Here is a 72,089-nt window from a genome sequence, read left to right on the forward strand (position 1 = left end):
ATAAGAAGCATAGAAAAAATGCAGAACATAAAACAACATTATTATTATTTTGCAGTGATACTCTAAGATTTTAAAATAACATCAGTCGAATGGACATACTGTTGCATATGTTTAGGAAGGGGGAATACAACATCAAAAAGACTTGTAAAACATTTTGAGTTTGTAGTTTAACATCATATGTGGGATATATTTGACAATGCCTTAAAAATTCAACTCTAACACAGTATCCTGTCAGAAGTGCCTGTGAGAGAGCAACCCTTAAATGTAATTGGCCCTTCAGATTTCAGTTTAATATTTAAGCTGTTTCTAATTGTGTTCTGTGAAAACTTGGCATCCAGTTTATGGGCTTGGATGCAATTTTCATTTCAGTAAAAAAGAAAGAGGGGAGAAAAGAGACAAAATTTAAATCTGTTCTGTTCCTGGAATTCTTAAGTGGTAAACGAGGTAGAAGTTTCTATCTCTTTTCCCAAATTTGTCCAAGCATGATTTCTTACCCTAAACATAATGTAATATAATTCTGTGTAACACACTACACATACATGGATACAAAGCCAAGGACTAATCAAAGCACTCAACTTTGAACCTTCTGCAACAGTCTTCAAGAAAACCAAATTAGGAACTTGTTCATGAGGGAGATGTGTGTGTTAATGACTAGAAAAGGAGCTCTGCACACATTGCAGGAAATTGCATTAGCCTTCATCAACACCAGAAAACTAAAGTGAAAAGTCAGTCTCGGAAACAAACCCCAATGTGGGCTTTAAGACAGCTCCTGAACTGTTCTGAGTGGATATGCCCCATCCTGCATTTCACACATCACTGACCCGCCCCAAGCAGTGCTGGCTTCCCTCACCCTTTCTTTAGCAGAGGTTGCAAGACACAGACAGGGTTTTGGGGCAATAAAATGCCTCTACCTATCCGCAATGTGACAGTAGGATTGCAGGAAAAAAAAAGCGGCAGAAACTTTGGATTTGTGATTGTTACAGCTGTAGCAGGCCCCACAGAGCTGGTGACTGGGGAAGAGAAGCGCTCCCTCCTGCCCTCTACTCTCCCAAGGCTGTAATGGTCAGTGGAAATGCATCTTCTACCATCTACAGACCATCCTTTGCTTAGGAATAGCTGCAGCTTGAAAGACCCCAGTTAGAGTAACAGCCATCCATCTTATCCTGAAGCCAGACAGTGAGGCCATGGAGAGGAGCCCAGCAGAAAAGGAGCCTTCATTAGCACAGTCAAGGCAACACTAATCATTCAGCAAATCCTTCAAGACAGTAAAAATGGCATGCTTGGCTTCCAGAAGTTTGTCTAGATATCATACTTCTTCCCTAGGCTTCTATCAGAGATCCCAGAATAGCAAATAAAAAGATAGTCTTTAATATCGAGCATATGGGGCTGAGGAGGCACAGCCTGTAATCAAGGAGCATGGAAGGGTGGTTGTAATGGGGTGGAGGAGGAGAATGCAGGCATTTCCCCGCTAGATGTCTGTGCTGATTTCGCTGATTGCAGGAATAGTGGCCTTCAAGGCATTTAATAAAAAACGATTAAGGAAGAGACAGGACTGTGGCTATATTACTCATCCATTAACCGTCTGCACATGAGATGAGACATCCCTCCCCCTGAAGCAATACAGCAATGGACTACAGTCTTTGCATGGGTGCTCTGCTCTTTGGGTTGTTCAAGAGAATTGCACCTTAAAGATACAGTACAGCTTTTACTATTTTTATGGCTTTATCACAGTTTGTTTGGCCTTTGGTGCAAACTGCTTTGTTATGACAGAATTCTGTATTATGTACACTTTAATGCTTATGCATGAGTATAAATATCACAGGAAATACCAGCTTGGTGGATGCTGCTTGCTCCTTACTTGACTGTTGTTAAACTTCAGGTTAAACCTTTCTGAGTACTTTACAATGAACTTATGACATGTATTACTGAGATGCACAGTCTACAGTAGTAGCTGTGAGAGCCAGTTTAGTTCTGGCCCAAGCACATTCATTGAGATGAGTGGAAGCTGATTTGTCCTAGGCCAAGCATAATCCAACATAATAAAAATTCTTTCAGTAAGTGACTGGCAAGTTGATTTATGGCAATTTCTGACAAATCTGCTCTAGTTTTAGGTGTAATTTATGTAGGCAGACACAAGCTGAAGTTTTTCAAGAGCACACCTGATGTTCCCCATGGAACTTAAAAAGTCCAAGGTGGCAGTAGAGCGCTTGACTCCTGCTGACTTTATAAATTCCCATATTTGCCAGCTGTAACTTTAAAGTTCTCCCCTCTGATTCCTCAGAGGCATAAGTGACCAACTGTTACCAATGAATTTAGTTGGGATCTAGAGAGAAACATGAAAATTAGTCTAGGTAGTTGCATACCTCAGTGAGAACTCAGAAGTGTGTTCTTGCCAGTTAGGGTTTGCCTTTGAGGGGTGTTAACATGATAACTTTCTTTCCCCTGGAGCATGTCCACAGTCACAGGGAGAGGGAAGTTAATAAAAACCCACCTGGTTTTCTTGTGGAAGCGTGACTTAAAAGCAATATTTTTAAAATAGTTAACATAACCACTGCTATTAACGGTCACTATTGTCGTCAGCTGTACATGACCATATTGACTATTTCATGATAGAAGAAAAAATGCTCAATAGATGACAAGTTCTGTTTTGCAAAGGAGGGAAGAAGGAAGGGAAAAGAGACCATTAAAGACCGGCATGCTCCCGATGATAATGCTATACATCACCACAAAATCACTTGCAGGTGTACACAAGTGTTGCCACTCCTCCTAGCCCAATTTTTGTATGCAAGGTCATCCTCCTGGTGCTACCTTAGAAACTGGCCTTATTCTATAGAGGACATTGAATGATAACACTGTGAGTCAGCTGACTGCTGTGTCACAGAGCTGCTGCTTTCTACATTATCGCAACTGCCAGAGCTCTTACTGCTGCAGTTTTCTAGTCGCAGTGCGGCAAAGCAGACGCATAGAACCAGGCACAAAGCAGCATAGATTTTTTTTATTCTTGTCTTTCTCATATGAGGGGAATATTCCTGGTGTTAGCGTAGGAACAGACACAGCCTGGATGTGTTGGCTTCAGCCTGGCAGCATTTTCAGCTGAGCAGGGACTGCTTGGAGCTCTGTACCCAAATTGCCTCTGAGGAAGAACGCCTGGTTTCCCACTTTGCGAACTAAAAGAGGGGGTTTTTTATGCTACGTTAATGTACCTGCAGCAATAGGACAAAGGAGATGGTACTTGTCTCAACTGGTACTTGTCAGTCTGTCCGACTGGGGCCTTTTGCGGGCACTCCATGGCCAAAGCTGTGCCAGCGTCCCAGGGTCATATACATGGGCAATGCAAATTGCTGCAATTTCTTACATCAGTTAGAGCAAAGCTCAAGCAGGAATCTAGACTCTCTGACCTAAATCAGTCCCAGTCCTTCTGGATACAGGGCAGCAGTCGACTAGCAATGACACAACCAGCCATCAAGTGGAGAGTCTCTGGGATTGCAATCTGCATCAGTTGGAGTCTGAGAGAATGAAACCCTTTCGGGTATCCAGTCGCTGCCTGGGAGAACGAAACCCTTTCGGGTATCCAGTCTCTTCTCCTTCTAATACTACAATTACTACAACTACAGCTACTACTACTACTACTTCTGTTTTTCTTGCCTGTAAGAAGCTATTAATTACGGTTGGTCTCTGACTGTACATTTGCGTGGATTAGTCTGCCTGTAACGCAGTCCTTATCTGCTTCTGCTGGAAATCGGGGCATGAAGTCAGCCTGCTTTAACAGTTGTTTCTTTCTGCGTGATGCTATGCAACTAGAATGGGTTATACTGACAACAAAGGAACAAGCACAAAGCACCACTTTCTTTGCTGGACTGTTACAGGAACATAACTCTTCTTCGATATGACACCCTGGTCTCTTCTCTTTGCTGGCTTTTTTTTCTTTTTAATTTAATTCATCTAATCGAAGAGCCTAGCAGACACCGTCGTGAATGTGGCTTTTAATGATTTGGAAAAGACAGCCTGTGGAGACTGCGATTCGAGACAGCAACACATTTAGGTTATTGCCAATTTTAAATACTTGGTTTGTGAAGCACAGCCCTAAGGGACGAGCTCAGTAACTGAGAAAGAGATTGTAGATAAAGAAATAAAAATGACAAGCGTAATGGAGGCTCTGCAAAAGAGATTGTCAGAGAATCAGTTCATGGATGGCAATTTCACCAGTCTGAATCTGAATAATTCATAGATTGAAATTACCCTGCTTTCACCTTTCCATTTAAACCGGCATGATCTGAATCTCTAATAAATTTTCAAGATAAAGTAAAATGCCAATTTGAATCTGAAGAGCTTTTAAAACCAGATGCTACACCCTGAATCTTTCGATACCTTTCACAATTATCCTGTGAGAACCGCACTTCATCACGAAGCACCATTACCAGTGAAAATTACTGTGATTACAATAGCAACAATAGAATACCATCAAATGATCTCTAATCTACCTAATTTACCAAGGCTGACTGTGTGCCCATTGTGTTTCACTACGTCTGGCATTGGATCAATATCACAGAGGAACAAAAATGCCTTAGTGCGTGCTTCCTTTTGGTACCTTTAACTTTGACAGCACAGGAGAAAATCTGCCTACTCTTAAATGTTTTTAAAGCCTATCTATGTGCCTGCTGTAGGACCTGATTGATTCTCCATGATTTTCTTTAGTTTTTGGATTAGTTTTTATAAACTAATTTGTTTATAATGTATACTCATGCACAAAGACTGCAGCAAGCGAGTGCCAGCAGAGAGACCCTGCACTGCTGCTGCAGTCGCAGAACTCTCACAGGGGAAGCCAAAATGAGTTCGGTGCCTTATGTGAATAATTACTCCTGTCTGAGTTAGAAATGCTTTGTAGCATCACCGGTCTTGGTTGTACTACGTGAAAAATGTATGCAAAAGCCATGGTCAAGAAAAGCAATTGCGTGTAATACTAACAAGATTTTTCCCTCTATTCAGCAATTAGCATGTGGTTGTGAGAGACAGGCTGCGACTCCTTCTGTAGATGTGTGTGTGTGTGTATGTGTATGTAGGTACACATGCACATACATAAATGTAATGCTCTGTGAATATGTGCTGATCACTGAAAGTAACAACTTTTTCTGACAAGCCAGGCGCAGTGTTTTGCCACAATCTGCTCAGTTGTAACAAATCCCTGTTTTGAAGGTGTAAATTTCCTATAGGATGATGCATGACTTCTGGAACAGTAAGTACCATTTATGCAGTATGTTGGTGCCTATAGCTATGCTGCAGAATAATATTTTAAGCATAGTTTGAGTGCTTGTAGCATAACTAGAATGTGGAGAAGTGAGAAATGTACAGAAGGCTAAAAACAGGCATTCTTCATGGAGGCGACTGTATCTGCTGTTTGTATGTGTGTGAGTTGCACACTTCAGGCTTGTTTTTCATTTTATAATCAGATTTACTCTGCCTTCAGGGAATATTTTCTAAGGGAGGAAGGTAAGCAATATTTCTTCTTACTTATATGACTGTTTTGTTAAGAGAAATGTATGTTTATAGCACAGTTATATAACACAGCACAATCTCATGACATCTGTTTCACTATTTGTTCACGTTAAAACTGGGCAAGAAAGCATATTTAAAATATAGCCTTTTATTGAATATACACTTGCAGAAATGCTACACAAAAAAAAGAATTTACAGATTGTGTTTGCATTGAGATTTGACTCTTTACTGTTATTAAATAAGAGCCTACTCTACCTAAATAATAATGGTTTTGAAACCTTTCGATTTTAGATATCTTGTCTTATCAAAACACAATTTACTGTACTTCTGAATTTCCTGTATATGAGTGGAGACTGTTCTCTAGAAGTAGAAGAGGCAGAAGGTTTTACTACTTGATCTGTGATAACAAAGGAATTTGAAAGGGCACGATATATGATTATACAAAAAACTCAAATTCTAAATAATTTGGTAATGTGATTTAGCGAACTGCTCTTCTTAGACAACACACTCTCAAGTTGCTACACTACCTGGAAATAATTAGTCCATTCAGTGCTATATTTATATTCTTCATTTTCACATGGTATTCAAAACTTAACAAAGAAAAATCCTTGGGCAGAGCAAAGACTGAAACTTAGGTAAAAGTAGAAAACCTACATTATGTTACTGTGGTAATAAAATCAAGAGATTCAGACTGAACTTTGGGGAAGCGAACTAAGTGTTTTGGTTTAACTATTTTATGATGAGCTTTTTATGGTTTTTTGTCAGAAATATAACATACTGATATAACTACTATACTGCAAGGATCATGCAAACAGCAATGTGAATTGCAAAATACCATACAAATACCTGGTAGCGTTCATGTTGTTATTATTGTTACTGCCACAATCTTCCAGTATCATATGCTGCTTTGAAATCATGATCTGTTAACTAGTTTGACTGCATGGAGTCTTTACAATCCTAATTTTTTTATCAGTGTCATCTGCTGTGACAGTCTTTAGAGAGCAGCTGGCCATGGGGTGCAAGATGTCCTCATTAACAACTGCAGAGCAGAGCTAAGAGAGAGTTTACACACTGTTCGTGGCTTCATGTAAGAGCCTGATCCGAATCGTTCTGTGGATTCATGCTGGAGTCTTCCAACTGTGTGTTTCTGTTACTGAACTTTTAACATGCCACTAGCTTTCTCACACTCCTCCATGCTGGCCTCTCATTCCAAAATATGCAGTGCTTGTCAGGTCTAATGCTGTTTGTCAGTGCAAGCTCCTGCAGTAGTTGCCAGAGTCTGTTAAAACAGTGCACTCAGGAGCTGGGGGTATCTGTGAGACTTAAAAAGTACTCTGAAAAAGTTTGAGAACCTTAGGAACTGAACTCTGTCTTTTGGGCTGGTGCGTGTTTCAAAGGCAGCAGGATTGCAGTCTGCCAGCAGGATACATTGCACATGCAAATGGGAAAACAATCATTAAAACCTTTTCAGACATAGGATCATGAAATGAAAATTAGCAATATTGTCTCACAAAATGTGTTAAAATATAGTCAACTGTATCATCCATGTATTTTTTCATATGGCTGTAGCCAATCGGGTAGCTACAGCTGAAGTGTGTAGGATGTACAATTGTATGCATCAAAATAAATGGGAGACTGTGCAATATCAAACTTCTAATACAAAGCCACTAATTTCAGCAATAGTGATTCAACAGTTTTTACACATCATATCAAAGATTGATTAGTCTGATTTTGTGCTTATGTTTTTCACTGTGTTACACTTGCTTGTCTGAAAATGAATTTGCAATGGCAAAGTAAGGGCAAAGCCACTTCTTTACATGAGTTCCCAATTAAACACAGATATCCACTTGAGTAAAATTCCCTCTATGCCTTTGGTGGACCCTCATCTGCAGCTAGGCAGTGACCATGATGAAGCCACACATGTGAAAAACATACTGGAGCTCATTTTACTACCATTGAATTTAATAACAAGTCTCCCTGCGCCATCAACATAAAAGATGGATTAATTAATTTCCTTCCATTACATTCTTCCTGTGAAAGTTGTTGCTGGTTTTTTAGTTTTTTTGTTTGTTTGTTTGTTTTTTGTTTTTTTTTCCTCTGGATTACTATGGTCATTTGTAGTTGACACAATGTTGAACAGATCTTTTCTGTTCACTAGTACACACAACCTGAGCTAAACATACACTGAAATCAGCATCTCAAGAATAGGTTTATTTGACAATTGAAGGGACCTTCTTTCCTGTAGTTTTGTTGATAATATTTGTGCTCACTCGCTTGTCAATTCTGTATTATCACCTGCTATAAAACACACCAGTTCTGATCGGTAATGGTTGTATCTATTTGGACAAGAGCCCTGAGGATAGGAGGGCCTGTTATGGGTTTTGTTGTTTTTTTCCACTGTACAATTGCTTTGAATTAATTGTAACTGCCTATGGAAATATGATCCCTTAAGAATGTAGAGAAATACATTATTGATGAGTATGTATAAGAATTACTAGATTCCTTTGCATTCTGGCTGCTATGAATTTCACACAATTATTCCCAAACAAAAATGTGAGGAGGAAAGTAAGAACAACATAAATTGAAAGGAAAAAAACATCATTTCCAAACAACCGTTTTGATGCAGAAAATTCAGAGCTAAACAGAAGAAAATCCAAGTGGGTTCATAGATACTATTAAGATACCAAAGTAGCTCACTCCCTCTTTGATGCCATGTGATAACCCCAGGATGTGATAGAGGTAAACAATTTTGCCATGTCAGTTTATATTACATAGATAGGATCAAAACCCACCCTTGGCTTTAAAAGTATTTGAATTGCATTTCACAGCATCAGATCAGTTTCTTGATGGACTATAAACCTACATGTGCTCTGTGCTTTTAGCTGTGTAACATAACCAGAAGTTCTGAAAATCAAATGATTTCCGACTGACCAAAAGGGGGAAATGAAATCCTAAATGGGAATTGCAGCAGAGGCAATGGGTTTTCCAGGTCTCATGCCAGCAGAGATTCTTGCTGTGGGTTTTCCAGATCAGGTTGAACTCCTCATTGTGTTAGAATTTGTTCTAAAAAACACGTAGTTAAAAACGAGTGGGAATTCAAAATATGGCCAAGTTTGTACCTGAAAACATGTGCCTTTTTTTTTCCCTAACTGCATTCAACATTATTTCTGCCACAGGTCTTGTCTCAAAGTTTACTGAGAAACTGTGTCCAAAAGAATATTTTCAGTGCTATACCTCATTCGTAGGTAGTCATGCATATTGAAGCACACGCAATGAGTTGGCACTTGTGGGAAATGCTAAACTGGGAAATGTTGTTGAAATGGAATAAAAATAAATTGACAGACTGTGAGATTTCCACTCTACTGTTCACTTATACTCAACATTTCACAAGGTTGTGCAGAAGTGAACATGTGGTTAAATTATATGCAGTTACATAGTGAAATGCTCAACAGAAAAGCCTTTTCTTCTACTCACCTGTTTGTTTCTTTGCTTCCTATGTTCATTCAAAAACCATCTCCAGAGGGACAATAGCCATAGCAACTGGCCGCTCTTCTGTCCGGCATGTAAGTAAGTGACAGTAAGAAGTTTCACTGAGATAGCAAATGGATGAGATCCCACAACCTCCGCTCCTAAAGGCAATGTCCTGGTTGATGGGGCTAGGGGAGAGGCAGGTACACAGAGGGGCTTTGAGAATGAGAAACTGTCTGTATGCAATATACTTCTGACTCATGTATCAAAGAAGAAGTTGGAAAATGCCATTATTAAGTAATTAAAGAGGAGTAGGAACATCTTCAATTTCTATGTTTTCACAGGCGGCTCTTCTGCAAACTTGTCATATTTATACCTAGCATGAGTATTATGTGGTGAAATTCCAAGTCACCCAAAAAAGTTAACCTGTTAATCAATATTGAGACTGCAGAAAAAGAGTCCATAACCCAATGACTACACTAATGCTTACTCATATACATATACACAGTCCTAGCACAGGTGTTCAGATATAGCTTTAAGGCATTTTAATTTGCATGTAAATGTAGCTACATGCTACTGCACCTGTAATATCTGTAAGGCGACCATATATTTCACATTAGCTTAAGCAGCTACATCCCGTTTAAATTGACCTTTTTGATAATGGCATTTTATGCACAGAAGTAGTGTAAATTGTCACCACTCCTTTTCTAAAAAGGTACTATTTTCTTCAAAGCTTGTCTCTACTAAACCTACAATCTATCTTTTCATGAAGGGCAGTCTCTGGTGAGCTGATGGGCTTGATCTGGTTATGAATTGCTTGCAGTTTCTGGTTTTTATGTTCTGTGTTTGTTTTATTATATTTAGGAGTTGGAATGCATCTTTTCCTCTGCCACAGAACTCGATGCTAGGTAATTACTTAAGGACTCACACTTCATCTTCTGAATGCCCAACAGTATGTGTGACTTGCTGAGCTCTCCCAATAGGATCTGGAGTCCATGGGAGCATGTGCAGGAAAAAAACCTCACGCATAAAAAAACTCCAAAAACTTTCCTGCTTCTGATTGTCTGCCTCAACTTAGACAGTATTTGTGACCTTAATCTCTGGGTCTTTATTTTGTTTTTGTAAATAAGTATCTCCAGACACAATACTCTCACCTTACAGGGCACTATGAAATTTATTTCATTAACAAATGTGAGTCAAATAATGAATAAGTAACTGTTAGGGGGAAAGTAGTGCTCCTATCATTAGTTCTGTGTGTAGTAAATTAGGAGGAGGTTTTTCGAGAAGTAAAGACAAAAAGGCTGAATTGCTGCTCATTGAGAATTTTTCTTGAGCACAGAGCTCATGCTCTTTAAGATCAATCTGTTTGGCATATATATATATATATATACACATAACTTGGGTGAATTTTGATCACTAGCTAATACACAGAGGTTATAAAATTGACTAGCTGAAAGAATTTTAAGTTTCAGTGGTACTTTGTGGATGTTAGAGGCAAAAAATAAAATATAGCTGTCAAGGGGCATCACAGGCATGCGAAAAAGATGTGATACCAAACCATAATTTTTTGGGCGTTATTTATAAAGCATTAAAATGCTGTCTTTATTTAGTACTGAAAAATTCCCTACGTGCTGTTTTGAATTTGGAGAGATCCTTTCATCTTCAACTACAGCAGTAGCAGTAGAGACTCTTGTCAGGTACATATTTCTATACAGGTAAGTTTATATTATTTGTAGGTAAGTAGTCTACTTTCTTCCACAATTTCTGTGCATTCATAAAAACACAGTGGAAAATATTTGCGTTAGTATATATTTAGCCACAATACCCATCAAGAAAAAGCAATTTTATTGGCAAAGCAGTGTATGAAGCGAAAAAAAAAGGTCTATACTTTGCAGTTGATTTTTGTCTGAAGGAAGAATGTTCAATAAATGTTTGGGAAAACAATGTGCCATTTTGAGATATTCAGAGAAGATAATTTTCAGAAAACACATAAAAAATAAAGGTATAAACTACAGCTGAAAGATTCACATCATGAGGGCAACCCATTTTTTGAACAACCTTATTGTAAGTCTCTTACCTACTTTTATAAAAAATTAATTGATGATTGCATTTAAAAGAGAGTGTGACTCCCGTTCTCTCCAGGAAAAATAACTGTGATTTCAGGCTCTGATTAGGTGTTAGAAAAATTAAAGATTTTAGTAGTAGTAGTAGTAGTAGTAATAATAATAATTATAAACAACAACCTAGCCAATCATTCATGCAGCATTCATAGATTTACATGTAGCAGAAAGTAATCTAGTTCATGTGCAAGTTTTGAACAGCTTTCTAGTTGCCAGCACCAGTTTTTAAAACTTCTTGTGTCTTCTACAAGGATTTAAGAACTTTTCAGGCCCAGGTTGGAATGACTTCTAGAAATGAGGTAGCCAGTATTCTGTATATTTATCTGCGGTCACTTAAGTACAGTGCAAACATCCTTCATGCTCATGTAAAAACTTATCACATAAACAGGGAAGTTTCTGGATTTTCATTTAAACAACTCACAGTAAGTTGCTCATTTTCATTACCCACCAACATAACACTGAATTTTAAGGGACAGATTTCAAACAGGAAAATCTAGAAAGTAAACTAATGTTTATTTATGAATATCAGAAGAGGGAAACTTATTGCTTTAGACAGACATACAATTTACATCATAAGAATCTGTGGATATTCCTATTATGTGCATTTGGTTTTCTAATTATTGTAACTGTAAAGGTCGGACTGGTTTGTTTGTTTGTTTTTTTTTAAAAAAAGTGATCATGAATTGCGTCAGGGCCGTGAGATTATTTAAATTCCTTCACAATCCAGGTTGAGTCAATATTGCTGTATCTGCATGAGAAAACTATTTAAATGAGTGAGCTGAAGTTAGATGAAGGCACATGGTGGCTTTTGCTAACTAGGAATGTAATTGTCATTGAGTTAGTTATTTTAGAGGTGCCTGTCAGCAGTTTTCTTAATTGTATATTTACTGTTTTCCTCTATCTTTAAAGATCTATTGGCACTTGCAAAGTAGTTTTATTTAATATTCTTCCTTATTCCCAAACAGGTTTATTCAGTTTTCTGATAATTAATCTGTATAAACACTAGAGAGAGTATTGAAACTGTACTTAATAGCTTCCCAAATATTAAATTTTCCTGCTGGATTAAAATGTAGTCCATTGGGAAAACTTAATTCAAAAATCAACACATCCAAATGGCAGAGGCAGAAATTCATATTAGTCTGACACAAAGATAAATCAGAAATCACAAGTAAGTGCCTCTTTTCCATGATATTTCCAGTTTTGATGACCGCAAGAGCCCTTGCTTTCCACTACCTGACCTCCACTGAGCACTGATCACACCCAACATGCTGAAGTTTCTTCCCATATTGTAGTTGCATTTTCATTGTGCACAGACTTCAGAAACACACAATAACCTGGCACTTACAGTTCCTTTCCTTTGTTTCTCCTCCTTGGATATTGAATATTTACAATTGATAGTAAAACTTTACCAAGTCCCACCTGCTATTTGGGTATAATTGGGATGGGCAGACCAAACTTCACAGGGGAAAAACACATTCCTTTGTTCAGCAAACAAGGCACAATGTCCTCCCAAGAGCTATATATGAGGAGAAATAACAATTCCTTGTCAGAAACCTGCCTTTCTAAACCAGTCCATAACACTATTAAAAAACTCATTTATACTCTGCAAGCAGAAGTGAAAAAGTAAAGTTCAAAAAAAAGTGACAATTGGCAGCCACCTCATAGCATCATGGCTAGTACCTTGTACTGAGTTGACTGAGAGTCAACTGAGAGTCAACTGAGAGTCAACTTCAGGTGTAAAGAAATCAAAATTGCTCTCTTAATGATGTGAGCTCCTTTTATTCTTAAAAGCTTACTAGGGCATTCAGGATTGTAGATTCGGTTAGCTGTTGGTGGCAAAAGCTACTGAATACAGTAGCTACTAACTGCAAATAGGAAGAAAAAAACCATTTTCATACAAAGGTGAATTAAAGTGAACTGAGAACTGAGTTATGTTTTGATATATTTTCATAACATTTGTTGGGTAAGTACTGACTATAAGCTAACAGCTACACATACTGTAGTTGATAATCCAGTTTCTTCCATAGTAAATCTTTTGCAAGTGGGCTTACAGAGACACAGATTATAAATAATTCAGGATAAAAATATATTTATGATTATATACGTATGTGCACACATACACTTGAAAATTAGAATATTTAACACTTCTTTATGCATATGCAATCATTTAATTTTATTTTCAATGGTATTCTGTCACTTATTTATATTTTGACTACTATTTTGGGAATAGGGAAATACTACTATTTTGCCTTTGCAACATTTTGTTTTTCTTTCTGCTGCTTGGCTTTCCTGATGAGAGAATATAGATTAGGTTTTAAATAACTGTAATTTTTCAGATGGCATAGTGGTATACCACAGATCTGAATTTCAAGAGCCACTGTAGTGTTGAGTGAATCATATTTGTTAGCTATTAATAGTGAGGCTATAACAGGCATCAGAAGCTGCACAAGAAAACCTTAAGTCCTTTCATGTTGGGTCTCTAGACTAAAACCCTGACCGCAATCTCAGCAAATTCTTTCTGTGTTAGTGGAAATTAGCTTCAAAATATTTTCCTTGTTTCCTTTGGGCACTCTTCCTGAATTTGAAGTTATTCTTCTAACTCACATATGTTTGATTTATGTTTGTTTCTTTCTTTCTGATACTGAGATTCCATCTTACCCTGGTGATCATGAGGGTTTCTTTCTTTTTCCTAGTACTGATTTAGACTAACAGCGAATAGTCATCCGAGGGAGCCAAATGTGGCTAAACTGGCATAAATAAATAGGCGGACTTTACTTTCCAGCTGTCTCATTGTTGTCCACATGATGATAATACTACTGTCTACAACTTTAAAGAAAATGAGGCAAAATAAAAGTAGTAGAAAGATACACTAGAAACCCCAAGAAGAATAAAATGTGACAAATTGCATCTTTACATTAAAAAGAATTGACTTCCAACCACTGAAGTACAAGTGATACCTATTTATCAAGTTAAGTTGTTTTCATGCTGCAAAACACAAACTTAATTACAGAGGCCATTTACATATGGATGGTACTTGTTTAAGCACTATTTTTAACACTGTATGCATAAATAAGATTTAATTTCAACTTTGGGGGTTTTTTTATCCCATGCTTTCAGAAAATAGGCAAACATAATGATGGAAACAATCTCCTGGATGATCAAAATGCAGTCCTTTACCTACTCAGGGAACTATGCTTGTGACATTTTCCATGAACTTAACAATTTACATCATTAAATTGCTTGAGCTGTTATTTTTTTTGTCCCTACCACTTGTATTAAAAAACAACTCTAGAACCTCACCACTTTTATGGTCAGAAATCTTCTAGATTCCAGACTAAATTTATTCATGGCCAAATTACACCCATTTGTTCTTGTGCCAACATTGTCTGCTAGAATAAATAGTTCTTTTCCTTGCCTACTGTTTACCACTCTATTGTGTTTTTAGAGAATAATTATTTCCTGTATCAGCTTTTGTTTCTACTAGACTAAACAAGGAAAAACTTTTCAGCCTGGCTCTTAAAATGGCTCCTCTTTGGTAATCTCTATAGCTCTTCAACTGTTTCACCTTTCACAAATGTGATAAAAAAAATCTGTGTGAGATCTCTTAGGTGCTTTAAGCAATGGAAGAGATTTTTTCCTTTTCTCTGCTAAGAAATAGTTTAATTGTTTCATACTTGGATGGCATTTGCTTTTTCATGGTTCTATCCCACTGGTAACTAACAACCTTGCAGTCCGTTAATATGCATACCCTGATCTATCTCCTGTGTTATTTACAACTGATATTCTCCTAGTTTACAGCAGATTTTTAATTAATCCTCGAGCGCGTGTCTCCACTGCCAACACTATGCGCTTAAAAGTGATTTTAGTGATATGTATTTTTAATGTGCTTTTTCCAAGGCTGACACATGTTTTGGACAAATAGATGCCAAAGATAATAGAAAAATAAAAAGGAATAATGTAAGGAGTTACTCAGCACACTGACAGCACCAAGCATGACATATTAGGGAGAAGTTTTCACAAGTGCTTCAGTGTAATATGATAGAACATAAAGGTTTGAGTGTGGTACATTGCACACAATACTTTAGGAAATTCTCTTTTGGCCTTGTATACTCACAGTTACTTAAATATTGCATTTCAAAACAATTAGGATTATTACATCAATACGGTAAAAAAGCTTTGCTACTGACCAGTTGTAAAGGTTCCATTTAAGGGCCATACATTTTGGAATGGACCATATAACTCTTAAGTTTTAAAAGACATGGACATTCTCACAAGCATGCTGATGATTTTGGACTGCAAGGTCAAACAGCTAGGAATTTGAAAACTTTGAATCTTTAAGAAAATAATTGACATTTCCTCATTTTGATGTGGAAGCCAGCAATTTATAAAATAACTTCAGCTTTACAAGTATAGATAGCAGAAGACTAGTGAATTCCCACACTCAGTATCTTTGCCCTTTAGTCGAAAGATAAACTAGATTTTTGAAGGATTTTTTAGAGGGAGAAAGATTATTTTAAAATCATGTGATAGATTTTTTTTTTTTTATTTTGCATAACGGTGCTGGATTGAGAAAATGTATTCATAAGAGTTATCTGCAAGGGCATACAGCTTTAGAAAACTCTTGAAAAACCTTTTTTGTCAGTTTAAAATTTGATGGGAATCTGCTTATTGGGAAGGGAATCTGTATCTGCTCAGGATTATTTTATTAAGTTATTAAAAGGTAGTTTTACTTAATGTGCCCTTCTTGGCTATTGCTATATAATACTTCTTTGATGTTGAAATGGTAAGTGAACATATTAGCTTTTTGGTGCAGTAATGTTTAATATGTTGTATTTTGTTTAGGGCATCCCTGTGCTGTTGATAGCTGTGCGTGAACGACTGGTATATAAAGCTGGGAAGCTCTGAACATCTTTCAGTGGTAATATAATGACTTTCACCAAAGGAGGAAGAAGTCTTGATATATTTTTATTCTGTTAACCTGAGTTTGGAAGGTGTTGATTTCGTAAATCACAAGGTCCATCAGCAATTTTGTTGATGACATCAAGCTGTGTGGCGCAGTCAACATGCTGGAGGGAAGGGATGCCATCCAGAGGGACCTTGACAGGCCTGAGAGGTGGGCCCATGAGAACCTCAAGAAGTTCAACAAGGCCAAGTGCAGGGTTCTGTAGTCCTGCACCTGGACTGGGGCAATCCGAAGCATAAATACAGGCTGGACAGAGAATGGATTGAGAGCAGCTCTGACAAGAAGGACTTGGGGTTTGTGATGGATGAGAGGCTAGGTATGAGCCAGCAATGTGCACTTACAGCACAGAAAGCCAAGTGTATCCTAGGCCACATCTAAAGTAGCGTGGACAGCAGGCTGAGGAAGGTGATTCTGACCCTCTACTCTGCTCTGGTGAGACTCCACCTGGAGTACTGCATCTAGGTCTGGGGTCCTTGGCACAGGAAGACCTGTTGGAGTGAGTTCAGAGGAGGGCCACCAAGATGATTAGAAGGATGGATCACCTCTCCTATGAGGAAAGGCAGAGGGAGTTGGGATTGTTCAGCCTGGAAAAGAGAAGGCTTCGGGGTGAACTAATGATGGCCTTCCACTACATGAAGGGAGCCTATAAGAAAGATGGGAGAGAGACTATTTATAAGAGCAGGTAGCGACAGAACAAGGGGGAATTACTTCAAACTCAGCGAAAGTAGGCTTATATTAGGTATTAGGAAGAAATTCTTTCCTGTGAGGGTAGTGAGGCACTGGAACTGGTTGTCCAGAGAAGCTGTGGATGCCCCATCCCTGTAAGAGTTCAAGGCAAGGTTGAATGAGTCTTCGAACAATTTGGTCTAGCAAAAGGTACCTCTGCCCATGGTAGGGGGGTTAGAACTAGATGATCTTCAAGGACCCTTCCAAACCAAAGCATTGTATGATTCTAGGATGTGATTTAAGTAAATCTGTCATATGCAAGTAGTGGCTTCAAAAAGTAAATTAGTTACTATGTCTGTCAGAAGACTTTATTTTTCTTTACTCATAACTCACTGTATTTTTAGAAATATTTGAGACCTGTCCAGGCATCAGAAACTTGCAGGCATTTACTGCAGCAGGTTGCAACCAAATGATCATTCTGACTTGACAAGATAGGTTTTAAAGCAGTTCTTTTCCTTAGTATGCCTCTTTCTTTTTTGCTAGCTGTAGTTAGTATTTGTCAAATTAGGACAAAGGTTTGTCATTAGTCTTTTTTCTTTAGACAATGATACACTTACTCTGTTGATAAGGGAAAGGGATTTGAAAAGTGCCTGACAAAGAGAAACGTCACAGAAAGTAAAACATGTAGTATATGGTAATATTATCCTACTGATTTTAATCTGATAGCGGTGTTAGGCTAATTAAGAAAGAATTAAACTACACATGACAGATACCGGTCACATTGTTTAATATACTGCTGGAGAATACACAGAACCATAGGGGCGATGAAAGCGTTGCAAGAGCATACACAGAAGAGAAATAAAATACAATTGCTGCATGCAAGTATAGTGGGTTTTGCAAGTAAACATGGTATGCTTGTTTGACAGGAGGTTCTTTAGACAAGTATAATTTTGTCATTAATACAGATTCTATATAGAAAAATATTTGTTAAGTGATTTTAAATGGTTTGGGGGGTGGGGGGGACAGTGAAGAGCAGGGAATAACCCTTCAGCAGTTATTTACATGGGAAATGTTTGTATTATTCTCTTAATAGAGAATAATAGTTTTTCCTCTTCTGCAGTACCTTCTGGTGCCATTTTAAAATTAAAATAAATTATATTTCTCCAAGACGGAAAAATTTATGTTTCTCTGAGAAGCTGACCTCATCAATAAGTTCATAGAAAACATTTTTTGGTTGTTTGGCACCTATATGCAGAAGCATCCAGAAAATATTATCTATGTAAAACAGAGGGTTTTCTCCTCAATTATTTTCTCTCTTTTTCTTGTATTGGCTTCGTTTCCATTAGATTTCTTGGAGCTCTGATTCAGAGCAAAATAGATTTGCTGTTTCCTGAAAGAAGATTTATTAGCGTGGAGACGGTATGGTAAGATCAGTGAGATAATCTGTTTTAAGAGAAGAGGGTTAAGGTGGATATACAAGAGAAGGGTATGATAATTTTCAATTTCACATTGTAAGGAGTGCCATGTTGATTTCAGAGCAAAAGTGGAAAAAAATCCACTCTGGGAATTAGGGGCTGTGCATCAGCATGGAAGCTGCTGTGCATATCGGCTAATGCAGGGACATGGCAGCTGATGGGACAGACAGACCCTTGTGCCTTGCTCCTGCACTGACTTCTTCCCCTTCAGTTTGAGATGGGGGTCATTTAAAATAATACAGTCTACGATATAGGACCTTTGGCAACTTGTTCCTTCTTCAAAGTAGTTTAATACTGAGGCAACTCTATAGCTGGGGAGGATTTTTCTGTCTTTCGTGTAACTCCTTAAAATCAGGTGTTTCAGGGCATATCTTATGTACATTACTAGAGTGTTGTATACAATTCATTTTTGTGGTTTAGGAGAAGGCAGTATGTGTATTGTGCACAGCACATGTAAGTGACTATTGAAATGATACTGCAAGTCACAAATATACTCCCAATTTCATTACCCGCACATTACCCCACATTTCCCACCCGCACATTTCATACAGAGAACTATAATAAGCAGGGCTGGTTTAGGAGGCTCTTTGGGATTTTAGCACAGCAAGTAGTCCCTAATGGAGCTGGGAAGTGAAGGAAACTGTACCAGCTGGGAGCCAAATAGCAGTAATGCAGAACCTATGGGGAGATGATGCAGCTCATGAAGGTTTATAATACCATAGGTTACTGTAATTATTAAAGAAGCAGGAAACAAATAATAAACTCCCCCCTTATAAGCACTTTATATAAGAGAGATGCAAAATGGTAGAGTTGAAAGGGAGATAAGGCTGTTCACAATCTGCACTCAAGCTGGATGTGGGTTACTCCCTTTCAGGTGTGTGGTCTAAGCTTCAGGTGATGGGAGCGGTTCCATGTTTTTTGAAGTTTTACTTTTTCTTCTTTTTTTCATCTTCCTCCTGGCATATCGCTCTGCTTTCCCATGAGTGGTGTCACTAGCAAGAAAATAACCAGATGTCTCAGCCGGGCTGTTTCCATTTTTCTACCGCAGTATGTACCATGTACCGCATGTATGTACCGCAGTCACCATGCTTGCTTTCTGCAGGTTTTCCTCTCTGCCTGAGCCTCACCTGAATAGTCTGTTCATTTTAAAAACACCATCAAAAACAAGAGAGAAGAAAAAACTTACCCTCACAAATCTCTTGCAAGTTCACCTCCAAATTTGAATCTGGTCTTTCTTTTTTCCAATCCTGTGACTTTATTTTCAAATTTGTTGAGCCTTTGCAGGCTTTGTGTCACTTGCAGAGTCCTTGAAAGTGGATTACCATAAATTAAGAATAGACTCTTAGAGGCTTTGAGAGTGACCATCCAGATTGAAAGTCCTTTTAACAAACTTACTCAGTTTAATGATAAAAAACTAATTTTCCAAACCACTCTGCCTTTAATAACAACACACAAAAAAATGAGGTACCCTGACAAAATGAAAGTAGCAAATCAACTTAGTACTGAAAAGTATAAAATGTTAATGAAAAGGGTACTTTTTAAGTAATATGTATGAGTGCTATACACATGAATATTGAATATATATTCCCTTAAAATAATCTAGTAAGGAAATAAAATATCCATTTGCATTTTTCTTTTGCTCATACGTTTATTAAGATAATATATGTATCTTTTTATATGCTGAGCCATTGCTTTGTCTCTGTCTCAGCCTGTCCAAGGTGTATGAATATTGACTAATGTACAACCCATAGTGTATTATTGCTTACTTGAAGCATGACCTTGTTTTTTTTCTTAATTATATTTTTCCTTTGTAGGAAAGCAAGTTTACTCATTCTGAATCGTGCCAAACCGCATAATTTGGAAAGGAATATTGTGGCTCTACTTGGAAAGTACTAATTGGGCTTCAGCCATCACTGGGAAAGCTGTATAGTCTTTTATTATTTTAACTGGCCAAATGCCCTTTGTTACCACATTAACAGTCTCCCTATGGTGCCTGTAACTTTGATATTATTTTCACTTGCATGCTAAATTTGACCAGATGAAAGACACGAACCCTCCAATTTTGAAATAAAAAAATAGCATGTTTTGTTAATCCTGTATTTCAGAGGGAAAGTCTGCAAAAATGATAACCTTTGTCTGTTGGCCAAAGTTTTTGTTCAGTAAACCCATCCTGCCAGCTGTTCCCATTGGCAAGAGGAAAGATAATATTTTGGTATGTTTAATTTCTCCATTTTAGAGCACAAGTTTTGCTTGTGCCATTGTTTAAATCATGCATGTTAACATTGGTCTGGCAAACAATAATGCACTTTATAAAAAGACCTCAGTTTGAATGGTATCACTGCAATGTTGCAATAAAGCTGGTTTAGACTATTACATACAGCTTAAGTCACTTACTGCCTGTGGACTATTGCAGGTGCTCTGGACTGTGCTGCTGAAGAAGTGCTTTCAAAGTCCTAAGGAAGACACTGAAGTAGATATATAGGCACATTTTAATGCGATGTCACCGGGAGCTAAAGATGCATAATACCTCAAAAAACTGGGCTCTCACCTATGTGCTTTTGGTCCTCATCTCACAAGGCAGATTTGACAAGGATCAGCTTGGTAACTGAGGTCCAGTCCCTAGCAAACAAGCAGAGACACCCAGACAGGAACACTGGCATTTCTAGGAGACAAAAAGTGGTCACCTAAGGCACTAGGCTGAGACAGATACACTTGCTACTCTGAGAATACCTGAATGAGCACATGCACAGGGAATGTTCTCTCTCCAGATCCGTCTTTGATTTCAAGTCTTAATTTCTGCTGAAACATAAATGGTGTTCTCATAATGTTTAAGAACATCTTTCTTAGTTTACAGGTAACTTGAAGCCTGAGTGGTTACAGGCATATTGGATCTCACACCTTGGCAGAGGATTATTTCTGCTTATGTTCTGAGACAGCTCAGCACTAAAGATGTCCAAGGGGGGGAAAAAAAATCCTGATCCTGCAACAATTCATTTGGATCCCTTGAAGGTTTCAAGGATTTCTTAAAGTCCTCAATGAGCATGACAAGCAAATTGATTGGAATAAAAGTAGGTCTCAAGTCTTTGCCTGTCTAGACATAAAGCCTCTTTCACTAAAATGGAGCATGAGGGAAGACAAGAGAGTCTCTTAAAACAAGAATTTCATTCATTTGTGCATTACTGTAATTATACTACTGTCTTAAATGCTATGAGATTGATGGTGCTTGTGACATTCCCAGAATGTTTCAAAAGGGGGACAGTACAACCTTGCACTGTCTGAAAAAGAACTGAGCCCTCCTGTCTATGAAAGCTGTCTTAGGCAATTCAGTGAATGTTGTAATGGCTCCTTTATAGCCTTTTACTTGTATTTGAGAGTGTAGGGCACATTCCAAGGAAAATAAGGATAGTTCCTGCATCTTGCTTGATTACTTACTGCTATTGTAACAGCTTGATGTAAAAGCTGATAACAAAATAGATGGCGCATTTTGCTAGCAAGGCCTAGCCCAACAACAACACTAATGATAAAGTAATTATACCTGGGATGCAAGTTGTCATTTAAATACATTTCCCCTGATATCTGCACTATGTGAATTTAGAAAAAAAGTACTTTTTCAAGTTTTAATTTCCTCCAGAAGCATATAATCATTCAGTGCCTTTTCCTCTCCTTCAGGTTAGCTCTCATCACCACAGATACAGCTACAAGTACTTATCTGATGTTTTCTTGCCTGCTGAACTGCCACAGTCTTTCAGGGTACATTTCAGGTAAGGTAAATCTGTCAATCAAGTTCAGAAGCACTAGGGAAAAATGTTTTAAAATTACAAATACATTTTGGTAGCACTCTCACACATCACTTCCCCAAATTTGGCTTTTTGCAGTTAGCATGCCTCATGCAACAGCCTGCCCGGTCCCCATATGCCTCTGTGTTATTATTAATGCATACTGCAGTTTCACAAAGGTGTTCTGGATGGAACTTGTCCCAGAGAGCTTGGTCAGAGGGAAACTGTAAACCCCAGCCTCTCTGGAAGGCCAGAATTCCTATGCTCCTGTTCCAAAACACTGCAGTGGCTGGCCCAGCACTCCATGGAACAGAATCCCATGCAGGACAAACAGGACAGCTGCTGGGGCATCACCAGGCAACGCGCCAGGCTCTGCCTTGCAGGTTAAGTTACTGACACTTGCCAGCTGCTCTTTGTGAGGGAGAACTCAAACACCTTCCTCTTACCTTAGAAACACAGATATTGTAAATCATGCAATTATGCCAATAAGTAAAGGTAGCGCATTGAGAGAAAATGCAACATCTTCCATTTTTAAACTTTGTTCAGAACAACTTCAAAATCATATACTGTCACATCATCTCAAATGAAAGGAAAAATAATTGGGGAAAAAAACCATCCACAGCCATAGCATTTGAAGTAGGCCATGAAAGCCATCTGACCTGTCATTTGAGTCTTTCAGTATCAAAGAGCTATGTTAACAATAACTGTAATGAAATTAGACTTGTTATGCATGCATGAGCAATAAAAAAAATCCAAGAAATCTACTATGGTAGTAATCAAGATTAAGAAAAAGAAAACCTCCCTTTCCTGCAGGCCTTTATTCAAAGGGGGTTTCCTAGAATCTACACAACACAGCAATGAAGTGAGGCCACAAAGCTGTAGGACCTGCAGCTTTTGTTTTCATGGATAGTTTTCAGTACAAAACTCAGTCCCCTCTGTCTTGGGTCTGAAGAAACCTAAAGCTTCTCGGAATGTAAGCTAGGAAGGGAGGAGTTTTTTCTGGTACCAGCACCTATGAATGAACATTGTAAAGCCCGGTTGTCAACCCCCTCTTTAGTGAAATGTTGATAGATTTATTCACAGTTAAACTCAAATGTTTTTGAAAGTGATTGTCTTCATAAAATTATCTCAGCCAACAGCAAAGACAGGACTGAGCTGCTGTCCTGTGACTTTCCATCTCACTTACCTGCAGAGGTTCTTCCACCTGATAAGCTTCAGTGACAGGATGCTCTCATGAGATTCATAATTTGCTTCAGTGTAACCAGACCTTAGACCCATGGCAATTTTGCAGTCCCCCTAAGAAATTCATCTTTTAATTACCATTCTCAGTTTATCCCAGAATTTGAAACTTCTGTATGAATTCCTCAGCCATATTTAGTAATCTTGTTAATCTCAACCCCTCTCTTTCTGTCTCTTACAACTTCTGCTAGCAAAAATTCTCGCAGTGCTCTTTTCCAACAAGGACAGAAACCTTCTGTTCTCTTTTTCCCATACACTGAAGAAAATATCCCTGACTGTACATGTTTCTTCTACATTTCTTCACGGTGAAATCCCTGAGACTTAAATAACTCAGTTCCAGTTGTCCACCTAAATTTTCCTTCACTATAATTTCCAGGTCAAATAACTGCATCAAGGAATTTAAACTTTATAATTCATAGGAAATGCTTGGCTTTGAAATAAAATAAGTTTTTTTTTTTTTTTTTTTTGTTTTTTTTTTTTTTATTTTCAGCGACTGAAGCAGAATTGTATTCATTTAGCAGATATCATAACTTGAAGTTAACCAGTAATTTTTTTCAGGACATACATCCAGAGAAAAATTTCGTGTTGTAATACAATTCCCTAATGAACCATAGTTAACATACTAGTTGCTTTCAGTATAACCTTGAAAAAAATACAAAAGGCAATTCATGATTATATGAAAGAGTATGTAAACATGCAAATGTTTTCTGTTGTTACAGGTTCTAAGGAATAACTTCTGTAAGCAGTTATCTATAGCACATCTAAATTAAATAGCCCTGTTAGAAGGAAAACATTTTGTATTCACTTAGTCATTAAACTAGAATCAAGAACAGTTGCTAAAATAATGGATCCTGATTATTCATTACTATTAGGCTTGACTTGTAGGAATAGATACCTGATAGGAATTGTACCAGAACTATAGCTGCTAATGAATAATTAAAGGCCAGGGAGCAGATGCAAAGGGGAAGTAGAACAACAATACCTAATTTCTTTTTTTTTCTGGGGACACTTTTGTGGCTCTTCTACCTTCTCTTCCACTGAGTTTTGCTGTCATATCTCTACAGTATAATGGACTGAACTAGGATTGGATTTGGAATTTTTTCTCATTTTATGGAAAGCTCTCTTTCTTAAACTGTGACAAAAAAAACTTGACAAATTTTATGAACTAAGAGTAATAACAACATCAAAAAGTCAATAGAAATATTTTATTTGGGTGATTTTTAAAGTGTTTCAACTGTAGTTATGTCTTATAACTAAAAGCCATTTTACAGAAAATCAAAATCTTCAATTTGAAGTGTCAAAATCCTGTTTCATAAAGCCTAATTTTTCAGGGCTTGAAATCTGATTTGACCTATTTCTGACAACACTTTGGCTTAGACAACTAGCAGCATTTTTGTATGAAACCCATTTTGTCAGAAACCTCCAAGCTAACTTTGCTGTCCATGATAGTCTGTACAAATATCACAGGAAACTTCTGGTATACACAATGGCTTAAACAGCTAGAACCAGAATAACACACAGACACGTATCTAACTGATCCCCAGCTGACTAGGAAATCTGTGCCCCATATGCTGTTTAAAAAGGGAGGTCTTAAAATTTAATTAGACAGGAGAAAGAAACCGAGCTTGTTTGGTTTGGATTCTTTTAAATCGTCACTCAATTTTTTTTTCTTTCACTTGATATACCTATTCAAATCCCATATAGTCATCTCATCCACAAATTGCTCCTGCTTACAAGGTTTGTCATGTACTACCTAAATTCACTGAGAATTTTTTCTTTATTGGCATCCCAAGAATTCAGGTCACAGAGAAACCAACTTGAGAACCCAGGAGATGAGTAAACACATTATGGACACACATGGTTACCTGCATGGGAAATTAGCATGCAGTCTTTTATACCACCAAATCAGTGTCTTTCAGTCATATCTGTCTGCAGACTCCTAGTTTGCTTTTTCTTCCCAGTGTAGGGCACAGCTTTATGTAGCAAGTTGAAGCTCCTTGACTCTTCATAGGTAAAGTTCCACAGATCTCTTACAAACAGCTCACAGACCTCCAGGATCAATGGTGAAAGCAACACCAGGACCAGTGCTACAAATTTGTTCCCACACAGAAACTCTTTACTGTGCACAGAGGCTGTGAAGTACCTTTACACTGCTTTCAAAACCCCCATCTGTTTCTAGTTCAGCTACTTTCTAATTACAAACATAGACCTATGTTTCCGAGAGACTGGTCCAAGAGACAATGGGAAATCTATAGATTATTATTAGAAAGCTTATCTGGTGCCACAGTCCTGTGTTTTCTGGTTCCAATTACAGGAATTTTATCCAACAACTTTGAGAAAATTTTTTTCCTGCTCAGTTAAGAATTGTGCTGATGGTACAAAATGGAAATGTTGCTACATTTCTTGGGCATAATGAAGTGCTCATGGCACTAGCAGAGACTTCAACTTTATACATAAGCCTTATTAAGACTTAGTTGCCTTTTAGGGTGGTAGGAAAGCAAGGATAGAGCCTGACGTCCTCTGCCAGAGCAGCTTTATCAGGCCCTACAGTGGCAGTTCAGGGGATTACCAGCCAAAGCTGTCTGCCTTCAGCAGGGCAGGATGCCAGCCCTCAGCTGCTATCATTGCTCTCCTGACTGCAGAACGTGTACAAACACAGTTGAGTCTCCTTATAACATCTGCACATAAAAAGCAAGAGAAAAAAATTCAGTCCTTGGAAAAGACTATCTCCTTGATTGTGGCACAGACAGTTAGCTGTCCTCTAGGAAATCTAGCCCCAGTTATCCCTTCATGGAACTGGGTGTGAGAGTCAGTTCAGGTTAAAAATAATCAGATCTTTTTTGGGGGTGTGGCAGGGCAGGGTTTGGATCCAGGCTGTTGCCAGGCCCCATAAAGAATTTTACAAGAACAAATAAAGGAAGGCATAGGCTGAGAATGAGCAGCTGGGGGCTGTGAAGATATCATTGTCAGTGAATGGCACTGCTTTCCTGAATTTTTGATTTAACAGAGCTTGAGCATTCAGATGATCAACCATGACATCTGAGATATGGGAGCAGTACCAAGGCAGATGAGCCAATACCTGCTTAAAGTGTTCTAGTTTGAGTCACTGAAAAGGACATCTGTCTCTGCTCTCAAGCCAGGTGCCTAAGTGACCCCACCACAGCTGGGCAGTATTTTTCAGAAGCCTGTAGTCTGAGTGGTATTTTGAATGAATTTTCACAAGGCAGCCAAAAGCCTGTTACATGTTAGGTGTACCAAATATCAAGTCCTTGCTGCAGCATACAGAGGTACTACAGCTCCCCAAACAGTTGAAAAAATGTTTCTAATATGCCAAACCCAGCAACTTTTTACCTTAACCTTGTTCAATGAAATGATTGTATCTGACACTTTTCACTCTGAGGCACACAATAGTTTTCGAGACTTTAGCCTCCAGAATGAAAGTTTAGCACAGTTAGTGGCATCAGAAAGTTGAATTTCTGAAGGCAAATGCTGGACACCTGTGGCTACATTATCCTTTAGTCTAAAAAGTTATCCTGATTCTTTCCTTGTATCAAACTCCAGATTGTCATATTTTTCTCAGTAACACTTGGACGAGCATACAACACTAAAAGCATATAGAAATTACTAATATGAAAGGGCTGAATAAAAGGCATTAAAAATAAAAGAGAAATAAATCATTGCTTAAGAATTATTGTTTTATTTACTTGTCATTAGACATCTGTTTGTAGGCACTGCAAATGTTCTACTTTGTGTCCAGGTTTAATAGTATCAACTTTGCAGGGATTCCTTCTTCTTCCTCATTGTTTCCACTTGGTTTCCAGGGCAAACAAACCAATTTTTTTTTTAGCCCTTTAATAAATTAAAGCTGTTATAGAGTTAGAAGTAAATAACTGCACATTATGGAAATTTCTATCCAGCAAGCCTCAGAATGTATCAAAGGTCACTGTATGAACAGTATCAGACTCTTTCTTGCTCCCTTCAACTCTCCACCCCTCCACCCACTCCCCACCTCCACCCCTGGTAATCCCCATAACATCTCTGTGATGACTGAGTAGAATTCAGGGCAAAACTTGACCTGAAAAAATGTGGCGCTAGCCCTCCTCTTCCTCCCCTTTCCGTGTCATCTGCTAACATTTTCAGATAACAAACAGTGTACTGAATCCGAACTGTTTCTTTTGCTGGGAATACCATCTGTGTGGTGGCAGCTGGGGTGGGAAGGAAGGCCCATAGGTGAATGAACAGCAATAAATATAGACAGTAGACTAAATTAGGGGAAGTTCCACTGCTTTCCAGTGTTCTTGATCTTTTCATGCTTCCGTTGAGTGGATACGGCTTCTCTTATATTGGTGTTTGAATGTCTGGATTGTTTAGCAAAGCAGCAAAGTCAACATTGTAACAGAGATCTCAAGAAAGCCAGTTTGGGCAAAACACTCAGCCTACTGAAAATGCTTAAGTCATTTATCATTACATTCCATTTCTATCATATTATAATATCCTGGAACTAGCAAGGGGAGAGAAAAAGAAGATGAGGGTATGTATTGTCAAAAGGAATATGTCATAAATCATCCAAAATGAAAAACCAGTGAAGTTCTGGAAGGAATGTTTCTTGTAGACCAGAGATAAAATCAGTATCCAGATCATTGACAACTGAAGCTGAATTCTACAAAGGAATTGCTGGCATAATATTTCAATTTCTCATTGCTGTTCAAAAGGACCACTTACATTTGAATCATCTTTTTTGCTGTATTACAGTAAGGATAATTCAATAATTAAAACTCCATCTTAGTGCATTGAGTTCTGTAAATAAGGTCATGTCACAGGAAATTATAGAGACTGAAATTTTGCTCCTATGTCTTCACTAGAAGATTGCTAACAGCATCTTGTCTATAAAGAAACACGGAAGGTTAAGATGGGAAGGGACCCCTGGAGATCATCAGGTCCAATCCCCTGCTCAAAGTAGGGTCCACAAGGTAGCAGGTTGCTCAGGGCCATATCCAGCTGTGTTTTGAATTATCTCCAAAGACATAGACTCACTTCCTCTCTGGGCAACCAGTGTTTGATTAACCTCACGGGACACTTCTGTTTATTGGAATTTCCTTTGTTTCAATTTGTGCCCATTGCCTCATCTGTTCCCCTGATACCAGTGGAAGGAGACAAGTTCTATCTTCTTTGCTCCCTCCTATCATGTGTTTATACAAATGGATAAGATTCCCCCCTAAGCCACCTCTTCTTGAGGATAACACTTTGATAAATATTGGCAAAACATTAATAAAATATGTAAATATATATGTTTACTTACTTTGGAAGCACTTCAGAAATATCTTCCCTGATTCATCCACAGTTTTCACACCGAATACAGCTCCCAGGATATCTTTTAGGCAAGGGCCATTGTTGTTAGGATTTTTTAGGAACTGCAGCAGGAGATTTTACTTCAGCAATGTTGTATTCTTTCAAACTGTACCTAGGTAAGTACTTTGGTAAGATATTCTTCTCTTCCCTTCAGTGTTCAATTAGAATAGCCACACATTTCAACCATTTTTATCTCACTCTTGGGGTTTTGCTGAAGTTCATTAATTCTGAGAGCAAACAATAACGAGAAGTGAGCTCAGTCCTTGAGCAAGTCTACAGTGCACTACACCTGAAGGAACTGAACCACACGGAAGCCTTTTAATGCACTTTAATTTGTGGAAGTTGGATTCACATCCCAAATTCACTTGATTTGCGTTCGCTTTCTTGGCTGACTATTTAGCATTGCCTGGAAATAAAGGTTCCGTGTTTGGTGCTGCAGTTCTCCATGTTCAAGATTTAAAGAGAAGAAAAGGACATGTCATACTGGCAAACAAACTTAGATGCTGTTGTTCACTTGAAAAAAATCTATGTAATCAAAAGTGTAAACTACATACACATATCAGATAATAATAATAAGCTTGTCACTCTACCCTCCTTCAGATTTCCTAAAATGTACTTTTCTATTGCAATAATATTTACCTGTAGTGCAAGATGTCTTTTTCTGTTATGATAATGCACAGACATCTGATATTTTCATGTAAAATCAAATCTTTCAAAGCTGATACCCCTTGCTGATAAACAGGTTTCCAACAGACAGCATGACGTTTATAACACCAGTAGTATATATCTCATCCGGGTGTAGATAACCACACAGTAGCTCCCTATACAGGCTGAAGTGCCATGTTCCCCTCCAGGTGACAACCACTAGGTGACAAGCCAGTTCCTTCCTCCCTACTGGCAGAGCTGTCCCACCTTTATCCTTGCATCACCTTTGACACTCACCACTGAGAGACATTTTTGCATGGTTGCCCATCAGAAAACCACAAAGTCTCTCTCTGCTGGGTCAGATTCCTGGTGCCTTAGCACACTGAAACACTTCAGTGACCAGGGTCAGTCAGCACCCAACCAAACCACACAGTCAAGACCTGACTGTCTCTTCACGCTGAATGACAGTCCTGGAATTTTCCAAAGGTATTGAGAAAGTGAGCAGGAAGTGTCCTGTTTTAAAAATGGGTCCCCAAGGCCCAGAGAGCTGGTTGAAACAAGTGGATAACATGCTAACAAATCAGCTAATTGTAAGCATCAGTCAGTTTACAAAAACTCCACTGTGTTACAAGAATTTCAAAGGATTTTTGAAATTGTTTATTTGAAATACAGGCCATGGATAAATTTTTATGTAAGTGTTAGAGGCTCATTTCTAAAAGCAAATCATACTTCCAGAATATCCTAACTATATATTATTGTGCATAGTTCTCCTCTACAATGTCCATGATGGATTGGTAAAAGAAGATGAGTTTACATACATCACATAAAAAGGAATAATAACCCCCACTACCAGTCTTCAGTGGGAGATATATTACAATCATTCAGCTAATTCCTGTGGGTTCAGTTTCTGGCCTTGGTGGAACAGTTGATTAAGAACTTAGAATTTTTCCTGAGGTAGAAACTGGAACCACAGGTCATCTCAACAAAATGAAATAAGGTTTTCCACCATTCCCAGTGAGTGGTTCACAGAACAGCAAATAAAGCTTAAGCAGATTGTTACAATATCTTAAAAATATTCAATCACATTGTTTTGCGTAAAATTTTACAGAAATTCTTAAAGTCTCAAGTAAGCATCTGAATTCTGTTTAAATAAAATTAACCTTAAAAAAACACAACTGTGATCTTAGTCTAATAATTTTTCAGATATCTTGAAATTTAAGACTCTCCCTGCTGAAAAATTCAAATACACTCATAGAAATACAAAGTTTATTGTCCCATTTAAGGTTATGTATTAAAATGGAGAAGATACTTGACTCCTGATGTGTAACTAAGGGAGAACTGTTTGTGTGAATTGGTTCTTATTCTTCAATGGTTCATCCAGCTCATATACTCCCCATGATGAAAATAGAGTCAACACAATACATGAGGATCAGGTTTTGATAATCCAGGGCCATTTAACATCACATCAGAGACCTTTATCACACACTTACACAAACTTGACAGTCACATTAAATACTGTAATTTCAAATTTGCAGCACAGAATCTGCAAGAAAGCAAAAATACTGTGTATATCCTAGTTTTCTTGAACTCTTCTGACTCAAAACCTTCGGTGCTCAGCAAACACTTTCACACGTCTTGTTGTTTGTGAATTTATCTCTTTTAAGTGACAGGTACTATACATCTGTTTTGTTCTTAGAGAAATATTTACCAGTTCAGAACTGTGGAGGTTAAGCTGGATTTGGTAACAAGGCAATTTACTGAAATGACCACAGAGATTTTTGTGGAGGTTTCGATGTACTTTGGAAGTGCATCCTGGAGGAATTTCTGGTGGATAGTCCAGTTTCCACCTCAATTATCTAAAGTTACTTACTTCTAACTAAAATGCTGTATGTGATGGATAACTAAGAGAATAACATTTTTGAAAAGAGACAAATTGCAATTTTAGTTGTGAAGAATGATCCTGCTTCTGAACATCTTAAGAGAGCAGTATAGCACTACTTCTTACACAGCATTCCCTTCCCATGAGAATTTTCTGTGCTGGAGGAAAATAAAGCAGCATTCATTTTATGTTGCAGACAGAGATCTTGGAAAAAACCTACAAAATACCCAAACAAAAAATCCCAAACAAAACCCAAAAAACCAAACCAAAACCTAACAAAACCCCCAAAACAGCTGACCTTGGTGACAATGTAATTTTCCTGGAAAAAAACCTGCTCAGGATTTCCATAAGTATTTTGGATTCCTGAGAAAGAAGGAGGAAAGCTCTTGGGTTTCTTATGGTTGTAAGTATCCAGAGCAGGAATGCTGAACATCTAGCACTCTTCCCCAGACACTGGAGAATATTCCCTGCCATTTGCTTGCAGGCATGATAGGGAGTAGGATGACAATCTGCCTCCCTTCTGATAGTGGTGTTTAAGAAACATCCATGGAGGACGGGCAAATTTCCTGGGATGGGCTACAGAGGTACACGGTAGCACAGCAGCCACTGCAGACATGCAGGATGAAATACAACTGAAGGTCTCAGCCATTCCTGGCTTTCCTGGCTCTGAACTTAGTGTATACAGTGTAGCCCTACACACATTTACATATAAAGCAGTCTTTTGTATTAAAGGAATCCATTAGGGATGGATTTGAACTTTTGTTCAGCCTCCTGCCACCAATGTGCAGTGTGATTGCCAGACACAGAAAACATAGTCCACTTGTCTTCATTTTCTTCCTTCATGAGTTGGAAAGTGCATATAATGTGCTAGTAGTAGTTTAGAAGTGGTCAGATTAGTGAATGAATAAGCTTTTAATGTAATGAATAAGCTGCCATTCAAAGACTGCTTTTATAAATATCCTTTTCCACTGATCAGTAAGCCAAACCACTTTATACTAGAAATTACATCCAAGCTGAATTTACCACTTTGTCAGTTTACAGAGAAAACAGATAAATAGGGTGAAAGAGAAACTATGGCAGTATGAACAACAACAGTGGAAAAAACCTAACAGTGAAACATAAACTCTGTGGTTCAAATTACTTTCTCTGTTGTTCTCTTGGGAGAACACTCAATGAACCTGGGCAGAAATGCCTTCTTTTGCCAGTTAAATGTCTTAGGTTTCCCCTCCAGCACGTGGAAAGGAATGGAGTCCTCTGAGAGGCAGTGAGAGCAGAAGCTTGGGATAGGTGCACTAAACACTGCCTGAAGGAACCCTCTCCTTTATACATTGCTGAAAATTAGGACACTGTCTGGCTAAGTGAAGTACTTCATGTTGGGTGTTCCACATTCAACAGATTCGTTAGCATTTTAAAAAGGAAGATAGCAGTGTTACCTGAGCATAATTATTACAGAATCCTGGAAATTCAAATTCGTGTTTTTACACATATTCATTCATGCAAATGTGGAACCTGACCCAGAAATTTTATTCAGGTGAGTAATCTGCCTTTGACTTCAATGGGATTCTACTATATATGAATAAAGCAATCAAGCCACGTTTTGCATTTGGAGTCACCTATATTTATCTTCAAGGGGGACTATTGAGTTGTAAAAGTGTCCAAATCATGCCAATTTGTCCAGATGAGATATCAGATCTCCTTTTTAATATTCAGCTTCGGCAATATGAAAAGCAACAATGCCAAATACTCCATAACCATTCTACTGCATTGCTCATGTTTTGCTTAGAAAATTCCCATTTCACATGGGTGTTGTCATCTGCCCCGTGCTAGATACATCATCTCCTCTGTGCAATTAATTACAAAAACATTGAAAAATGAGTTTATGACCTGGAATTGAGTTTTGATAAACTCCTCTGAAGACATACCTGAAACACAGCCCAGGAGAATCCTGAACAGATACAAATGATTTATGCATGTACAATAGGATACATAGCCTCCAAACAAACTAAAGACCTGCCAAGAGCAGCAGTAGTTCAATACATGGTTTGAAATGAAGAATGTAAGAGACCATAACTGAGGAATGAGGCACTTAATCCTCCAGCAGGGGGAAGGTAATTATCTCCCAATAATTTGGGAGATTTACAACATCCATGTTGGGCAAAAAGGCAATGAAGGAACACAGAACAAGAACGGTTAGGACAAACAGACATGGAAAGCTGCTCATCCAACTGGATGAGGTTCAACAAGGCCAAGTGCTGATCCTGCACTTTGGCCACAACAACCCCATGCAGGTTGGGCACAGAGTGACTGGACAGCAGCCAGGCAGAAGAGGAGCTGAGAGTTTGGATTCAGGAAGCTGAACATGAGCCAGCAGTGTGCCCAGGTGGCCAAGAAAGCCAATGGCATCCTGGCCTGGATCAGGAACAGTGTGGCAAACAGGTCCAGGGAAGTGATTCTTGCCCTGTACTCAGCACTGGTGAGGCCACACCTCAAGTTGTGTCCAGTTCTGGGCCCCTCAGTTCAGGAAGGATATTGAGGTGCTGGAGCAGGTCCAGAGAAGAGCAACAAGGCTGGTGAAGGGACTTGAACACAAGTCCTATGAGGAGAGGCTGAGGGAGCTGGGGCTGTTCAGCCTGGAGAAGAGGAGGCTCAGGGGAGACCTCATCACTCTCTACAACTCCCTGAAAGGAGGTTGTAGCCAGGTGGGGGTTGGTCTCTTCTCCCGGACAGCTATCAGTAAGACAAGAGGGCACGGTCTTAAGCTCTGCCAGGGGAGGTTTAGGTTGGATATTAGGAAGAAATTTTTTACAAGGAGAGTAATCAGACATTGGAATGGGCTGCCCAGGGAGGCAGTGGATTCTCCGTCTCTGGAGGTTTTTAAGATGAGACTGGATATGGCCCTTAGTGCCATAGTCTAGTAACCACAGCGGTGTTGGATTGAGGGTTGGACTTGATGATCTCAGAGGTCTTTTCCAACCCAGCTGATTCTATGATTCTATGACATTGACAGTACTCTGCCATTTCCTAATTTAGGTAATTAATACTTAATCTTCTGAGCCTCAAGTCTAATTCACCTACCACATGAGCTACACTACTGTAACAAGAGTGACCAAAGCACATTCCCTATTCTGTCTCCTCTTCTGCCTCCTCTTCTGCACAGACTGACTGTCCCACTGTCTCACTTGTGTTTGGATGAGCAGTACCACTGCACTCAGGTCAACACTGGGGCTCTCCCATGGCTGAGGCTGTGGCTCCAAATTGCAGCAAAACTGAGATAGCAACCAGCTGCATCTTACTTGTCACCACCTTCCTACCACTAGCAGTGGTCCTCACCTGGCCCCAGGGTGAACTGGTTTGAGGTGACAGACATCACAGGCCAACCTAACCCAGAGAGGCACTTCTCAGTGTAATGTTGTCTCAGTCAAGCCAGTCATTAAACAGCAACAAGCACATGCCGCTGCTAAAAGTTATCTGGGAGTCTTTTCACATGTGGGCAAGAAAAGAAAGAGGCTGTGGTATTGCTGTATCAACCAAGAGACCAGAAATAACCACTATGGTGAGCACCATTGTGAAAACATATTCTCTTATTCCTTGGAGCAAATACGTTGGGTTCCTCATACTGAAAAAGAAATATACTAAACAAACCAAAACAGTAGGTTAGAAGCTGGAAAACAAAACCAGCTAAACATAAATAAATTATGGACATCTTGCAATATAGTAAAATTCTTAGGCATTGTCATCTGTTGCTTATTACAGTTTCATTTACATTGGAATTTTCTTTGTTTTCCTGCAACAGTTGTGTTACTGTATTATTTTAAATCTAAATGTGAACAGAAGAGTCTATCTTTGCATTATTCTGGCCCATATTACATTATATTGTGTAAGAAATGAGAATGAAATCATTTTTAATGCACCACTTTAATAAGATGACAACCACAGTTCTAGATTGCAATTACAGAGATAATTACAATTTCATCGGTATTGCTTAATATTAAGAATTCAAAATCTATCTTGGATGAACAGTTCTTTATCTAAGATGAACCCAAGGTATTTTTCTTCTAACTCGTATCTTGGCTTGTTTTATTTCTTAACCTTGACTGTTTAATAAAGGCATAAAGAGTTTTACAGGTAAAGTATATTGAAACAGGCTGACTTGTTCAACGTCAAATTCTTGTACAGTGATTTGAGAAAAAAACATTAATTTTGAAACAGCTCTGGAGGCTGAGTATAAAGATTATTAAACATAAGTTTTATATATGCAGAAAAATTGCTTTTGCATGAATTCACTTTTAAAATGTTAATATATGCATAAGAAAATTGTGTTTCTTAATCTCTGAAGAAACACTTATCACTAGGAACCGCTTAATTCTTTTCCTGTGCTTGATTTATTAGCTTATGAAATTATGGTAATAGTTTGCATGTTAATGGTTTTGGGGCTTAAATGACCTGATTTTAATAATAAAGTAATTTATGCAGTAAATGTAATCAGCATCTATGAATCTCACTTAAAAGAACATATCAGTGATTGCCCATGCTAAAAACAAATGATTGTCAGCATGGTATACACTATATGTTATGGCAAGCAACTGGGATGTGCTCAGCTCAACACATCCTTTAGCCTGGCTGAGTCCTGCTTTGACGAGGACCACTAAAGCCAGCAACTGCGGCTCTAAAAACTGTTTACAGATCTTCCATTGCAGACTGATTTCCTCACTTGGTCATCTTATAAGGAAAAGACAAGGGTAGGAGATGGACACCACCAGAACAGAAGTCTAACTTGGAGCCAGTGGGAATTCCTCCATGAGTAAAAGAACTCTGTGGCACAGAGACCTCACACACCTGGACAAAGGGTGTAGGAGGGAAAAAGGGAGGGTGTTTGGGGAAGAAGTTGTAAGTTTTGGGAATTACATGAAAAAATGACACTTTTATTAAGGATTTGACCTGCATGGCATATAAAAGATGTAAACCCCTACAACATTTAGGAAGCTTATGCCAGACAGATTCATGACAAGGATTCTTTCCTAAAACATCTGTATATATAGACCTGCTCACTGTTGGGATGTATCTGAACCATGTCTCCCTTTCCTTGTGTTGTTTACTGTGCTGTTCCCCAACATGAGAAGAAATACTACACTGGGCTTTGAAAAGTAAACAGCAATGCTTTCTTTGCAGTAATGCAAGCTTGTGTTTTGATAACCTGCTGAACACTAAGATTCATTTTGGTATAAAAGATTCAAAAATATGTTACTAGCTGCCAAATATGATCTAACTGTTCAAACACACAGACAGAAGCTGAGGGAGGTCAGATTGGACATTAGCCAAAATGTATAAAGTCAATGGAAGAAACTCCATTGATTTAGCAGAGTTGGATCATTTCTTCACCAAAGAAGTGCCTAAGGACCAGAAGTCCTCTCCACTTCCAAAGGCCAAAACTGAACAAGTATATATTGTAATTAATAAATACTTTGCTTGCAGCACCTCAAGCATGATATGAAATTGACTTCAAACCTCATTTCTGGAGTTGCTCATTCTTCAAAGCAAAAAAGTGTTCCGTTCTGCAGTATAGCTAACACTCTATTCCAGACTTCAGACTTTAGCTTAATGCAATTTATGTCATATCCTAAAGAGGAAAGCAAGCAGAAGGACCAGATACTTTAGCATTTTTTACATTTTATCCCAGTCAGAGACTGCATGTAAGCCTAAGGCAGATATGGATCGTGCAAAAATAACTCAACAGAAGCCCTTCAAACCCCTTTCCTTCCCCTGGACCACAGAGGCTCATTGCATATTTAGATGCACACAGTGCAGAGTAGGGCCTCCCAGAACCTCACTGAGGGGATCATGGGAGAGGAGGCAACCTAAATCTCAGGCTACTGCCTGCACAAAGTTTCAGAGGATGGCCCTGGTTAGGGACTGGACACGGCAACAAGAAACTGATGAAAGCATTCCCTTAGAGCCAGAGACAGGGCATATTCTTCAAGCTGCAAAGTCCCCAGCTCCTGAGGAGCCCAGGCTCAGCTAAACTCTACTAGTATAATCAGAGCAAACTTGATCAAAACCTGTATGTTTGCTTTAGACGCGGATGCCATCCAAGCTGTTACCATAGAGCTGTGACAGCTTAATGAGCTATCGCCCGTCAAGCAAGTCGCTGTTACCATGCGCACACTCCTGCCCTGCCCCCTGTCTCCAGAGAAATGATCTTGTGCAGGCTCAGGGAGATTCTCATCGATGAGCCCTGGCTGCACAGAGCCGCCTGCTCAGTCCATCTCACAGGCCCAGACATCCTTGTCTCGCCAAACAGGAGGTGAAAATTCCCCTCCTCCATTTCCCTGTGTTGTGCCTGGAGGACATTCCCTCGACAAGAGGGACCTGCTGTCGGCGGCAGAGGCAGGGTCAGGAAGGCGGAAAATAAAAGGAGAAATTTCAAAGTTCAGACAGTTTTCTTGGCAGACTATGACAGCTCAAAGGGGTAAGGATCTGTCTGATGCTTACTTGGAAATCCAACAAGAATAGCTTACTGCTGACAAACTAGGCTCACAAACACAAGTCCAAGCGACAGAACCCCAGCGCTGGTTCATGCTTCCCATGGGACACACACAGACTACCAGATAGCCAGCACCTGCGTTTCAAAAGCAAACAGGAAAATCCCAGCATGATCTCTTCCCTGCTTGTGGGAATCTTAGCCTCTCTGGCTGAGTCAGGACCTGGGGCCCTGTGGTTTCCCTGGCTGTGAGAGGAAAGGGAGTGCTGCCATAAGGGCCGTCTGCTCCCAGACAAGGGCTGGGTGTTGGGAAGGCAGCAGCCCTGGCACTGCCTGCCAGCAGCCTCCCCTGCCCAACTTTGGCTCTTGTGCATTCTGGCTGAGAGCTTTCAGTAGGGGGAGGTGAATGGAGGCTCATATTTGTGAGGGGAAGAGTGTGAGATCTGGAGGTAAGAGGCAGGGGACCCGTAGTGCTTCCTCATCTGCTGTGGCTTGGGAAGGGAGGCACATGGAGGAGGCATGTAACCATGGCTATTTAAGTGCAGCATGGAAGGATATGTGTGAGGTTTCATATTGACATTTAAGGTCCAAGCACTGAAACACAGTATTTAAAAATGGACTAATTTGCTCTGGATATAACTCAAACACTGCACCTCCAGAAATTAGTTTGATAAAAACCATTCTTTTATTTACTTATCTGTGTTAAAGCAGAGCAGAAACATACCACAACACCCACAAAATGTTAGGTGATTTGAAGATATCAATTTGTTCATTAGCTGGCTTAAATAACAGCAGACTGTTAGCACAGCCATCTTTGTTTCATGCTTGTCTCGTTTCTTACATCATTTCTTGATTTAGTATCAGGCTTTAAATACTTCTGGGCAAGAATTTGCTTCCCTATATATTTATTCTATCCTTAATAAAAAATAGGCTTATGTTCCAACTAATGCCTGCAGTTTCTAAAATGCAATCAGCAATATTATTTATTGCTTTTTTGTCTGCCCATCCAGAAAAAAAAAATTGTTGCCAGAATAACACTCAGAACAATAGGATGCAAATTTGCACCCTATTCTTCCAGCTTGCATGCTTCACTCAAGAATCATGTCAGTTTATGTGGAAGTCAGTAGAAAACCAGACCAAATGAGGACTTCTGACTTGTGTGCCAGGCATCTTTTTACTGGGTTTATCACAGCTAATGCCCTTTTTTTTGTCTCTCTTCACATGCTAGAAATGTAAGTAGGCTACAATATGTAGGTGAATCTGCACATTTTGTTAAAAAATTTGCTGTGATTTCAAAAATAGGTATGAAGAACAACATGTTGCAAGCTGAGAGGAGAATAAAGGTACAGAATTCAATGTATTCATAATTTTTAGAAATAAAAAAGAGAAAAAAAAGCCTATCTTCTCATAACTGAAAACTCTGATCGTGCCTAGGAATGGTTAACCATAGGGATACAGGGTTTTATACGTCTCTCTCTTTCACTCCCCACTCCCCACTCCTGAATGTAACAGCCCCTGCCTCCTTCAGTGCTGCTTCACGGCTCTGTGACTTCTCTCCTCTGCCTGTGACCTGCCTTTCAGAGCATCTTTCTCACTCCCCCCTCCCCAGCAGAGCAGCCCCAGGCCAGGGTGATCTCTCTCTTGGGATCTTTTGTCTCGTGGTCTCAGACAGCATGGAGTGACAGGGAGCAGGAGTGACAGGGAGCAGGATCCCCACCCCAGTGCTTCCCTAATCAAGCAGTGCTCACACAGCTCACACGCCTGCCTGCAGGCTTCTCTCTTTAATGTGACATTGATCATCATGACACAAAATGGTCACAGATATCACTTCCTAAAATTCAGGAATGTGACAGCTAGAGACAGAATCACTAGTCTATGGCCTGAAGACTATATGGATTATTCAGGTCAGGATAAATCAGGATGGATATTTGCCCTACTTCCATATTCTAGCTATTAATAACCAAAAGCACGCCAGATTGTGGCTTGTTCTGTGCGACTGCACAAGGGAGTAATGCTCCCTCCCCCATGCCTCCATATACACATGCACAGACGAATATTTTTGGCTAGCATTTGAAAGCCATTCGCAAGCCCAGCCTCTGAGCTCCGAGTCAAGCTGCAAGCACATGGAGGCCCTCCTTTACCAGGTGAGAAAGGGAAGCCAAAGCAGGCTGAAAAAAGATATGGTAGACCTCACCTGGTCTACTGCCCCAGAAACCCAGATGAATACAAGCTGCTGCTCTCCTCTGTTTTCTTCAAGCCACAGTATAATTCACTCAGTCAGGGCTTACCCCTTTTTCCAAGTGCACTGCCACAAAATGAATGTCCTTCTGGGAAGGACATGGTAGAGAAGGTACTGAACACTTACCTAGAGAAGCACAGCCACACTGCTCCTGGCAAGATTTCTGTCCATCATACCTATACAGGATTTCAGTAGGAAGAAGCAGTACTTCCTCCCCAGTACTGAAACACAGAGATCATACAGTTACAGAATTAAATTAAGTTGTACCTTCCCCAGCTTTAATACAGCAAGTGATTTATCCTCTATATTGAATCAGCACTCATGTTTCAGGAAGATGCGAGACAGAAATGGTACAGTGACTCTTTACAGAATACTAGCTTTTATGAGTCATCTTTAAAATTTTGGAAGATCAAGCCTCAGAAGTCTGAAGCTCTGATACTTTTAAAATAGTCTTTCAAAAGCCAGCTTTTGGCTGCAAAGGGAAAAATAGAGATATTTTTCAGACCACTGACATGGAAGAAAAACTGCCCTGACAGCTGAGACAGCTTCCCTGAATAGGATCCCTCTGCTCTTGGGAGTTGGAAAGCTATTCTCTGCCATCCCTTTCAGGGCACTTATGCAATCTGCTCTAGCAACTGGTGCCAGTTCAGTTCAGCTACAGACCAGACTCTTTGGACTGTTTAAATGCCATTCCTTGGATTTGCTTAGGAATAAAGCCTTTATACTTCCCTCAACCACCCTATTCATGGTCTATTACTGTAAACCATTATGGCTAGTCCCAGTCCATAACATGCCACTGGTTCCCATTTTAATTCTAAAAAGATAGCTCTTGTGCAGGAGTTGCACCACATGGCAATTAGGCAGTACTAGTTGAACTGTCTTCTGTCTGTGTTTCTAGACACTACTCCATATTTTATTTATCAGCTAAAAGCCAAGCAAAGTAACAATAACAAGAGTAGGTCGAGTGCCAAGAGCAGCACACATGCCTCAACAATATTTTTTCCCCTCTCCTGCTTCTCCTGCTCTTGACTCTGATCTTAGTCATGAGGCCTCAGTGATGGAAGTTTATAATCCCTGAATCTTTGGTCCTCTGCTGAGCAGAGTGCAAGTCTTTCTGTGCAGTTTCAAACAGGCTCTTCCTGCCCAGCTCATTTAATAACTAGATTTGCTAGGTCTCTAGCTATTATTTGGCAGAGAGCATAATAAGCAGTTGCCAAGTCCTATCTTGGGTTACTATTCCAGAGACTCTTTAGGCGAAGGGAAATAAAAAGTGTCCTTTACTTTGTTTCAGAAAGAAAACCTATTTTTTTCTGCTTCCTTTGATTCTAATCATAATATTATCCTGGACAGAGACATCTTCAATTAATACTGGTCAGAGGTTTCCTAAGGACCTAAACTGAGAAATGTTACTAAAATAAAAGAAAGCATGCTCTATTTTCCCCTTTGTTTTGGATTGTTCAGTTAAAGCAACTGTATTTTGCTTATGACGGTACAAGTTGGTCCAAATCCTCCACAGCAGTCCAGGAATCTGGATGTGCTACTAATTGTTCAGTCACTTTTTGATTAACACAGGTATCTCTGTTTCCAGGAGTACTGAAGCTTCCCCACTGAAAACAAGAAGAAGAAAAATCTCCAGGCTTGATATATTAAAAGGTCAGCAAGGGAATGACAGGCAGCTTGGGGAAGGAAGAAAAAGTGTGTAACACTCCCATATTACAAACATAATTTTAAATGAACTTTTAAGGGTATAAGTGAATAAAAAAAAATATTTCCTTCTCTTTGCATCCCTGCTAACAGGAGAAACAACTATCTGGGTCACTGGCCTTTCTAAATTCAAGAACTGAAATATATCATTAAGGATAACAGAGGGAATAGCCCCTTAGAGGAAGCACAGAGAAAAGACATAGAGAGCCTGAAGAAGTAGATAGAGTCTAAAGGTTTTGAAGGGAGCTAATCTACAAGCAGAGGTAGAAGGTGAGAGGGAGATTTCTCTCCTTATTTCTTGTCCCTGTTGGTCAAAATCTGAGGCAGGAAATTGAATGTACCCTTCATGGCTTAACAGCTATGAGAGAGTTTTGATAGAGCACTCCTAATTGAGTAAGTTTCAGACCGAACCTATAGGAGTTAAGCATGATTGCTGGGTCAACAGTTGGAACTGTTTGTAGTACTGCTCCTTTTGTAATATGGAGTAAAAAAATTTTGGAGAGAGAATAAAGAAAAATGGGGGATTATGTCCACCTAGAAGTAAGATTCAAACATGGGAAAAGTTTACTCTTGAGCTGCAGTCAGCCTCTGTTTACTGTAGATGCTTATTACTGTATTGGATCCCACATTATAATTAGCAATTGAAGCATCAAATGATGAATGCTTGATTTCATTTGCAAACATATATACACACAAGATGATGTCTCATCAATGCAAAATACAAAGGCTTACCAAATTGTGTAATTATACAGTTCCTGCAGATTTTCTGCTACTTTTAAGGTAGTATTTTAACGTGGCTCACCATGCTATCAACAGCTTTTCATTATTTAAATATTTAAGGAGCTAATTATCATATTTCTGCTTTATACTGTGAAATTTCATGCACTCTTATGAAAGTTAAAAATATAAAATTGACATTGTATGAGCCTTTTCTTCAAATATAATATTGGCTTTGTGGATAACAAAAACCATATATAAAATGTGGGGGTTTATAATCACTAATTATTTTTCTTATTCCCTGTATCATAGAACATGTGCTAACATTTAGGGAGGCCTGCTGGAGTTCCTACAGAGTTATTTTTTCCTGCCTGACATTACCAGTGCTATTTTCCTCTATAAATACTTCAGAGAAGCACTCGTCCAATAAAAACCTTACTTCCTAAGGGAAATTCCCTTGCAGAGCACTGTCAGCAAGAACTGATACCAGACAAACAGGAGGAAGATACATTGGAGCTCACTTCCCAAACAAATCTAAACTCACCCTCACTTTCCTCTACTTAATGAGGCAACAGCTCTAAGTTTGAGCAATGTAAACAAGTGATGTGAATGTACCAACACATTTCATGGAAGGCTACTGGGAGACAAACAACTTTACAGCAGCATACTATAGACTTGTCAAATATATACACATATTTATGACAGTAATATTAAAACAACAGGCTGCTTCTTTCACATGTCTGTGTAGCCTGTGCACAATGGGAACCTCCTTCTGTTCAGTGTCTCCGGGCACTACTCCTTCATCCAAAACAAAGAAAAGCAACAGCCTCTCCCTCTTTCTCACCTCCCATGAGTATTTGAGATTTACATGGTTTTGTTTGCTTCACTGAGAGGTGGAAAAAAGATTAAAGAAGGGTCAGACACAACAGCATACCTTTTTTTTTTTTGTTCTTCTGAAAGGGTGATATTTACTTATCTAAAATAATTTTATTTAGTCTTTGAGCAGAAGGTAGAAAGGATTTTGGAGAAAGAGCATAAAGTTAAATCTCCTTTTGCAGAGGCAGTCGAGAAGGGTGCTCAGTGGATAATTCTGAGGGATCAAAAGTCAGTTTAGCTCTTGGACACAACTTGGTTGTTCTTACTGACAAACATTGTCACATAATTCCTGTGAAGATTTCATCAGCGTTACAAAGGACAGCAATAAGCCCACTTAATATGCTTTCTACAAAAAGGCTTCTTTCACCAAGGAATTGATTTACTAGGGAAGTCTCATTTCTCTAACCATCACCAAAAATCCAAACTCTTGCTCATCTCATAAAAGATATATAGCTGACACATGAAATGCATGGACTTATTAATTTTAGCTGTCCATGTATTCTAATCCAAGAATAATTTATGTTTCTGGACCAAACAGGAAATCAAGGACTATAAGAGAAACCCACATGGTACAACTGTTATTGGGAAGCCTTTGGACCCTGCCTAGGATGTTATGTCAGCTTCAACACTTAAACATGAGCATGCTTAATGAACAAATTTCTTACAAGAGAAAAAATTGAGAAGATTCTTTATTAACCATCATCCATGTCTTCAGGGTTCGTTACACATTTTGACAGTAGCTCACCCTAGTTAAATATTTTATTTAACAACCTCTGCTTTGAAGCTGTAAGCAGTAAAAATATTTTTCTTAAATGACTGATGAAGTCTATTTTGGTCACAGCATGATGCTGAGTCAGCTTGGCAAAATAGAAAGAGCATCAGTGCACCACTGTGCACTGGTGTGCCCAAGAAGTTTCAATTGGATTTACAAGGTTAGTTAAAAGTTTGGGATGCGTTCCACATAGAAATGAAATGGAGTATTTCCAGATAGGTGGTGAGAATTTGTTGGGGGCTTTTTTTTTTTCTTGACCACATCAATCACTAGGAATTCGATTATTAATATCCAGTGACTCAATCACTAGGGAATATGAAACAAAAATAGTAATATATTTTTGGACAGTTTAGGAACATACTCATGAATCTTGAAGTTCAGGATGGATTGGCTACACTAGATAAGTTTAAGAAATTACTTTTCTACATTTGTTTCCTATCCTTTCATCAACCTTAAGATGGATATAAAAGGTTAGAATAACAAAACTGACTATACATCGAACACTAGAGATTAAAAGACTTTCACCTGCACCTTTTCCTTCTCCTCAGCCCCACACATGCAGCAGGCTAGGAAAAAAAGCAAATAACCAAACCTCCAGGCAAACAACCTCGGCCTTCAAGACTGATATAGACTACAAAAATAATCTTATATCAAGTAAGCAGACAGGCCTTCTTGAGGAGACATCCTGGATTAGGAAAGAGACCATACCTTGTACCAGAAAGTTATCTATTAAATAGCTGGTAAAAGAACCATCTGTATATCAGATGACCTGGAGGCAAACTGGAGAATATGAATGGGAAGTCTGAAAAAAAAGAAACTTTTCTTAGACCATCGTTGTCTTGCAAGTAAGCACACTCGGCCTTTGACCTGGTTAAGTTTTTAGCCCGGCAACACTCCAATTCAAGGGTTTAATAGTGCTTTGGAGATGAAGTTATGGATGACCCAGCTAACAAACTGTCATGATACTGGAAATGAGAACAGGTCACTCATAGTTTCAGTGCAGAAAGAGCTAGACAGGAACAACATCCCACGTATTGAGGAGAGAACTAGAGAACAGTTACAAAGGTGCTTTGGCTCTACTTTTCTAGTGGGCTAAGATTTGGAGACATGTAACTCGCCAAGTTGAAAAACCATTAGGACTTCCATGTTAACCCTGGCATATGGACATTATGTGGTATGCCACAAAGGGGAAGAGCCTCCTTGTGAGCAAAATAAGCTTCATTTTCAAAGCAGTGGTTTGAGGTTCACCCAGGCAGGAGTGAAATCATCAAACCAAGGTCAGTGATTTCATTCGGGACAATCCCAGACCACAGAGCACAGGCATGACTCACTTCTCAAAGTTTAGGAGTGTCTGGAAGTGCCCAAGCTGATGTTTGGACTTTCTTCTTGAGGTGAATTTCAGCCACAGATGTGCAAATGATTGAGGGTCAAATACACAGTGAAGTGGATATTCTGGAAAGGGAAGGGAAGAGGGAGGAAAAGAAAAAATAGTACTAGTGTACTGGAGAGCAGGGAGAGAGGGCCACAAGGAAAGCACACAGCGTAGGACAGAGAACTTCCATAACTTTAAGCTTTGAAGCTGGGCATCCCAGGAAGGCCTGGATCTCTTGCCTATGTCTGGTACTCTGAGCTAGAATCTTTAGTGACAGAAGTAAAATGGAAACATAAACTTTTACTTCTCGGCTCTGCTTTCCCAAAGTTTGGCTCAGGATATCTAAAGGGTCAGGAGCCAAACTTTTATGGTTTTAGGCTTTTTTAACCTGGGGCATACAAGCTGGCCAATGCTCTTGTTGATTGTACAACAGATTGCACCACTCCATGTGCTACAAAATCATCTGGTGAGCTGCAGTGCAGTTTGCAGCATCTATCCTGCAGACATCCAAGATGTTAACAGCAGAGGCTGCTAACTAAGGCAATAGGTGTCTTAGGAATAGCAAAGAAGGTGTAACTACCATCTGCCTCTTCTTGTGTTAAGTTCAACCCGGTTACTATCAGTTCATCAGGATTAAAAAACTATTACACCCACCCACCAAACCAAAGAATTGAAAAAAAAAAAAAAAAAGAAGAGGAAAAAATTCTCTCATGTTCAAACATGGAAGATGGAACATGAACAACCTTTGTACAAGCGTTTCAGTCAAATAAACAGGGGAATTCAGTAGATGTCAAGAAATCTATAGCAAAGAGTCTCATCTAGGAAACTGTAGCAGCCTGCATAGTAGGCTTCAGCATAATATTTTCATATGACACACTAACAACAAAAACAGATGAAATTTCATATTGTTCACAGTGAAAAGAAAACACTAGTTCTTTTTCCACTGTCTTTGCATCAGTTTAATCTTGCCCTGGTGTATTTTAACTTAAACCAATTTGGGACGTTAACAGCATACAAATATGCTTTTCCCATGAGCTGCCAGGGAAGGTTTTTTTGAACTGAAATTGTGTTAAGCTGATTATTTCTTTTAATTTCTCCTTAATAATTGAGTATTTTTAATTGTTTGAATCCTAGCAGCTGATATAAGTGTTTAGAGAGGCAGGGGATGCAAATGAAGACTGAGAAATTATTTTAATATAAACGTATGAACTCTATGCCATGGCAACAGCAATTTTTCATTAAATTATGGATTCCTCAGGGTTGCTCATTCCATATTGACAAGATTATTTCATAGGGAGAGGGGGTAAGGGAAAAGGGAGATCTTACTGAAGAAACAGAACTGTTATGACGAGCAATTAACAACATATATCCCAGCATGACACAGTGGGTCTTCTCCTTTCATTTCATGAAATAGACTGATTATAAAAATGCTTCCCATTTGAGTGCCGCAACCCTAATGCAGTTTGCATCAGGCTGCATTTTCCCTCAGGCTGAAAAATACTGACACTGACAGGAACACTGGATGTGTCGAACCTGCCATCACCAGCCTGAAAAACCTCTGTCCTCACTATTGCTTATACCTTCTAGTGGACAGCCTGCTTGTGCAGGTGGGACTAATTCAGTTTCACTAAAGGGTCTGCTGTCACACAGATTCAGACTTTGCCATTTCCCCCAGACAGATATATAGATAGATAGATAGATGCTGTTTTCTTAATGTAATCTCTTCCCTTTAAAATCCTTGCAAACCAGTTACGCCAAAACCAGACCAGAAGCCTACAGAACATCCACTCCACAGGCACTTCAGGTGTATGACCCATTAATGAATGGCAGTAATGTAAAGGCACATTTACATGATTACATTACCTGCATTTGCTGGTCACAACAAAGATGGTGTTGGCAGAGCAGCGACAAAACCTGTCTCTGTACATACATGATGTACTAGTACTCAGTACGAAGGGTTTCTTGTTGTTTTTTCCTATTTTCATTGCTTATAGGAACTGTGCATGTCTTCCCCTCTGAATATCACTACACAGTTTCTTAATGGAAAACTAAATGAGTCCTTCTATTTCCTCCCTTCTTTTTCAAAATTCCACTCTTGGTTATAAAGGGTTACCCTTTACACCCATTAGTTAGAGAGTGAAGGTGTTTCTCTTTTAATTACATATGCCAGAGTAAGAAACAATACTGAGCAGTAAATCACAGCTCCATAGTAGCCTCCTAAAGGAGTTGTGTCTAAATCGAATGTTAGGCAGTGTAACCCTGGAGTGCTAATGGTGGCCTACAGTCTGTATCTGAGACACAGCTACAACTTGTACTACTGGGAGGTTTTAAATGGAGCAAAAATTTTACACAGACTCTACTGTATTACTGCTGAAGCTTCTATCTGCATTGAAGTCTTCTGTTTAGACCTCAGTTCCAGAAGGTTTTCCTGCAGAGTAATGTAAAAAAATAATCCTTACTGTTTTCTCTATTTCCAAACACCTGGGGCACCTTCCATGGCTTCTTCATGGCACTTTAAAGAGCTGCATAATGTTTGTACAAAAACCAGAGTGCTAAAGGAAAATTTAACTCAGAATTTCTCTCATTCTGATTTCTCTTCAAATTTTAAAAACTTTTAAATGGCACAAACCTTGAGGTGCTACAGAAATCAATAACAGAAAGGAGAACACAACCACTTATTTTTTGGTCTAGAAAATAAACCCTATTTCCAAAATCAAAACTTGAACAAGACTTTGTATTTTATTGGACTTAACCTTGCAACACACCGACAGAAAACAGGCCATCCTCCTGATATGTGGAGAACGTGGTAAAAAGCATTCTCATACATAGCAACCATCAATGGTGATTAATACTTTACATATCAGGATTACCAGAAAATAAAGGCACATAAGAGAAAGCAGAAAAATAGGGTGGAATGTGCAATTTGATTTTCTGTTTGCAGTGTTCAGATTCTAGTGCTGCTCCTCGGTGATGGGATCATACTAAAAACCTTAAACATCCTATGCAGAAACAGTACTTTTTAAGTCCCTGACAGCTAAACTAAGTTTTCCTTCTGTATTTTTCTTAAAAGTATCATAGAAAAGAAATTTATCAAAGATTCATCTATAAAAGCTGTATCTTCAAAAGTCATATTTGCACATACTAGAGTGGTACCTCTTCCTGTACAAAGACACCTGTGAGCAATGGGCTCTCTAGTATAAGCAAGTGCTGGCCAGAGATTATAACGTATGCAGACACGCACAACCAGTAAGGGATATTAAATCTGATGTTTCCAAATATTGAGATAGGATTAAATTAAATTTTAATATTAGGCACTCCTTTTTGGTACTATCCTAGCCTGATCTCCCTCACCTCTGAAGTCTCTGCTTATAAAATCTCTTTGGGGATTTCCTTGTCACACTGTCACAGCACATGGACTCCTTCCTCTGGTAACATTTGTGTGGGATTTGTTTGGTCGGGTTTTTTGTTGTTGTTTTTGTTTGGGTTTGGGTTTCCTTCTTTGTTTGTTTTTAAAGACTCCCACCAGCTTGACCTATTCAAAAATCTGGTAAAAATGCCAGAAAATGCTAGCAGAGTGATCTTGCCCCCACATTTGCTAGCTTCATATACACCTATTTCTCTCCTAGGACCACCTTGGAGATGAGCGTCTCCTGCTGCCAGCCAGTCCTGCACCAGTCAGGACAGAGCATCAGAGGAAATTACAGGATTACAGCTGATTAGTGGTTAGCAAACCCCAAACCTCTGCTCTAATTTTGAGGAGAAGTGAGGAAGGACAATACGCTGCAAAAATTTTCCTACAAATTCCTACAATTTATGCATAGCAAGGAAAATAACATAAACACTTGCAACATGTTTCTCTCTTCCCTGTGCTTTCCAAATGCAGTTCTTCCACATTTTCTAACCAAGCATATAACTAAAACAACTTTATTAATGACAGAGGGTTCACTGATATGTTCTGAAAGTATACACATGTCACAGAATGAATTCCCCTCTGAGTTTTACATACAGCGGGACAATTATTTTATTTGAAGGCTTGAATTGACTTTAGGCAGAAATGCACAAAGGCACAACTTCAGATGAAGTAGTGGCTTTGCCTCATTTTATAGATCATTCATCCAGTACTTAAGCCTAACATGTATTCAAAATGATGCATCTCATTTCTGTTTCTGGATGTATTTGCTTTGTTATTTCTACAGAGACATACAAAGTTTTTGGAAGCACCAAGTTTGGTAGTTGTCTACTCTAACAATCTCTCTGTATGTAAATGAACTGTTTAGTACATAAACTGTTCTCAGGCAGATTCACTGACTAGAGTTGTAGAAGAAGAGCAATAAAAATTATCTGTTATTTAGACAATAAAAATGGCAGGAGATCTTTGCTAAAGGATCACTTCTAAAACCTGTTTTCTAAGCATCCCACTTAGAGTAGAGGGGTTTTGGCTGTCTGTTGGCACTGAAGGTTGTATTTAATGTTTCAGAAAAGCAAGGAAAGGAAAAGTTCCTCTCTATGCTGTTCCCCTCTATGGATTTATTCATCATGGAGAAAAGCCACTGAAAATGGGGTGTGTTTTTCCCAGACTATTTTACATTCAAAACAACAGGCCTGTCTGCACTGGAAAATTCCACCGTATGTGGAGACCTACAGAGGGACTGAATGAAGGCACTCGGAGAAAAAGGTACATATTTTAATTAGATTGAATAAGGGTGACTAAGCTCAGAATAAATCTCACTCCAACCTTCTGAAGGTCCTCCAGAAAAATAAAAAAAGCCAGATTCTAGTTTGTCTGATATTTCTAAAATTAATAGTGTTGTCGACAAGCCAAAAAACCCTCCTACCTGCTTCTCCACCTGACATTTACCTCTTTTCAGACATTCTTATATAAGAAAAACTTGCATACATACATACACACCCCCACAAACACTTTAACAAAGACACAGATGTATCTTTGCCCTGTTCATCAGGTATTCATAAAATCTTCAGTGCTAGTAGTGCAAGCTGTACTGCTGTGATATCTTAAGCAATGTGAGAAGGGGTTTTATATGAAGTGTATGTGCATTCAGTACTCTTATGTTTTCCATAAAACACATTTAGCACAACACACACACATAATACACGCACATAAACACAAACTGTCCATAAGGGAAACGTATTCACTTTGGGTATTCAGAAAACTCATTAAAAACTACAAGGCATGTACAACTGTACCTAAATCTTTGATTCTTATAATTCAGATGCTAGTAGAGCTGGGAAAATACCTTGAGAGTCATAAGAGCATTCAGGAAACTAGACTGAAAGTTAAACAGAGCTTCCACTTCACTTCTAGAATAGCCATGTTATAAAAATTTTATTTTAAGAGCCTTTCCAGATGTAGCTAGAAAATACTGAATTCTGTTTCCACTAAGAGATTTAGGAATTGTATTAGCTCACATGGAAATAATTTTTTAACTAGCTGGGAGTGGTTCCCTTACAGTTCCTGAAGCTGTTCCCCCATGCTTATATCCCCTCCTCTCTGGCTCATTTTAGGAGCTACACCCAGCGTGCAAAATGACCTCTGCACCTAAAGAGGCACAAATTATTTTATGCATGGAAAGAAAGTAGTATAGTGACTGACAGGCTAAAAACACTGAAAGAGCCAAGGCAGAGCTTTGTACAGTTTTTACCTGACAAAACCTAATGAGATTGATCTGTCTTCACCGTGCTATGATGAAATACAATATATTTAGCATTACAGGGTCCTGCAACATTATGACGAGCACAGCTTCCCATATGATGATGTAAGATGCTGAGAAGCTTGGTAAAATTGGACTTGTATTTTCTTGAAGTCTGTACATTTGCAAGATACTCTTCATACAGTCTAAAGGTCAGAAAAATATAGGATTATATAGAAATCAGTGATAGTGGAAGAAAATGAAATCGTATTTAGACATGACAGCAAAGATTCAGTGCTTTAGTCTATGTATAATGAGCCATCAGGATCACTTTTCAATTAAACTTTCTCTCTTGTCTCTTAGCAGATTCTTTGGCCTATTCATATATTTTTTCCCAGCATCTATCTGGGTATATTTCTGAGATATTAGACCCCAAAATATCACAGCAATCAGGATAATTTATTCTCAAAATAGTTTATAAAGAACAAAATACATGTATGCAAGATGGGGAAAGGAGAGATTGAGGCCTTCAAACTCAAGTGGAGGACAGCAGCTGCTTGACAATCCCAGTGCTTACAGAAAAAAGAAGGGGACCAGCCAGAGAGAGAAATTATCTGCAGAATAATAAATATACAGAATTATTTTCCAAGTAAAAGATTACTCAGGTAAATAATACTGATTGGTAAGAAGAACAGCGCAAAGGGAAAAACACAAGAAAAAAAATGGGACCACATTTTCTATTCAAGGTAATTTTAAACATGCTCTTCTCTACTTAGGATCTGGCTCATTATATGAAGCTGCATACCTTAAGGAACCACATCCACTTACATTAGGAGGTTTCTTCTCTCTATTCTCCACCACCACAACGGAATTGGGTTTTCTACACTGATATTTTGTGCAATATGAAGGACCATCACTGCGTGGCCATGGTCTCTGACATTTGTATTTCATTATAAAAACAAACCTGCCACCAAATGTAGGACATACAGCAGACACACAGAGCCTACACAGATGCTCTGCTTGCCTTGTATTGTGTAACCGACACCAAGCTGCAGCCACAGCACCAATGTTTCTCCAGCTTAGATTCCCTCAAACTCATTTCTATACACAAACAAAATGGACACAAACGAATGAAGTTATTATTCCCACAAAACCCACTTGTTATAACTATTGTTACATATTTAGGAGTAAGTATAAATGGATAGAGATATTCAGCCCAGTTATGTTATTAATAATTTTATCCGTCTTTAAACTGCATTAAATCTGCCCAATGCATAGCCTCTACTCACAATTAAAAATGTCAAATTAGCTTATTGGTTAACTTAATTTTCTGCTGAATACAGCATCTGCTTTGCATTTTAAAATGAGGCCTCATTAATTCTGTATTTTTGTTGTTTATCTTCCACCGGGAAACTGACCCCAGCAATTTCATTTTTTTTGTATTAATATATAACATTAACAGCTATTTTAGTCGCAATCCTCAGAATGCCAATACAGGAGCTGACATGGTCTTTTTATTGAATTTTACATGCCAGTTTGGAGTCACTTCCATTTAGATACAACTTAAATGTGGCTGACAGTTTGAATATCACTTCGCTCTAAGTCAAGAAGACAAACCAGTCAACCACAGCACTGCTAACTATATGGATTTCCCATGTTGGTAAAGTAATTCCCTCCACTTTACATGTCTAGAAAACAGTATTTTTGGAAGTAAACAGCTAGAGGAAGAAAATGCCAGGTTCAAAGAAGTCTTGGTTTGTCTCCACTGAAGGAGGTGGCCACGTGAGGTCTGGGGCCACACCCCGGGGAGGGACCAGAGCTGGCAGGTATAATAAGACCTTACTTACAGCTGGACCCACTACATACTTCCCTGTGAGCTGCTAAAGCCTACTTAACTTCAAATCAAATAAACCCCAGATGGTGTACTCTGCTGCCCTGAAACTGTACCAGGCAATGACAATGTGTATGGTGCATGACACATACACCACAGTTCCCCAAAATGAGGGGAGTCTGTGCTTCTCCTCCTCAGAGTGTTTTGATTCAAATATTGTTCATATGCAGCCTGTTGAAAAAAAAACAGGAAATTCTTATCATCACACACTAGGGGATTAGCTGCCCCTTCAGAGCTACATGTATTGGAACAACCTCTCCTGTCAGTCCCTCTTTTTATCCTCTTTCTCCCCTTTATTTTCAAAAACTTCATTTTTACTATTTACTTTAGTATGAAACAACTGCTTCATAGTAAGACAAACTTGCCAAGTCTGAGGCATCAAAACCTGACCAAATTTTGCAAGGTATGATTTATAATTCCCTTTTTCTTGTACAGCATGTGGAGAAGCCAAGAGTAAATAATCCTTTTAGATATCAGGAATCCAAAAGTCTTGTATCCTAGAATAGCCAGCTTGAGGCATGGTCTAAACGTATTTCTGTTAGATTTGAAAATACTGTTTCTTACTGAACTTCATCTAAAACTGTGGAGATTATAGTATATTCCCAACTCATATAAGTGGTCTATATCATATAATTGGCCAATAGATAGGTAATTCACAAAAATTTGAGAATGCCACCAGTGCAACAGATGCAAAATATTTTTTTAAAGAGAAACATTTTTATTTTTTAAAAAATAGGAACTCACACACACACTGGATTTCAGAAGCAGGGGGAAATGTACTGACTTGGAGTAGTTTTGCATGGTCACACAGTTCAGATTTTAGTAGCTGGTTAGATTTTATAAAAAAAAAAAAAGGAGGTTGGATTTTATAAAAGCATTACCTCTACAAGTGTGCATTCGTGTTGACACAAAGGTCTCAACCCACTTACCAAATTGGTGCTTACATTTATTTTTTTACAAGTATGTACTTGCGACCCTTTTTTTGTGTGTGTGTAGTGAGAAATAACACAAAACAATTCCAGCTGATTTTGGCCAAAGATATTCGATACATATCGCATTATATTTCCACATACCAGAAAATTATTTATTTTAAAACCAAATTAACCAAAACTAATCGGTATCTTCAGTACAAAAATTCATATAAAACCCCCCAGAGTATGAAGTTTGAAGCAGTGTTAGTGAGGTATTTATTTCACAAATGGCCCTAAATTGCAGGAGTTGGTCTCAGCCTCCTCCAGCGCCAAGCCACACTCGTGTCACTAGCTCATCAGTGCCAGTCTCCTTGCTGAAACCTGATCCACCTTGCAACAATATAGCACAAGCAGTTCACAGTGAAAATAAAAACATTAGAAGAGGTACTGAGCTGAACCCATTCTACAAATACCTGAGCATGTACAGCACCAAGAATTCTCCTGTGTCTGGGGTGTCAAGCATGTCCACTGCTGTGCTGAACTCACCAAGAAGTGCGTCACATTCCCCAAAGGGCTCTGTCTGCGAAACTGTGTGGGACACACGAGCAAAGTGTGCAGATTCCCAATCAGTTCAGTAGGAAAAAATTTCTTAAAATTCAGAGTGTTGAGACTGATTTTAATGTCCTGTTTTGTTGAAATTTTTAAATGGATGGGAGGAGGTTTTGTGCCACTGGAACAAAACCCCTCATGTTGATCCTCTGTAGGTAGAGACTCCAAAACAAGGAAAGGGATGACACCTGGAAGTCAGACATTTGGATGTGAATTAAGAGCAAGGAAAAGAGCAGCAGTTGGTGGAGAGAGGGAGCAGAGTTTCATGGGAAGAAAAGTGTAAATTTGGTGCGTCTGTGTGCATTCTGTAAACATTTTGTCATCTCAACTAAAAATAATTTAAAAAAAAATCAGGTTTTAGAGGACTGGGCTTTGTCTCTATAGCAATAAAGCAAAGACCTGGAAGGACAGAGCTACACCAACCAGAGTAGATACATGAGGTTGCTGTGTGGAGACTAAAGCCTGACTTGTTTTTCTGATTTCCAAGTTCTGCATTCAGCGCTTGACAATATCAAATTAGAATAAGAACTCTTATAAACCAAGACCCCTATAAGGCATGAGGACTTTAAAAAATACTATTTTCTCTACAGTGAAACTCTATTTCTTCAGTTAAAATTATTTTTGCTTAGAAACTCAGGCTTCATGATGAGATAAAAGCAGTGGGATGGGGAAGAAATGTAAAATCTGGTCACTAGGGGAATTTGCTTTTAGGTCTTGATTTCCACTGTTCATGAATAGGGTTTTACACTTTTCTCTGCCAAACATTTAGCAGGGAAGCTGGCACAACTACAATAGACACAGTCTCTTCATCTGAACCTGCAAGACGCACCTGATGACAAAGTATATGAAAAAACCTGTGTGCAAGACATGAGGTGCTTGATAAGAAATAAAAGATTCTCTCACTTCTCACTCTCAAAAAACCTGATCATTTTTATGGGGAGGATGGGTAGAGTATTAAAAATAAATTAACGGGGTGGGGGGGGGGGAGAAGAAAAATATTTAGTTAGTTAAAAAAGAAAGCTAGTAAAGACCAGGATCAGGAAACAGCAGTTTGTATCAAACTGTTAAACTGATGGATAACAAGCTCCAGAGGGAGGAATTAAACTAGTTGTATGAGCCTTCAAGTCTCAGAAGAGAATTAAAACGCATAATGTCTCATATTGGGAAGATTGAACCTTTCATTTGGTTTAGACAAAATAAAATTTATAGCTTTGTTTGGCAGGCATAAGTATTTTTAAAGACTAAAATACACATTTAGATTCCTTTTTTTTTTTTTTCAGTTCTCATAAAAGCAAACTTTGTGTTTCAGTTGATGGGAATATTTCAAGAAATAATACTGCCCTTCAACCTACAGGTACACAGACAAACATACAACTGCAAGATCAGCAGCTGCCCATTTTTCTCAGACTTCTGAGGCCACAGTCACTGAAGCTCCCCCACAGAACCATATAATCAAAAAACTCTTATAAAAACCACAAAACCCCAGACAACCAGGAAAAACAAAACTGTCCCAGAGAAAGACACAGCCATATAGTATAATTTCCCCCCCATTATATGGTGGTCTAAGTGTATAAAATGTCACAAATGCAGCCTGTTCAAATAAAATTAATGAATATATACAGGAGGCACTAGTGGCAGTAAACAAATTTTGTTCTTAATTCAAGGCCACTTTTAGAAGAACACTGTGAAGCAGACTTGGTGCAAATGAGAAGGCCAGTGAAATCAGACACACTTCGCTCCTCCTGAGCCAAATAACTGCTGAGAATTCATCAACAATCCATAATATGTTAAGAATGATGGAAATGATTCTATACCGTCTGTGATGCACAGGTGTCTTTAATTATATTTTCCAAGCATGAGAAACAGCAGTCACTGGCTAGATATCATTAAAAATAAATAAGAAAAAAAAGGTTTGAACACAAGAACAACTGAAGTTTGGCAACAAAGAACTCCTGTATTCCAAAAGAAAGAGGCACATTTCTTCATACTCAGTACTGCCTGGAGAAGTATGTCCTCTTCCATTTAGAGTAGGGTGGGTGGGAGGCTGAATGAGCTGCTCTTTTGCACAAACTTTTCCAAATGCCCCTGATTATCCCCCCAGATGTGAGGAATGCATCTCTCTGATGTGGAGAAGGATGAAAATCAGGAGGTTCTGTAAAAACCTCACTGAACTCTGCCACTGGATGAATAGATTTGTGCTTAAGTTTATCATCTGTAAACAAAAGATTTTGGTATTTACTTTTTATTAAGTGTCTAGATAGAAAATAATAAACAAGATGCTATTAATAAACAAACACTGTTTACAATTCTTTCCTGCAGTAAACCCCAAAATTAAAAATGCAGCTTACAGAAGGACCAAATGTTTTTGCTGATAAGGGGAAGTAGATTTTTCCTTCAGCAGCTTGAATCCAGCTACAGAAATCAATAACTTCAGAGGTCAACTATGCAGAGGTGCACAGGCTGAATCCTGAAGTGAAGAGGCTGGAAAAATGCCAAAACGACATTGAAATTATTGGTAGCACTCTGACCTGACACAGCAAATGGAGGAGGGCATGTTGGTTAAGCTTTCAGTGAAATTATCTGCAGTGCTAGAAAAATGCAGAGCAGTAGCAGAAAAAGCAAGATATTATTAGCACTTTCAGTCAAAATGGGTTCTGCCAGGACAACAAAACTGCTACAGTTAGAAAAAGCAAGCATTGCTTTCCCTGGCTGATATGGTCTGTGAAGAGGAGAACCCAGAAATACCAGCAAAGTAGTTAAGAATTTTTAGTTACAAAACTTATGAAAAACAGTTGGGCCAAAGAGTAGACTAGTTATCCCCATTTGAAAGGGTGCTTTTACTCAGGAAAATGAAAAACTGGAGGAACATGACAAGAGGCACAGCTGAAAATGAAGGCAATAGAAATTAAAAGAGTTAGAGGGGGAGCAAGTAATTCTTTTGTTGTGGGACTCCTTGACTATGCAGACACCAGGATGTGTCAGAGCGTGGCTGTGTGCAACTCCGTTTTTGCAGTGCTCTGCAGCAGAGACACCATTATCCTACTAATTTTGGACCAACTCTCCTGCTAGAAGATTCTTTCAGCAACCTAATTCCTGAGGCCAATTACAGTGCCAGAATAACTATCCCTGTAGGATGGTAGTACGAAGCTGTTTAACTCTAGGCAGGTCTCTTACTTCTACTTAGAACATAGAGAAGGACTGTGCCACAGCCCTTTTCCCATGATATGACAAAACACTTACACCTGCATGTTGTGGCTTTTCTGAACATCCACCAGATAACCAGCCTTGGTCGGAAGGCCCAACTCATCACATGTGTACGGAAACTGTGGAGCAGAAAGTTGCCCAAGAACAAGGAGAAGGATTTAGCTGCTGTAAGCAAAGAGCAATTCATGGTCTTTCTCTTAGCTGTCACCTTTGCAGTTCCTCATGAAACCTAACTGGGGATCATGAATTGTCTCCTTTCAGCTGGGACCTTTCCCAAGATTACCTTGCTCCAGCATGACTGACTGAATGTTCCTCCAACAGTGAGAGAAGGAGTCCCAAGAAGAAAGATAGTAGTTATAGTGAGGTGCTCCCTTTCAGTGAAACAATCCATTTAATCAGGCTACGGAAAGAAGAGGAGGAGTGATCACATTGGACACAAACACAAACCAGACCCTCCTGCTGTGGAACGTGTCTTCAAGTAAGAATGAAGTGTAAGAGAAGATGCTTTTGCCATCTTTGTTAAACTGAGCAATACCTTTGTAGACCCATTGATTTCCCCAGGATTTCCCCAGAGGACAGATAACACTTAGCATCAGAAAGACAGAAAGGGAGGACCAGCCATGCGAGTTGCAGAAATATTAATGGATACTTCATAGGTCAAAGCCGTGTTACACTAGGCAGCAAGCTAACAAACCACAAAGCTCACCCAATGAACTGCTACTTGCACATTTGCAGGAACACTGGTAAATAGAGATGCCTGGGTAGAGCATTGTAGTAACAGATTTGCAGGACTGACAGATTTGCAGCACTGAATGCCCTCATCCAGTCCTCTGCATCATTATTAAGGACCTCTGCTGATTTTTGTAGAGCAATACACCCAGTCTATCAGTCACCGAACCTAGCCAGATGGGGCAGCAAGATGGTACGATCCAATCAAAGAAAAAGTAATGGGAAGGGAGGTTTAGTAAAAATTCCTTCACAGAAGGGGCTGTCAAGCACTGGAACAGGCTGCCCAGGGAAGTGATTGAGTCACCATCCCTAGAAGATGCATAGATGTGGCACTTGGGGACATGGTTTAGTGGTGGACTTGGCCATGCTGGGTTAACACTTGGACTTGATGATCTTCAAGATCTTTTCCAACCTACACCATTTGCAGGATTTGCAGGATAAGCAGCAGCCACAACATGCAATTGTTAGATCATGATAAAATATTTTTGAATCTATCTTACTAGAGAAAAAATTAATCAATCCTATTTTCCTTTAAGTACATACCAGTACAATTCTTTCTTGCCTTCAGTTTTCCTCTCTCCAACACATCCTCCCTATCTTGAACCCTCTTTTTTCCCCAATCCTCCTCACCTTTCATCTGAGAAAAATATACCTTTTTTAAAAAAAGTATTACACTGATGTTTGAAATTTTCTTTCTGGTTTACCCCACTAATGTGCATGAGAACCTCAGAGTGCAGCACCATTTCAGAATTTGGCACTAACCTCTACCAAACCATAGTCACAATAACTTGGTACTTATTTACTTGTTAAAAATACAAAATTTTTCCTACATAACATGACAAAATGTTTGCTTTGCTAATAAAAAAAGATACAATTGTTACTGAATAAGCAAAGGCTAATTTTCTGACTATAAAATTCAATATAATGAAACGGAAAGGTTAATATCATATTCCTAAGTAACATAGCTCTGCTAATGTCAATTATTTTTTTGCAAACACAGTATGAGTTCTAATTAGTGAAACAAATCAGTTCAACCTGCACTAGTGCGTAAGCCCATTATACTTTATATGACCTTGAGGTGATTGATTGTATGTTCCTTTCCCCAAAGGGTATTTTGAGTTTTTTACTTTCTTATTCAGCCTTTTCATATCCATGAACTGCAGAGAGTCAGTTGCAACAGAAACACCCAAAAAGGAAAAAAGAAAAAAAGCACACAGATGGCTTTTAGCTCATGCATCAGGACTCAGACCTCACTAAAAAAAAAATCTTCCTGAAGCAAAAGTCAAAGAAGAAAATAATGTATCCTCCAGACTAAGATGCAAAGTGGGAGGCAACATGGCACAGACAACACCTGTTTGTCCTCCTGAAGCCTTCAAACTCTCTGGTTATCTTCTCTGATCCTATTTCTGCTTTCCCTAGGGAAGTCAGTGCTTCATGTGTATTAAATTAATCATAGAGCTTTTACTGCACAAATGGGCCTTGCTGCTAAAGTGCCTCTAGCAATAGTTTGAGGTAGGTGGCTGCATCCTGGCAACATTTTCAGAATTACCCTACTGGGTAGGGAAAGGGCAACATCCATTCTTTTTTCAGAGCCTGTCAGGAGATTAAAGTACGATGCTACCGAAATTATCTTACACATATAGCACATCATAGATAAAAGAGAAGCTTTTACTGGGAACACTAGTATTCTCTACATAAAGCTTCTGTCAAGACAATGTCACAAAAAGGTGATTTGATTTCAAGAGGTGGAAGAGGTCCTTGATTTGATTTCTCCAACAAAGACCAAGAAAAAAGTCTAAAAGGCTTATAAAACAGATTATTCTTTTTCCTACCAAAAATTCATATTTAATTTCGAGAAAAGAAGCTTGTGCAGATGACAGAGTTTACTTGGCATGAAATTTTTAAAATAGGCTGAGTGCTGTATCACCCATCATGGTTACCTGAATAGCAATATACATTCTGGAACTGACTTGATGTAAAAAACCCAGGGCTGACAGGATTACCTGGCACTTTTCAAATGCATGTAACCTTACTGAACTTTTCCATGTTTCATAAAACTGAATTTATTTGAGTGGTCCAGCCAAAAGAGTTCAGCAATCTTTGGAAAAGTGCTAAGGAAAACCACTCCAGCCTTGCTTTTTTCCCATTTCTCTGAGAGAAGGGAGGGGAGTACTCACACTGGTACTCCACAGCTAGTGCAATGCCTGACAAATGTAATCCAGCAATACAAATTTAACTCAGTTCAGGAACAGGCCCAAGATCATATTTCCATTTGATTAGCCAAGGCATATAGAGTTTATGCTTGCTGCAGGAAGACAGACAATGACTTGATCTGATAGTAAGGCAGGCGGTCAAAATCGTAATCCATCAACATTTTGGAAGAGATCTGAAATGCTAGTGTGAGTTCATACCGTGTCAGCACTCTGAATTACATGACTGAGGCATTTTTGATCTAGAGACCGTGAAATCCGACTTACTGCCAAAACACAGAGCCGTACTGCACCCCTACTGCTATTGCTCTTAGACATCTCTTACCTATTTCTGGCTTGGAAAGCTGGGAAAGGAAGGCTTAGAGAGCCTTTGTTAAGACTTTTCTGTCCAGGAAGGCTCAGAGAGCCTTCGTTCAGGCTTTGCTGTCCATCAGCATGTTCTTGTTCTGGGTGCTTATACACTCCAGCAACTGATTCAGAGAACTGTGCTGTGCAGTTCCTCTCAACCTCAAGAGCTCCTTGCTCAACTGGCTATGTTTGAGAAGAATTTCATTCAGAGGGAAAAATAAACGTGCTCATTCACCATGCAAGTTGCCCACAAAAACTGCCTCTGTTTCCTTCCACAACATCCCAGGAGAAAACATTTTCTACAGCACAGGGAGAGTCAAATCCACCTACAGGTGAATTTGGCTGAGAGGCTCCACAGATGAACATGGCTCAGTTTCCTGTTCTCTCCTCTCCTCTCCAGGCTCCAATACAGTGCCAGCTGGGCTCAGAATGCTCCAGTGATATTTTCTTGGCAAGGCTCTTTGTAACATGTTTAAGAAAACTAATTATTAGAAACACAGCCCACCTGCTGCATATGTTCTTCCTCACTCCAAAATGAGTTGAGGTATCAGACAGAAGGGAAATAACAGTAGGATCAACTGTTGACTTGCAGGTAAGAACAGCCTCATCAAAACCAAGGCAAATAACACTATCATGAATAATTATACGAGTCTAGCATACTCCAATAAAAATTAAAAGAACAGGTGAGCTGTAATCTTCCTAAAAATTTGTTTCCTATTGAAATTAAAACATTAGACTTTTGAATGACAGTTTAAAACAAAGGCAATAATTTATTTCAAGCTGGTACAATCATTTAATAAAATGCCTGTAGTGCCTCCAGGAATAATATTCTTTTTTCCTTGGCAACAAACATGATTACCCTGAGTTTGGACCACCGGTTAAGTCCATCTATAAAGTGTTCTCACTCTAAGTATATGTCACTGAAAAATAATAATTTGCCATATGGAATATAAGAAATTTAAAAAAGCATCCCAAACTGTGCAAATTACTGGGGGAGGAGGACAAATCTAGCAGAAGGTTGAAATCACTTCACTGTTATAATATTTTATCCAGTGTTTCAACAGTATGAAAAAAACAGTCTTGCCCTCTTTTCAACCAAATCCAAACTCCATTATTTGTAGGTGTTAAAATTAGCACCTTCAAGCTGCAAGGAGGTAAGTAGAAGAGACAGCTTCCAAATAGCAATAGACTGGATGCAAATACTACCTGGAGCTGTAGTTAATTATCTTGCTGATGTTAATTGGCCTTGTTTGTCAACAGACAAAGAAGAATGAGGTGCTAGGTGCTGCAGAAGGGTTAATGTAGCACTATTGGCAAGACTGCTTCCTTTAAAGATATTGTTTACATAATGTGTAATAACCATTTCTCTTCTATAGGCTCCACAGTAAATATTTGAATAATAAAAACAATAGTGATTATATTGTTGCATTTTTTTTCCTAAAGCACAAATAAGAGAAGAAAGACAAATACAACTGTCTATAGCAGAACTGTCCCAGTGGTACAGTACATTTTTCAACATTTTGATGAAGCAGTTTGTTTGGACAAAATAGTTGTGTGTTTATGAAACAAAGTTATTTAGCACTTTAAGCCTAGAGATGACATGTATTGTTTCCAAGCAGCAATTTGAATAATAAAAAGAACACATTTTATTTTCCTTTTCCCTGCGTACTTGTAAAAATGAAACATAAGGAGAGATACATCTGATGGCATTTCTTGGAAATTCAGTCAAGAGCAGCTTCATAATAGCCGGTGTGCAGTGAGGTGATCATAACCCAAGCACACACGTCTCACAAAGGGAACACACAAGTACCAACAGGATGGGAATAGCTGTAGGTACTGCAATTCAAAGCAAGAAGATGTTCATGAGGTTCAGTAAGGCTGAGTGCAAGGTCCTGTACCTGGGTTGGGGCAATCCCAAACAGAAATCAGGCTAGATGGGGAATGGATTGCGAGCATTCCTGAGGAGAAGGACTTGGGGGTGTTGGTGGATAAGAAACTCAACATGACCCAGCAACGTGCACTTGTAGTCCAGAAAGCCAACTGTATGCTGGGCTGCATCAAAAGCAGCATGGTCAGCAGGTCAAGGGAGGTGATTTTGGCCCTTTAATCTGCTCTGGTGAGACCCCACCTGGAGTGCTGCATCCGGCTCAAGGTCCTCAGCACAGGAAGGACATTGAGCTGTGGGAGTGATCAGAGGGGTGGAGTACCTTTCCTATGAGGAAACACTGAGAGAGCTGGGGTTGTTCAGCCTAGAGAAGAGAAGGTTCTGGGGAGACCTTTTTGCAGCTTTTCAAAACTTAAAAGGGACATAAAAAAAAGATGGGGACAAATATTTTTAGTGGGGCCTGTAACACTAGCAGAAGGGGTAATGGGTTTAAAATTTAAAAAGGGTGGAGTTAGACTAGATATAAGTAAGAAATTTTTTATAATGTGGTGAAACACTGGAACAGGTTGCCCAGAGAAGCTGTGGATGCCCCACCCCTGGAAAAATCCAAGGACAGGTTGGACACGACTCTAGACGACCTGACCTAGCTGAAGACGTCCCTGCTTATTTCAAGAGGATTGACTACATGATCCACCCCAAATGATTTTACAATTCTATGAAGGAATTCATAGTCCTCTGCAAATGCATTCATCACTCCTTTAGGAGGAACATAGCAGCAATGTAAAAAGTGGTGGTAATACTTCAGGAAATTTTGTTGAGCAACAAGGAATTGCACTGTAAAGTGGCATGTATATAACAGTACAAAGACATATTCAAACCCCAGATATTTATTACTGACTACAGCTTTACTGGGAAAAAAAAAAAGAAGAATATTGTTCTGCTCCCTGTCAACAGTAAAGCTACTGACATCTGGTCTGACTATTCGTGCTCTTAGTAGTCTGAGAACAGTGATAACTTAAAACTTTACATACATATTCCAAAATGAGGAACACCTAGGCTGTCTTGCTAGCCCCAATGTGTGTTGATGTTGCAGAAAGAAAAGGTCCTGAGGCTACTCCAAGTAAAGACGCGTGGGAGAAAGCTATTGGTGCTCCAACACTTGTGGCGCTCAACCCCTCAGGTGGTTGCACTGGGGCTGCCTTGCCATTTTCTCAAAGGCTGATTGCAAAAGCACAGAAGGAACCTGCGTGAGGTGGCCTGCTTTTCCTCCAGCTGTATCACAGCAGTGCCTGTGAGTCACAACTGAGAACAGTGGCACCCAGGCTGGTTGGAGGCTGTGGCACCTTGGAGATCCAGGTGCTTCTCGTCAAGACACTCATGGGAGGCTGCTCCCACTATTTGTGCTTCAGCACTGAACTCCATCTGGAGTATAGAATTTCTCTCAAAACCCTGGGCAAGCTCACTGTAATCTCAGATGAAGAGGTATTTTCCATAGCAAAACTCTCCCCTTCCCAATCTTTCCTGCTCCTTTTCAAAATGAACTTGTCAAAGGTTTATACCACTTACTTTCTTGCCTTTTAACAGTGATCCATACACATGCCATCTTTTCCTTTATTATTCAAATTCACTCCTCCTTAAAGTGAATAGTACAAAGAAACTCTAATAGATATAAAAGAACAACCTTTGATTTAAGATAGAAAGGTCACTAAGAAACATCACACCCGCAATTCTGATTATTCACAGTGACTCTGTGTTCACCAAGTCTCTTTAGAGTAGAGCTGGCCAAATAATTTAGGTACAATTAAAATATTTCATGGAAATGTATCCATTTTGTCTAAATTCAGAGGAAAATATATAAAAATGAATATTCTTATAGAGATAAAAATATTTCCTTTTGACATTTAAGCTCTTTAGTATAAGTGACATATGATTGTGGGGGAATCATAACCAATTGTACTCTTGTACATATGAAGAGGTCATCCTTTTCCAGGGAGCTCCAAATCTAAATGGACAAGAAATATAAATGAGGGTATAACATCCAAACATAGGAGTAGTTTGTAATACTTTCACTCACATTAAAGAATAATATCTTATACAAAGAATCCCACTGATGTCAGGACTACTGATGAAATAGAGGATCTTATTTGCCCAATCAAACTTAGGAAAGGCATATATCCCATGTAACCTGCAACTTGAATATATTTGATGGCTTTACTTCTTTGCTACTTTTAGCTTCATCAAAACCCCAAAGATTTCACTTCGTATTTACTTTGGCCAACTTCAGTCAAAAGCCTTCCTAATCTTTCATGAAGTGATGAGGTACAGCTGTTCAGATCTGTTTTCCAGAGTTTTGCTTGTCCTCCCTCTACAAAGTCTCTTCTGAGTGTGATTGAGGAGAAATAATTAGAATTAAATTACTTCAGGGAAACAAACTTTTCTGGATAGCTACAACTCGTGATCATTTTAAAGAAGGCACAATAAAAACAAACCCCAGCCACATAGTGAGAGAGTGATAGTGAAATTTAGCATTTGCAAGAAACTTTGCAGAGATTCTGGCATCCACTGAGCTTCTAATTCGTCATAGGTTTAGAGCTGCTCCATAACTTTAATCATATACAGCTTTGTATGTTCTGTCTTTGATAGGATTTTCCAGTCCAAGCCACTGGCCCTTCTGGAGAATGACTGCTCTCTTCCAGCAGCATTTTTCTCTCACACTTGTATGGACTTGATGCTCACGACAGCACCAGACTTACAGTTCTTGAAACCAAGCCTCCCTCTTTATGTGCTAAACAGACATAGCTAGCTCCAGCCTGCTCGCCTGCCTGGCCTGGAGGCATATGAAATCCATAACAGCGATAATCTAGCTCTTTAAAGCATTCTTTACACTTGCTTATGGTAGGAAGAAATACGAGCAAGTAGTGAGGCCACCATGTCGCTATGACAGCTCAGATCCTTGCCTCTGCTGGTGAGTTACCAGCCAATTTCTAAATGAATGCTGTTTGGTAAGGACTTTTGATCAGTGGGAAGTGGGTATCATCTGTCCGTTTCACAGGAATCAGTGGCTCTAACATGGCAAACAAGCAAATTCAAACCTGAACCATATAGAGCCTTTCACATCTAAATTGCTTTTCCTCTGTCGGCCATTACAATCAACACTCTTTTAGGGTAAGATTCCAGCTTTGCTGACATCAGGGGTGAATGTAGCAGAGATTTCTCCTTTAGTGCTCAGAATCACGGAATTACAGAACATTCAGGATTGAGGGACCTCCCAGGGTTAGAAGGCCCAGCCCCCTGCTCAGAAAACAGCCAGCTTTGAAGTCAGAGCTTGGTCAGCACAAAAACTTGGCTGTACTAGAAGAAGAAAAACTGATTGCTTTGTCTTCCTGGAAGAGGCTTCCAAATTAAGGCATTAATATTTTATAAATTTTATATATATATATATTCTCAGTTTCTACTCTTATGTATAAAGAACTTTTCACTTCAAAATCACTCGTCCTCTCATTGCAGTACAGCCATCTGAAATAAAATTTCCACAGCCTTTTTTTTGCACACCCTCCTGCCCCCAACACTCCTTCAGAAGCTGTTTTTTGCCTCCAGCCCTCAGCAACCAAGATTCTGCCTCTCTGCCAGCCCATGGCTGACTTCCTTTTCAGTCCCTCAGGCCCAACGCCCAGCTTCTGCCCTTCCTCCCCCCCCGGTGCAGCCACATCACCTCAGAGCCTGAACTAACAGAAGATTTATTAGGCTGGCCTCTGCTCCACTCCAAATTCCACTTTTAATATTAGTGAGTCTCATTAGCATGTACACGTGGCCAGATGGGAACCAAAGGAAATGCAGAGATCGCTCAGAGATCCCTTTAACAGACATTTTAAAATTTTGCTTTAAGTATAGACATGAGGGGGAGACTAAGGCATTTATCTGTGCCTAAAGAAATCAGTGGCAAAATTTGCCAACTCTAATCTATGGAGCATACTGCTCTGTTATCTCCTGTAAAATGCAAGATAAAACAAACAGCCCCCAGCAGAAACGCTGTGAAGAAACCCTCCAGTCAAATGTGTCATGAGAAATACAGCAAGGACAGGTTTTCCCCAGATGAGGGGAAGGACAGAAGTGTAGAAAACAGAGGTTACACTTCCTTTTTTGGGAATGGTTCACTGTGGTTTTAAAAAACAAAAAGTTTTGTGTGTCAGCCACTGGCAGAGGAAAATCGTAAGTTATACTATTTTCAGCTATATTTCTAAACCTTTGTTTAGTTTGGCTTCTTCCCCAGTCAGGTTACTCCTTAACCTTCTGTCCTCAACAACACTACTCCTCCTCCGTCACTGCTAGGCAGTAAAGCACTTAAAGCAGAGACATCCTTGCGGGGAGGAGTGTCACACGTTATTGCTCAGAAATAAGAGTTCATTTAAAAAATACCCAAAGCTCAGTTTGAGTCGTACTCTCTGCATGTGCTTGAGGAATCTTTTCTGATAGTGTTAGGCCGCCTGTACATATAACAAAAATTCTGGGGTTTTCTCATAAGGGTTGCAGGGTGATGGCATGTTTACCTGAATTTTGAATACCAATTCCAATTACACTGTCACTGCCCGTCCCAGAAATTAGCACCTCTGAATTCTTGTATTCACAAGCCTGGCAAGAATATTTTGGGAAAATATTACTGCTTGTACCACACACACAAAATTTGGTGTCTATGGAAATTACAGACAATTTCAGCCTCAAGGCTAAACAAACCAACCTCTTCATAGGAAAATAAATGGGAAAAACTCAACATAAAAATATTACAGAAAATCACTATTCTAGTATGCTCTTCCCTGTCAGATACACCCTCCTCTGGCTTTAACCATATGCTTAGATTTTGATGACACAAAATGGAAGAATTCCCACTGCTTCTTCTTGCATGTCAATAACATTAGTAACATCACTGTCTCATCACTGTCTATAGTCTTGTCTTGCTGATGACACCAGATGCCAATTTTATACAAGCATTCAGTTAACATTTTATATACCACAAAACCTATAGGTTATTTTTTTAATCTAATATGCACACACATTCTCTATAAATTATTTTATCTGCTTTTATGGCTGTTTTGGAACTATCTACATCTCACTAGCAAAGAAAACAGTGTTACAAATTAGCCATGTTTAAACACAGTAAAACCCTCAGAAGAACTTCAGCATTAAAAATGCTCCTATTACCACATTCAACTCCTGGTGCTCAGCTTTCCTCTGGAGCCCTACTCCTCTCCAAGTTACATGAACTGCTTCAGGCCTTGGCTTTGAAGACTAGCCTCCAACCCTCCAGGAGTAAACCTAAAACTCTTAGAGCCATGGGGACCTGGGGCTGGCTACACCTCCACTGTTCTTATGGGAACCTGCTCTGAGAATTTTAGTACTGGCGAAGAGAGATTTCAGTTCCGCACAGCAGGTTCAGCTCTTCCAGTAGCAGACCACCACCTAAAGCAGGGATCCCATTCCCCCAGCCTCATATTCCAACCTCCAGCTCCTGAGGCTATGCAAATTTCTGAAGACATGAAGACCTTCAAACATTGAGACCCCTCCTGCCAGTGTAACTCTCTGCTCACTGCAGAAGGAATATAGCAAAGGAATAGTCTTTTTGAAGGCACTAAGCCTTTAAACTGGTTTAATATTACCCATGAGGTGCACTCTCAACCCCTTACGGACTTACTTCTTGTCCCCCCGCCAAGGTCTCTGGCCCAGGAGCTTTTTCCCCAGCCCAGCCCAGCACTGCAGAGTTAGCTAATTGGAGGTGGGCAGTGCCAGCAGGGGAGGGCTGTTATGCTTGGTTTTATCTGCAGTGTAATTCTGTGGTGTAAAACATTTATTCTTCATATAGAGGCAAACAGAGAATACATTTATTCATACAGAGGCAGAAGAAAACACAATTAAAGGAACGGTAGAGTTTCTTTTCTTGTTTGTTTGTTACTCACCAGTGGACAACAAACTTATTTAGACAGATGCTTACTGCTTTCAGTACCTGTGAACCTGCCCTCTTTGCTTTGTTCTAATCTCCTCTTAATTTGTTCCTTGCTCCTTTATTTAACCTAAGCTTCTCCTGCGTCATTATTCTTGCTAGAACTGGTTTCCTCAGCTGTTTCTGAAGGGTGCTCTGGTGACATCCAGGAGACACAATGTCATCCACCCACAGTGACAAAGACGTGAAGCCTTCATTGCTCCATCAATACATCTAACCTCAGGAGTCTCCTGTACACCGTGGGACCTCCAACAAAGCTCCACATTACTGGCATTCCAGACAACTCACCTTTGATACTGTCTCCCACAGAGCCTGCTGTGAGTCAACTCTGTGTGGTGAATGCTGGAAACAGGGTAATGCCTGCGTTGTCACAGCCCTGCAGTGTGCACAAGACTGCCATTTCAGAAAGACAACCTGCAATGGCCACACCTATGTATCCATCTGAAAAATTTCCAACTGGTTCTAGTATGGCAGTATTTTTCAGGCACAAATAGGATCTGTTTGGGAGGGAAAGGCTGCCAAAAGAATACAAACCGGCTGGATTCCAATGATGGATAAAAAAAGACAGCTTTAATAAGACCAGGAATAGTAATTCTCCAAGCTGGAGGTGATCCTGCCTTCAGAACAAGCTGTCTCACATATTCTTTGGGAGGGAAGCCACGATGCTGATGGACATGCATCAAGCTATCATTGAAAAGCAGCAGAGGGGGAAGAGGGGGAAACACCTTACCACCAGCTGGGTGAGCAGAAGGAACTTTTGAACATCAGAAAGGATGGGGTGAAAAATACCATTAATACCATTACAACTTCCATGGGCCACAACCTTGAGTCATCAACAAAGTTGAGCCTTCTTAATCCTTTACCTGTCCTTTACCACAAACACATGTGGAATAAACTAAGGACATGGTTGAACTTTCTGAAGTCACAACACCACAGCTGTATCTTCAATGGGGTGAACAGAGTATATATCTGTTGATCAGAGAGCTCACTACACCTGTGGTCCAGCAGGGGCTATTGTATGGGAAAAAGGATGCCAGGCAGAAAGATAGGCACTGGAGGGCTAGTGATACATAACTGGTGCAATCAGCACTAGGGTCTATAAATAATCCAAGATGACTAGCAAGACTTCAGAGTCTAACAGAAAAAAAAATCATAATGGTTATTAATAATTGAGGCCATTCTCAAAGTGCCCTGGAGCACTACATGTATTCCCTCAAGGACCATGACAAAGTGTGGCAGTGATCCTGTCCTGCACATCTAAGGCAGTGACTGGCTGATAATCTGCAAGAGACCAGCACTGGCGCCGGGGTTATCAAGTCAAGTCTCGAAGATAAGGCAGCCAACTGGCCCTGCAGCAATCACTGAGAGGCTGCTGCTCCCTGTAGTGTGTTTGCCTTTCTGCCCATCTCCTGCTTCTCCCTTTTTCCTGGAGCTGCCTCAGGGTGACAGGCGGGATGTGGAGGTACCACTGTCAGGGAGCACTTACCGTCAGGGGCACCCTGTGCAGCGTACATCGTGGGTGGCCCTGGGTGCTGATGAGGTGCCTTGGAAGATCCTCGAATGGACATTTGTGAGGCAACAAGCAGGTTGTGGCCTAAAAGGTCAGCATGGCCATGTTCACACACTTCCCATAGCTGTGCACCTTTGCTTGGCTCAGTTCAGGAAGAGACCTCCATATCTTCATTTGCTCAGTTAGTCTCCCCATTCATCCCAGCTCTCTGAATAGGCTCATTCCATAAGCACTCACTGATGTATTGCAGTGGGAAGGACACATCCCAGCCTGTCACATCTGACAAGTAGCATACTACACAAAATAAGGTCTGAAGTCCAGGCTCAGTTGAAATCTGCAGGGCAACTTGCATCTTTACATTAAATCCAAACTGTTTTCCTCTTTTCTGCCATCTTTTATTAGTTTTTCTCTGGTTTATTGCTTTATGTTGTACATTTTTTGAGGAAAGAGACAGGGTTATTTTTCACCAGAAAGGGCCATTGTTATTTCAACTATCACCTTTTCCCCATGTGCCCTAACACCCTCTCACAGAACTGTAATTATCAAAACTGCAACAGCATCTCAGGACTCACATACAGACAATATATACTAACAGATTTAATGGTCTTAATCTACCAAAAATTCAAAGGTTTGCCCATCCACCCACCTCTTTTGCTATTTGTTCCGTTTGGTATCCAAATGTCAGCGTTCATTGTCTGAAAAATGACTGTTGAACCAATGATTATGGTGTGGCGTATTTACTTTGAGTGACAGTGTCTGCACAGTGACTTTTCTCCAACACACTCGGCAGTCAGCATTAAATATTCTTGGCATGCAGCCTGAATAACAACACACATACTGAGACCTGCCAGCATTGGAAAGTCCCTAAGTCCCAGGAGCTAAGATTAATTGCCAGCTATTCTTAAAATTTTCTCACCACTCCACCCAGTTTCTTGGGTCTTCCCACCCACTACAATCTTACAACTGCCTTTCTAGAGTTTCATAAAACTTCCCGAGACAGTTTCGGATGAGTGGAGAGCACTTAAACTCCCCCTCGAACTGACTGACTTCACATGCCAACACTGCTTACCTTGACTTTACAGAGGCAGGCTTGACAGGGTAAAGTTTTGCCCCTCTCTGTTACCACTCAGGACTCTTCTCAAATTGATTTGTTTCTGAGGAAGGGGATGGAAAAATATGACCTTTCTGAAAAAGACAGCAGAAAGCCCTCCTGTAACCTACTTAACCACTCTTTTAAACCAAGGTATGAAGACAAGTCTTGTGAGACGCTGAGCATCATTTACTTCCATTAAGTACAGATGAGATTAGGGGATTTGTAGTAGGTTGACCTCAGGTAGGCCTCAGTACTTCTCACTACTATGCCCAAGTTTATGCTAGTGGTGGGAAAACACAAAGGGAATAATAATATTACCTATTTCTTAGCATATATCACCCTTTTGTTCATGTCACATTTCTCTCTGAACAACAAAGAGGTTTCACAATCATGAATGACAAGCCCCTTTTCACCGAGGACTCCAAGTACGAGGAGAAACAGGGGAAACAACCGCACAGGAAATGAGAAAGTCTCTCTTCTGGCATTTTCAACTTAAAGGAAAGCAGGAGGTATGAAAACCTTCACATACTTTCGCTTTGGCTTTCTACCTGCAGTGGTTAGAGTCAGCTTTGAAGAATCATCAAAGTTTTTGATCAAAGTTTTCTGGATAAGACAACTTGGCCCATTAAAGTAGAATGGCATTTTTTTTTAAATTAAAGGTGTGGGTTTTCCTTAAACAGATGCCTGTAAAGGCATCTAACTCCTGAAGGCTTGAGCATCCTGGTTTAACCAGTTTTAGTCAATGAGTCAGTTCTCTGATAGAGCGTACCAAGAAAAATGCAGCTCATTTGCTCCTTCTCTCACAAGTTTCTCTCCACTGTTTCCTAG

The 72,089-nt window shown here is 39.3% G+C and overlaps 1 long non-coding RNA gene across 1 annotated transcript; it reads left to right on the forward strand.

Annotated features, from left to right (window-relative positions):
* Positions 1-2,926: 2,926 nt before the first annotated feature.
* LOC114002391 lies at positions 2,927-20,560 on the forward strand. The gene is made up of 2 exons (XR_003545840.2): positions 2,927-19,232; positions 20,000-20,560. It is a non-coding gene; the product is annotated as an uncharacterized LOC114002391 (long non-coding RNA).
* The last annotated feature ends 51,529 nt before the right edge of the window (positions 20,561-72,089 follow it).

Source organism: Pipra filicauda, unplaced genomic scaffold, assembly GCF_003945595.2.
Source record: "Pipra filicauda isolate LSUMZ 115617 unplaced genomic scaffold, ASM394559v2 scaffold49_size4853605_pilon, whole genome shotgun sequence".
Lineage (NCBI taxonomy): Eukaryota > Metazoa > Chordata > Aves > Passeriformes > Pipridae > Pipra > Pipra filicauda.